Here is a 72,089-nt window from a genome sequence, read left to right as displayed (position 1 = left end):
TGAGGGAATATTTTGAGCCATTGTCCTAAGTTTCTCACCAGTTCTTCATTGTCTTTTGAGTCAAAGTCTGTTTCGATTGAGGATGGCGTTCATTCAGTTATAATGCTAGATTGCCAAAGACATGACTGTACTTTACAAGAAATTTCGAGTCAGGTTAACTTTGTTGAGGAGGCAGATGAAGTAGGAATAAAAGATTTATTTAACGTTCCGTGACGTCATTCATTCATGTTTACAGAGCAGTCAGGGATGGTCAGGGCTGTTTATTGTCAGTTTAACATTAAGAAACTTTTTGTTGAATCCTAACCCATACCATTAGTTTACAAGAACAGATATGAGGCACAGGTTGAGAAAATGTTGCAACAAGGTGCCACTGAGACTTCTGTGTGCTTCTAAAATAATCTTCTGTTAGATGTGCTGAAGGGAAGTGATATTATTAGGTTGGAGTTGGATTCCAAACAGATAAATACAGTAAGTGAACTGTAAGCTGATCTATTTCGGATGAGCTCCCACAGACTTAAGGGGAAGCCATTGGCTAATTAGCTGCATCCCTCTTGTCCAAAATACGGCATTTTGTGTTATGGCTCTTGTTATTAATTTTGCAGTTAGTTGCTGGGGGAGTTGTAAGGAGTGTAATGAGTTAAACAGGTTGTGAAACGTATTAAAGCATTATGATGGAATTTCTTAGAAGTTAAGTTAAATTTTTTGGACATTTTGTGAGGGCACCAGGACTTCAACCTGATTCAGAAAAGACTGAGGCTGTTCCTAATGTTACTATTGCTACAACGACGAAACAAATTCGACATTTCTGGTATTACCAAATTTTTGTAACAGTTTCTAGGACTTGAACATTTTGGGTACGCCATGAGTATGTGCTTTACGGGTAAGATCACTTCTTGAGATGGGGATGCCTAGGTACAAACTGAATTTGAGAGTGTGAAACAGGATTTTCTGGAAGCTCCTCCCCTCTCACATCTTGATTTAAATACAGATTTTTGTCTTTGTACAGGCAGTTATAGACTGGTCTGGGAAAAACTCTTTCAAGAGTTTGAAGTCGACAGTGTTGTGAAACATCATACTTATGCCACTGTGTACCAGGTCTCACTAAGTGTGGGTGTAGGTATTATATTACTGACTTAGAAGCTTTCTTCGTTGTCTGGTATTTTTTGAAATTTCAATATTGTTTATTTGTGCAAGTGACTGAGCTTTGGAATTTTTGATGAGTAGAGGATCTGGGATACTGAGTGGAGGAAGGTAGCTGGAAACTGGCAGTTGGTGGGAAGGCAGAGAGAAGAGATGTAATCGAATACTTTAATTATAAACACTAAGAACAGGTATCAGTCACTGCCATAGTTAAGTGCAGAAGATTGAGCGGCAGAACTAGGTGCTGGAAATGTGCAGCGCAATTCAACCGATATATAGTTCTAGGAATGTGAAAAATGATAGGAAAATGAAGATACTGCTGCTAGTGTGTTAGCCCACAGTTCCAAGGCGAGGCTCTGCTGACCGTTTTGTAAGAGGAATATTCATTCACTTTTTATATAGACTTAGCTCTAGCTATGCACATCATCGTTAGTGTCCTTTTTTATTTTTTTGTTTACATCTTTATATTTTTTATGCTTATCTTTTTTTCCTCTCCTAGCATTACTGAGAAAATGATTAAACTTCTTGTCCTATTAAATTCAGTTTCTCACTCAAGTTTTTGTAAGAAAAGCGGAGATTTTAAACATCATGTTAAATCGTCGGAGTCTTTATATATTCATCAACAATAACGTTGGAAGGCGAAGAAGTGAATTAAAATTTGTAGATAAATTAGACACTTAATGTCTCAGGGAAAATTTAATTTAAGATCTATACGATCACATGTAGTACAGCACTTCCCCATTACGTCTAATGCTGGGGTGCTATTCTAATGTCGGAGAGCCCTGGTAATAGTGACAATATAAGGGGAATTGTGAACTGGAGTTTGTGTTGGGGAGTGTTTTGACTTGGTTAGTTCGTGGAGGTATGTTGACCATAATGTTGTGGTGGGGTAATGATCAGTATATCTGCCTAATAAACAAGAAGACCCGACTTCGAGTCCCGGCTGCAGTACAAACTTTAATTTACTTCTTCAGCGTCCAACATTATGGTAGATAGGTCAGAGACTTAAATGTCTTAGGGAAAATTTAATTTAAGATTCAAATATAGCATTTACTGCCTCCTCCTTCCGCTTATTTATCAAAAAATAAACGGTCGGATGCTTCTGATTTAGTTTACTATGCCGCTTGGACAGCATTCGTGGTAATGTACCGCTGGTTAAAGACATCCCTCACTTAAAATAGGATATTAGAATATTTTATCTATTGATTGACCATTTTATCTGCAAATTTCATGACATTTTTTCCACTGGGAATTTGCTCCACTATTACCATCATGCTTCATCAAAACTATTTAGTGGAAGACGTGCCACTGCAAAAAATATGAGTGAAAACAATCGGAGTGTCCCTCTATCCCGGTATTCCTCCTTTTTTCTGGTATCTCACATTTGTTGATGTGGAAGTTACAACCAGAAAGGGATATTCCGGGAAAACTGTTTCCATAGGTTTAATTGTAACTGTTACATAAGCTAGCACTGACTTTTTCCACAAAAAAAGTCTGTTATGTGTATTTTGTCTTTCGTCTGGGAGCTGAACAGAGAAAACAGCAAATACATATGTCTCTTCTGCTGTGTTTCCGACGTCAACGCGTATGGTGTACAGTTGTTTCAAGTGTTTCGAACAACTGTTAAATGTCCCGTCCATGCGAACAGTTCCATTTTCAGACAGTATTTTCTCTGCTTATTCACAACCAAATGCCAGGACTCTTTCGTCAGGAACAGACCCACTGCCAGTTTTCAAAGAAACTAACATCTTCATTTAATTTAAAAGTTTTTCGCTCAGTTGATTATCTGTAGTAATGCAAGAGTTCCGTGTCATTCTAATGGATTCTCTATTTGCGTTACACAATGCATTTTTGGGAATCCTTATATATTTATGATGAAATCTAAACTTTTATCTTTCGAATCTTGACATTCTTCTTCAAAAATCTGGAAAAAAGACACTGCTATAGCTTCGTGGACTCGTTTCTCGTCATGTTGAAGGAGAGTGTGTTCCATGTGATGTGTGGACCAACTCTTCGAATTCGTAACTCGATTATTGTACGCTGCTTCACACGCACTGATATAGTTGCGTTGCAGATCGCCATGTTACAGCATACAATTCGTAGCCCCCTAGCGACAGACGGCTGCAAATATGTGAACATGAAAGTTAAAGGTGTACATTGCTAACAGCGTCTGTTTTATTTAAAAAGCTTTGAGGGTTTTCAGGTAAAAAATTCGGACGTATTACTTTTCAGCACTCCATAGAAATATTGTCATTGTACGGAAGGAGAGACCCTCTCTGTAGAACTATTTAAAATGGTGGAGGATCATGTATTTATATCAGAAGAACAAAACAAGGCCTGAGCTGAGCACAGTAAGTCAAGACTAACACGTTGAAGCATCAGCAATTGAACTGAGAAGGCTTGACATCAGCAAGAAATTATTCGTTGAACACCCTGTGGTAGTGTGGACACTTTTTTCAATAAATTTACAGAGTTTCTAGATAAATTTCGACTACAAAATTGAACATAATTTTATGTAGAGGCGCAAACACGAATACCACAAATGAAATCAGAACCACGCTCACAAATATTATCGTAATTAACAATTTTGGCATGTCCCTGTTGATTAATATTGTAAAACGGGTTACTACGTGATACTTCGGTAATCGGTCATGTGGTCACAAAATACATGGACATAAAAAATCTTAGATGTCGGCGCGTTACTGTGAAGTAATAGCGGTAAAACCGAGTATGACAGAAAATTCATAAATTGCAGACCTACAGAAAATCCACATACACGGTTTTTCAACAGAATTGGAAAACAAAAGATTGGATGAAGTAAATGCAGAAACCAATGCAAATGCATGACTTCCCAAACACCCATTGTTTAAAGTGAAGATATTCTAAAAAGTATCCACATCAATATCAGCATACTACATAGAGACATGGATTACAGCAGGTATTAGAAAGTCGTTCCAAATACTTTAGTACCTATATTTCATGAAAATAATGAGCCACAATGCTTAAATTATTGTCTTCCATACAAAAATGTTTAGGGGAAGTTGATGATTCCACGTTTAATGCCAAAATAATATACAGTAAGAGAATAAACACAGTGCAGTTCTGTTTCCTGTCAGGAAAAGGAAGCTGAAATATACAAACGAAATCATAATAAAATACTGATAAGGGAGAATGAAGTAATAAACGATCCAAATCGCCCAACAAAGTGCAGCGACGCAAAAAAACGCAACACCATAAAATAATTAATGGTTTCTGGAATGGTGTTAAAATTCACATTTTAATCTCTCAATAAAACAGGACTGTCCGAGTTTAACTTCAACCAACAGGAGCAAACAACAAAACGGGCTACCCACTTCTGCGAAAACCCCACACACTGAGATACACAGTTTAACAAGAACAATAGCTCAGTGGTTTCAACACAACTCAGTAAATTAGACAAACATAAAATCAAAGCCACAAGAAAATAACCACAACGCCATGCGAACCACAGCGGGCAACAGAACAATGCCACTCACCGGCATGATCGATATCTTTTAGCCACGTCTGAGCACCATGCTTATCTAACGCAATCAGTTTAGCATGCACACCATTGGGGATGTGACAGGTGTAGCGCGTGGGTAACGTGGGTAACCATGCGCTGTACGTCACTCACAGCAGCGAGGAAATCGCTAAGCCAACAGCTCACACCGACTGCCGGTGAGTCCGTAGCATCCGTCCATTCGTGCATCGTATTTGCTACACGGTACCAATGTATTGATAGTAAGACAGCCTGCATTCGATGTGGGTATGTCACAACATCAGTAAGGGTGCCATGCTGCGTGTACGCTGCCGAGAAGTGGCAAGCGAACTAACAGTCGGCACTCGGTGGGCACGGCTCAGGGCCCACAGTCGCGGACACAGTTCCGACAAACAAGCCCGCTGCTGCCCAAGGTACTCCAGCAGACAACGTGTCCCTTCCTTTTTGGTAGGCTGACAACAGACCGAGAACCCACACCAGCCATCACCGCTACCTTTCCGCCTCGGCCACGGATAACAAGCCCCGGAAGAGTTCTCAGAGATTATGGCTGTGTCAGCATGGCAGTCCACCCTGCCATACAGGAGTATCTGTGGCGCACTTTTTTTGTATGAAGAATAATATGGAGTGGCCTGTCCAGATTCCTGATCTGAACCCAATGGCATACCATTGGCACGAGGTCTATTTTTTATGTGACCTGCCATGAATTGCTCTTTTGTGCCAACCGTCGGACGTCACAGTAGGAAATGCAAGCTACGTTCTCCATTATTAGTTTGATGTGTTGCGAGCTCTGTTCGCCTCTACAGATTTTAGCCGCTACAGTCCCCTCTAGTATCGCTGAAGTTAACCCCTAATGTCTTAATACAGGTCCTATCACACTGTCCCTTCTTTTCCTCAGTGCTCTTTGCACATTCATTTCCTCACCAATTCCGCGGGGAACTTCCTCATTCCTTACCTCAACTGTCCACCTAATTTTCGTAGTTCTTCTATAGCACCACATTTCCAATGCTAGGATTCTGTTTCTATTTTCCCACAGTCTATCCTTCACTACCACAGAAAGGTGTGCTCCAAATGTAAATTCTCAAAAATTCCTTCCTCAAATGTAGGCCTCTATTTGATACTAGCATACGACTTCTCTTGGACAGGAATGACCTTTATGGAAATGCTGGTCTGCTTTTTGTCTCCTCCTTGCTCCCTAGCTGGCAGAATTCCTTAACTTCGACTACTTCGTGATCTCCATTTCTGATATTATGTTTGTCGCTGTTCCCATTTCTCATTAACTTTGCGTTTCTTCGATTTACTCTTAGTTAATATTCTGTGCTCATTCGACTGCTCATTCCATTCCAAAGTCACAATAATTATTAACTTTCTCTGACGATAACAATGTCATCAGCGACATCATTGATATCTTTTTATCCTGAATTTTAATCCCACTCTTGAAGCTTTCTTTTACTTCCGTACATATTTTTCGATGTACCCAGACTAAATTGCTATCTTGCATTCTTTTTAATTCAGTTTCGTTCTTGGTCTTCCACTCTTATTGTTCCCTCTTGTTTCTTGTACGTGTTGTACACTACCCGTCTTTCCCTGTTACATGCCCCTGTTTTTCTCAGAATCTTACACCATTTTACAATGTTGAGCGCTTTTTCCAGGTCGACAAATCCTACGAACGCGTCCTGATGTTTCTTTGGTCTTTCTTCCATTATTAACCTCAACGTCAAAACTGCCTCTATGGTGCCTTTACCTTTCCTAAAGCTAAACTTATCGTAATCTAACAGATCCTCTATTTTATTTTTCATTCTCCTGTATGTTGTTCTTATCAGGAACACACATGCATGAGCTGCTGAGCAGATTATGCGACAACTCTCGAACTTGTTAGCTCTTGCTATTTTCGGAAAGGTAAGGGTCATGTTTTTCCGAAAGCCTCATGGTATATCGCCAGTCTCATACATTCTATACACCAACGTGAACAATCGGTCTGTTGGCACTTTTCTCAGTGATTTTAGGAATTCTGATGGACTGTTACCTATCCCTTCTGCCTCATTTGATCTCACTTCTTGCAAAGCTCTTTTAAATTCTGATTCTAGTATTGAATCACCTGTCTCTTCTCTGTCGTCTCCTGTTTCTTCATCTATTAAGTCATCAAACATGTCCTCTGCCTCACAGAGGCCATCGATGTACACTTTCCAGGTTCTAATCCTGCCTCGAGCATGGATGTGTGTGATGTCCTTCGGTTTAAGTAGTTCTAAGTTCTAGGAGACTGATGCCCTCAGAAGTTAAGTCCCAAAGTGCTCAGAGCCATTTGAACCATTTACACTTTCCACCTATCCCCTCTTTCCTGCGAATTTAACGTTGGAATCCCAGTTGCTCTCTTAATGTTATCGCGTGGCATGAGTTAGAACGTTGAATTAGCTCCAGATTACAGCGTCCAACATCACTACCTTCTCTGATGGGCTGCCATTTCTCCACAGGTATTCAGACACGTCACTGAAACAATTCAAAACAGATTTATAACCATCGTGCAGGTGGACACGTTTCGTATTAATGTCCACTTGCTGATGTACAGATACGTTTTATTGGATAGTGCACATCGTCGTCATATAGTGAGCTTATGTTCTAGAAGGAGTGAACTGATTACAAAACTGTGAAAAATACCCACAATCAGGCATTAAAAATAACGCAGCTAAATTGAAACCCAGTGTGATGATGCCATATGCGTTTTTGAGGCCATGACTGGGACCAAAGCTGGAGATCTATGTTGCTCAAGACTCTAGCCACTGGACCGTAACGCCCGTCGCTTGAAAGAAGTGCTCGCTAAAGATGCTTGAAATGGCCAGAGAGTGTCTTCGCACTGCGCTCTCGGTAGAGGCGTCTCACACAAAATAAATCATCTTCAAAGGACTCCAAAAATACGCCGGCAGCGGCAACGAGTCCGCAGGGGCGGCGGATGGCTATTAAGACGTCCTTCCGGAGTGGCCGTGTCTCCGGCGCTTTATTTTGCTGCAGTCATCCGTTCCAGTCAGCCACACGGCAAAGAGAAGCCGGCCGGCTTTCACGGCCTCTGGCAGCTCCACGGCGACGCCGCGTCTCGTCGCGAGACCTCGCCCCGCGGCGGGCACTTCTTAAACGTATTAGCGGCGCCAGAAGCGGAGATTAATGAAGGGTCACGGCGGCGGCGGCTCTCAAAGGGGGGCGACGACGCGCCTATCTGTCTGCGTCATTAGCGCCTCCTACTGGGAGGCACAGCGCTGTCTGCGCCTGCGCCTTCTAGGCCGGAGTCCCGTGGCACACGTCTCCCCCCCCCCCCCCACCACCCCATCGCTCTCTCTCTGTCTCTCTTTAGAGAAACTCATCCAGTGTTCTCTCTCTCGCTACCTCTATAATGATTCACGAGCTTCGCTCGATCGTCTAGAGCGACTCGTTGCACAATAAGCTCTTTGACTGTATCTGAGCAAGCAGTTCTACTAAACACGGCAGGTAGCACAAGTAGGGGTAGAGTTGTGTTGAGATGCGTTGTTCACAGTTCTTTTCAGCTGTAGTTCCGTTTGTATGAACGCGCCGCGAAAGAAGGTACTACACACAGTGGAAGCTACTGGAAATTGCCCAAATGTGCCAGATTCCTTATGATTCACTGGTAAGGGTAATCACTTTGCACAACGAAGGCAATAGTGTTCGATATCAAATAAAATAAAGATTTCTATCATTGGAGTTGCCAAAACCAAACACAAGCATCGAGATACAAGCTCATATGACGATCGTTCTCACTCGTGAGCACTCAGGAAAATATAACGGCAGGAAACGAGTGACGAGTAAACGCAATGGATTCAAAACTGTTCATGAACTGACTGCTGGACTGACCATAATTGCTGACACACCAGCGGATGAGTCAACAGTGAGACGGCACCGGGCAGGGACCAATTCCAGCGTCATGAAGCACCAAGGAAAACGTCGTTACACCCTGTTAACGAGAAGAAAAGGGTTCAATGGGCCACGAAAAACAGTCTTACTCACTTATGAAATATCTGGAAGCCGATGCCATCAATTCGTAAGCCGTTAACCAGATGAGCGCTTGAATCCTCAGTGCATAATTACAACTTTGAACCGTGGAGCGGATTGCATGATGGCACGGGTTTCTTTTGGAGAGAATAAAGTCGGAGATTTGGTGAAAGTAGATGGAAAAACGAACCAAAAGAATTATCCTACCATCCTCCAGAGACAAGCCAAGAAATCTGGTTTGCATTTGATTGACAAAGAGATCATCTTTCAGCAAGAAAACGACCCAAAACATTCATCCCACTTGCATTGAGTCACGTGTCTAGAGTTTCAGCAAGATTTTAGAAACATAAAATGACCTCTCCAATCCCCTGCTTGTAATTCAATCGATCTACTATGAGACGGGTTGGACCTGAGGATCTGCAAACGGGGAATCACGAGTGGAACACATTTCTGGGAGATCCTGCAGCAATTCCAACTGAAACCCTGGAAAAACTGACCCATCGCATGTCAAGAGTAAGCAAGGCAATGGCTATTCTAAGGAATCTAAAATTTAATAGTACTGTTTGAACTTAATAAACATCTAGAAAACAATAAAACGCCATTTTATAATGTATTTCGTTTCCTTTGTCCTTAATCACTTGGTGTTTCTAACTTTGGAGGACAGTGTCTGATTGAAGAAGTGAAACAATGAACTGGGACGAGGTAACGAAATGAAAGTTCTGTGACAGAGAGAATGTGAGATGTTATTTCAGTAATTACAAATTAGAGTCAAAATGAGAAAGAAGTTTGCAACATGGCCACACTTATCTATGTGACGTCGCACCCCCCTCTGGCGTGGAAGTATGGACTTATTCGGATTGCAAGGGTATCGTAATTACATGATATCTTCACCTGCACAAATTGATACATAACTGTCGTAAAAGGTCTTTCAAATCCTGGATATTCGTCCTAAGATGAAGTTATTCCAACACATGCTCTGTCAGATCTGGGGATCTCGCTGGCCTCGGGAGTACCTCAACATAGTGCACGCAGTTCACACAGGCACGCGCCAAGTGTTGACGTGCGTTCTTCGTTTGAAAAATGGCACCATGACATTGTTGCATGAGAGGTAACACATGAGGATGCCAGGTATCCGTGACTGATCGTTGTGGAGCCAGATCTCTCTCTCAGTCACTCCTGACTGTAACCGCCGGCCGGTGTGGCCGTGAGGTTCTAGGCGCGTCAGTCTGGAACCGCGAGACCGCTACGGTCGCAGTTTAGAATCCTGCCTCGGGCGTGGATGTGTGTGATATCCTTAGGTTAGTTAAGTTTAAGTGGTTATAAGTTCTAGGGGACTGATTACCTCAGCTGTTAAGTGCCATAGTGCTCAGAGCCATTTGTACCATTTTTTGACTGTTACCTGACATCATACCCGATGGATTACCACACCGAGAAACCAGGAGTGACACCTCCGATCATGTCTAAAATATCGGAAGAATGGGATGGTTCCCCAATTTGTCACCATACTCTCGGACGATGGTCATCTTGGTAGTACAGAACCGCGATTCAACATCTAACATAATTCAACGCAATTCATCAGCAATCTAAACATTTTTATCGGGAAATGCCAGTACCATTTCTTCAAACAAACCATTACCGATTTCCTCCTAAAAGATTTTGCATTGGGGTAGTGCTGTGTCTTTAAACATCTCGACGATAAAATAAATTTCCTGTCTTGTGGAATGAGATGTTCCAAAGTCAAGTAAGAGTGAAATTAAGCAAAAGATTATTAAACATAGAGTGAATACCTGGTGACACTAATATGGGTGTATATTTAATAAGGTCAATCAATACATATCATGGAGTGCTTAAGAGGACAGTATAACTTAAGAGATTTACTGAAAATATGTAACTTTAAAACTCCATTGAAAAGAAAGATGATATGATGAGAACAACTCTTACAGTAAGATATCATAAAGTAAAAACATGCAATGTAAGGACAAAACTCAGAAGGGGCGACCAATAAGAGGTCTACAAATCTAATAAGAAAATTAATTAAGCACGATGTAATGCAGTAAAAGTCTACAGGAAACAATGTAATTATATATGAAGACAAATTATAATTTTTAATGTGTAGTCTGCTGTTTACCAAGAAAGATGGAACAGGAAAAGATGAATATTTAACCTTAATCGGTGGAGCACGAAACTTCGATGGAATTGACAGACTATCACAAAAAAACCATGGAAAACATATAAATTCTGCTGTCACAGACGAATTGTATCAGTTAGGTCATAATGTTCCCGAATTATCGTCATCGTCTGTAAAGAGGAGGCGACAGTTTATCTTGATAATGGCTGTAAAATCGCAATCTGCTACCATTGCACCACAGCTGTAGCAAAAAAGTACGCATATACCGACCACTGTTTATGAATCTATTTTATTTCATTAAAATTACATGTGGTAAACAGGAACACAAATCTTATCGAAAATCAAGGGAGAGCAGTGACAAGTCTTATAATTTGCCATGGATCATGTATGGAATTACACCGCCGAATGCTAAAGATTCATGTGGCAACATTACTTCTCCCAAAATCATTAAAATATATTTAAGGTGCACCTCACTTACATATCCACACAATTTAAGTAACTCACATTTAATTTTAAGGTGAGATCAGACCCCAAATTTTTAAAAAAAATTAATTTCGTTCTTTTTGTGCTATATAAATATTTGGACTTTCCCGTACATGTTGGCCCATAATTTTTGAAAAAAAAATCCATTTAACTGTATTTTTAATGTTTTTTTTTAACTTTTAGTTGACACATCATGATGTCTACATTGATTTTTCGTCCTCTCAGATTTGTATTCAGATCTCACTAACTACATGTACTAGAAGGCTGTGGTTTTTCTTCTTTCTCTTTGGGATTGTTACCATGGATTGGCTGCAGTGATTATTTAATATTCTTTGCCCATACAGTTGTATGTTTTTGAAAACAAAGGAATTGTTTACTTGTTTGGTAGTTTGCTGTGTTTATAGTGAAACTAATGTGTGTTGTTGCTCTTCTTAAATCGACAAAACCAAAAAGGTATCTGCAATAGACTCCAAAACAAAGGAAACAGGTACTATAGAACTTCACCAATAGTGCATAATTGTGAACGGACACAAAATAATAGCTGTAAAGGCGAGAAGACTGTTCAAATGGTTCAAATGGCTCTGAGCACTATGGGACTCAACTGCTGAGGTCATTAGTCCCCTAGAACTTAGAACTAGTTAAACCTAACTAACCTAAGGACATCACAAACATCCATGCCCGAGGCAGGATTCGAACCTGCGACCGTAGCGGTCTTGCGGTTCCAGACTGCAGCGCCTTTAACCGCACGGCCACTTCGGCCGGCGAGAGAAGACTGTTGGCACATCTCCCAGTGCATCGAAAAGTAAATTGCAAAGTTAGTGCGAAGGAGATGCATTAGCAGCCCATGAATGCAGTGGTGTGAATATAATTACAGATTTAAATATTTTAACAGCAGTGTTGAAAGAGACTTTAGTATACAAGTTATGTGGTGGAGATATAGTGCTTTCAGAAGATGAGACTGCTAGGAATGGAATAGTGTGTAAACTTAAAATTATATGCAAAAATTGTGGTGTTAAAAAATCATTTAAATTTCTACCAAATGCTCAAACAATAAAGTATATGAAGCCAATGTGAGGTTAGTATATGGGCTTAGGTGTCTTGGGAAAGGTAGTAGCAGTGGTAGTCTACTTTGAGCTCTCCTGAATCTACCAAACCCTCCCACACAACATGAGAAGTACGCAGATACTATTGGCAAATATATTGACTCTGTTGCAACAGAACTCATGAAAACTGCAGCTGTGGAAGTAGTCAATGAGAATGGTGGTGTAACAGATACCAAAGTAGCATTTGGTGGGTCATGACAAAAAAGAGGCCACACTTCCAAAAATGGCTTTGCTACTGCAACAAGTGTTGATACTGGTAAGGTTCTAGGCTTGAACTTCTTACCAAATATTGACAGGGTTGCACCTTAGTTGGTGATAACGAGGAGAAAAATAGTGTCCATAGGCCTTTGTGTACAAAGAACTATAAGGGATCAAGTGGTAGTATGGAGGCTGCAGCAGCTATGGCTATTATTCGTCGATCACAATCAGAGTGAGGTGTTTGATATATGAAATATCTGGAAGATGGAGACTGTAAATCTTTCAACACTATTTTGACGCCTATGTTCAGAGACAGCACATCCGGACTTGCTAAAGAAATGCCTCCATAGTAAGACACGGAATGTTAAAGAGGCATTTAACAATATTGTTTGGACACAGATTCTAATAATGGTATTTGTAGGCATAAAAACTTCAAGATTAGGTGTGTGTATGATGCAATTATTTCTTTCAATAATGGGAACTATGGGAAATTAAAGGTCCTGGATCAGGTGGGAAAAAATTTAGGGCAGCATATGGCAATTTCATTGGGAGCTATGGACTGATTAAGAGTGCGTAAAACTGAAATTTCTGCTCATCAACTGACCAAGGAGGCCAGAAAGTAGATAAGAATGAAGAATTTAGGTGAAGAAGAAGGATCAGATTACGGAGCAGGCTGCTTTTAGCCAGTTTTTATAATAAGAGAGGTGTGCTTTTATAGATTTCATACTTAAACTTAAATTTTCTGAAAACTGTAAATTTTCATGCAAAAGACCCATTTTCTCATGAACCTATAAACATATAAACATAAAACTTACGGGGATTGTTTGTATAGAGGAAGTGATTATATGGGTCGACAATCACTTTTTCAGATTTATGTAATTGATTCTGTGTTGTATAAAACACAATAATTTGTTCAAATAAACAGGCATATTTATAAAAAATTGTATCACAATTTCCACTATGTATACTTTTTCCATTCTAAAGTAGTGAACTAAATACATTCAGATAATCAATTGGCAAAAATTTGGTTGTTACATCTTCTATAGTTTTAAAAATAATGGGTTAAAGTTGAAAGGATTTAGCATTGACGGCATAGGGGATCTGATTTCACCTTATTAGTCATCAGCAGATCGGCAATTAATTAAATAGAATAATTCGTGCCAGATGTAGAGTCACGACAGCGTTAATTCTGTATTAGTTTGGAAGCTCGCAGAGATCAGAACTTGGGCTTAAATTTCGTTAAACGGTTAAGATTATTTAAAACTGTACATTTGTGTAATCAACAAAATTGTAATTTCGTTGAGACCACGCATTCACCTGCTTCACACTACTTATGCGCTATATTTAAGAACATGCACAGACTGTAACCCCTCACCACAAGTACACATTTAGATGTACGCCGCTACAGAATACGGCCTGCAGGTGGAAATAAGGCCTCACCGACCGTCGTCGATACCTCAGTGCAGCACTCCGTGAAGAATGGGCTGCCATTTCCGAAGAAACCTTCCAGCACCTGACTGAACGTATGTCTCAGAGAGTGGAAGCTGTCGTGAAGGCTAGGGGTGGGCCAGCTCCATACTGAATTACAGAATTATCGATGGACGGCGCCACGAACTTTTAAGTCATTTTCAGTCAGGTGCCCGCATGCTTTTGATCACATAGTGTAGTTTGTTAATGTCAATAGGCATCGTTATATTTAAAAAGCGTATGTTAGCACGAGGAATTCAATCACAATCTGTCTATTGGCTTACAGTACGAGCCCAGGACTAGCAATCCATTCTACAGTATAAAAACCGCACATCAACAGAACTTTCCATTCCCGCAGTACTTGCTATGCATGTTTTAGATGTATATATACAATGTCTCCCCCCCCCCCCTCTCTCAAAAAAAAGACACGAAGACACCGACAAACCTTATGGACAGGTTCCTTACAGTAAAACAAGAGGAAAACATCTAATCAATAAGGGCTTCACGGAGCATACGTTAGGAGGTACAAGAATTTGTTCATTTTCCATACTATGAAACATCTCTTCTGTTGCAAGTTCACTGCCTCTGTAATTTTTGGAGGATACAATGTGAAAAAAAACCAATAAGGAGTGTTTCTTAATCGTGAGCTTTAAAATACATACCTTTCACGAGTACTTGTCCAGCACAAGAGCTGTGTTTTACACTAAGGAAGATGAACAAGTGCTCATATCTCATAAAGTATGCTTTTAGATCTAATGTTTACTTGACATATTTGCTTATGTTTGTCAATACTTCCTCCTCCTAAAAAATGGAAAGAAGAAACCTTGCAGTAGAAGAGATCTGTTTTATAGCATCAAAGATGCAAGTGCTAATACATCTTAACATACGGATTTTAGAAGATAAGACAAATGGCGTCGCAAATGTCCGGAAGGACCCCAAAATGGATGACAAATGTTGAATACATGACGTCACCAGGTGACGTACGTTGCCGCTCGCTCAGCGGGTGTCCTATAGGTCTGTTGCGCTGATCATCTCAATCCAAGTATTAGCACTGCTGCAACTACGTGCGCAACTGCAGCGCATGGAAATTAATAGTCCACTCATACGCCAAGCAGACATTGCAGAGATTGCGTGAGACAATTATGTGTTTTCAATGCGGTATTAATATATCAATTTATTTAGCGATGTCGCGGTGTCCACTGGTTTATTGCAAGGCACTGTACAAGAAAAACCTTCCGCATTGCGTTACAAGCAAATGAGTATAAGCTATCGAATCGCGTCATTACCAGTAAATAAGCTACATTTTCTTTATAACATTTTGTCAATAAACAAAATAAGAGGGCAAAAAGGAAAGAAACACAAAATTAGAATTGCTTTTGGTAGCTTACAGCGAGGATAGTGATTTTGCAACTCTTACAAGCAAGTGACACAAAAGGTGTTCCAAATTTGCACCGTTTGCTTAATTGAAAGCATTGGATCACTGAATCATTCCTTTGCGCCAGGAAATACTCTCCGTATTTTGGAAATGATGCCACATGTTCAACATCTGCCATCCACTTTGGGGTATTTCCTGAAATTTGTGACCCTATGTGCCTTATATTAAATTACATGTCTCACTATCACCTACGAGGTTATATATGCTAAGGAGTTTCACGTGAAACGGTATCCCACGTGATTATCAGACTTTTAATGCGTGATAGTAACTGGAGCTGGATGCATGGGACATTCCCTTTTGGAATGGGGAATCCAATGTTCCGAGATCCACAAGAGTACGAGGTGTGGCTAGAAAAAAACCGGACTAGTACTGGTGAAACAATAAAACGAATGCAATAAGGCTGAAAGTCGCGTGGCCTGTCACGTGACTCTCGCTCCGCCTACTGCTCGAGTTTCATCTGCCTCCTGCACTCAGTCTGCCCGTGGCGTCTGTTTTAAGTAGTTGACGTTTTGTCTGTGCGTCGGAAAATGTTGAGTGTACAGAAAGAGCAGCGTGTTAGCATCAAATTTTGTTTCAAACTAGGAAAATCTGCAAGTGAAACGTTTGTAATGTTACAGCAAGTGTACGGCGATGATTGTTTATCGCGAACACAAGTGTTTGAGTGGTTTAAACGATTTAAAGATGGCCGCGAAGACACCAGTGATGACACTCGCACTGGCAGACCATTGTCAGCAAAAACTGATGGAAACATTGAAAAAATCGGTAAACTTGTTCGACAAGATCGCCGTTTAACAATCAGAGCAGCGTCTGAGTTAACAGGAGTTGACAAGGAAAGTGTTAGGCAGATTCTTCATGAAAGTTTCAACATGAACAAAGTGTGTTCAAAAATGGTTCCAAAGTGTCTCACAATTGAACAGAAGAAACGCCGAAGAATGATTTGTTCTGACATCCTGGAAAACATTGAAAGTGATCCTACCTTCTTACAAAATCGATGCATTGGAAAACTCCTGGTTCTCCACGACAAAAAAAAGCACGAATGTTAAAATCGAAATTCAAGGCGACGATGATTGTTTTTTTTGACATCAAAGGGATTGTGCACATTGATTGGGTACCAGAGGGACAAACAGTGCATTAGCGTCCTGGCTACCCTACGTGAGCGAGTAGGGAGAAAACGGAACGATTTGTGGAGAAAAAAGTCATGGATCCTTCACCAAGACAATGCCCCAGCTCACAGTGCGTTGTCAGTGAAGACGTTTTTGGCAAAACACAACATTCCCATCTTAGATCATCCACCCTACTCACCTGATTTGGCCCCCTGTGACTTTTTTCTTTTCCCTAAAGTCAAGTCAGCTTTGAAAGGAACTAGATTTGAGACTGTTGAAGCAGTAAAAGAAAAAGCGACGAAGTAATGAATGGACTTACCGAAAATGATCTGCAGCATTGCTATGAACAGTGGAAAATTCGTATGGAGCGGTGTAGAGACCGAGGAGGAGAGTACATTGAAGGAGATAACATGAAATTGTAAATAATTGTAAATAAATGTTTTTTTCCAGCATCAGTCCGGTTTTTTTCTAGCCGCACCTCGTAAGCCGAGAATAAGAGATTGAAGGAATTACCTCTCACCAAGAACAACGCTGGGGCCGACGGCCTCAACGACCGAGAGCAGCGGCGCTTGCGTAGAGTTGTCAGTGCTAACAGACAAGCAGTACTGCGTCACATAACCTCAGATATCAATGTGGAACGTACGACGAACGTATCCGTTAGGGCAGTGCTGCGAAATTTGACGTTAATGGGCTATGGAAGCAGACGACCGTCCCGATTGCCTTTGCTAACAGCACGACACCGTTTTCAGCGCCTCTCCTGGGCTCATGACAATGTCAGTTGGATCCTTGACGACTGTAAAACCGTCGTCCAGTCGTATGAGACCCTATTTCAGTTTAAGAACCGGTGACAGTGTTCGATTGTGGCGCATACCTCACGAAGCCATGGACCCAAGTTGTCAACATGGCATTTTGCAAGCTGATTGTGGGTCAAATATGGTGGGCTGTGTTTAAATGGAACGGATTGACTCCTCTGATCCAACTAAGCATATCACTGACTCGAAATGGTTATGTTATGCTACTTGAAAATCATTTACAGTCTTTCAACGATGTAATTATAATGGATCAAATGCACGATGTTACTGAGCCACAGTTGTTCACGACTGGTTTGAAGAACATTCTAGGCAATTCGAGAAAGTGGTTTGGCCACACAGATCGGCCAAGATGAATCTCGTTGAACATACAAGGGACGTAATGGAGAGGTCACTTCGAACACAAAATCCTGCACCGGCAACGCTTACGTGATTACGGACGGCTGTAGAGGTAGTATGGCTCAATATCTCTGTCTGCAGGGGACTTCCAACGACTTGTTCAGTCCACGCCACTTTCAGTTGCTGGACAACGTCTGGTAAAAGGGCGCCCGACACCATACTACAAGGTACTGCATGACTTTTGTCACTTCAGTGTGTATGTATGACAATAAATGAAAGACAGAAGAGGTCCATTATTTTGCTTCAGCTGACTAAATAACGTGTATGCTCACGAAGACATCAACGTAACAGAAAATTGAAGCTCTGCATACATATTTTGTACCAGTTTTCCAGAGACCATGGCCCAGTTACGAAAAGTGACTTAACTAATAGCCGCTTCGTACATCTCTTCGCATAAATAATATTTTTGCAAAAATTTTATAGAAGTTGCATATGAAATTTCCAACATTTGTAGCTTGCAGTGGAAGTGGGAGAAGAGAATTCTGTTTAGAATTTAAAAATGGGCCGAAGAAAGGAATGTACTGCCCCTTCTCCTTTTCGTCACCATTGTGGACGAGGAACCGCCAGAAGTGGTGGCACAAATATGAGACGAAAATATAAAACCATTGATGTTTGCAGATCATTCACTAGTACGGGAAAATGGAAAAGAAAGTGTACAAGAAAAGCGAAGTGTATGGTGGGACAGTGTGGATAGAGAGAGATGGTGACAACGAGGAATAAGGTGATAATAGCAACGGATATAGGTATTGGAAAACAAGCACCAAAGAAAGTGGAATGCATGAATGAACGCAGTGAAGGGCATTATAAGGAGATTAGTGAAAGGGCAAGTGAAGCACATGGATTCCTGAAGAGTGCAAGATGCCTGCGTAGAGAAGAATGTGCTACCAAAAAGCAGTCAAGTGTTATACTGAGAATGTTATCTCCAGAACTAACGTATATATTGGAAAGGTGGGTAATGAAGAAAAGGCTGAATATCAAGATAGAGGCTTGTGACATGAAATTTCAAAATAAGCAATATAGGACTAACCTGAATGGATAAAAGAATAAGACTATGAGAGAAATAGAAACCCAGGCAAGAATATACCGAGCGAGGTGGCGCAGTGGTTAGACACTGGACTCGCATTCGGGAGGACGACGGCTCAATCCCGCGTCCGGCCATCCTGATTTAGGTTTTCCGTGATTTCCCTAAATCGATCCAGGCAAATGCCGGGATGGTTCCTTTCGAAGGGCACGGCCGGCTTCCTTCCCCGTCCTTCCCTAATCCGATGAGACCGGTGACCTCGCTGTCTGGTATCATTCCCCAAACCAACCAACCAACCAACCAGGCAAGAATGCAGAAGAAAAGATATTATGTTGGTATGGACAAGGTACTATGGTGGTATGGACAAGATAAAGGAAATCTGTCTGATAACGAGACAGACTCGTGAAATGACAAAATGAGACAAGAGACCTTCAGGAAGACCGGGCAACTGTTGGACTGTTGGAGTGAAGGAATGTGTGAAGATGGAGAAGACTGAGACACAATGTTGGAAGGACAGCAGGCCCAGCCAGGAGCTGGAAACTGTAGATGATGATGGTGGTGAGGAAGTTGACAGTGGACATCCCCTCGCTTTCGACAAAACGTCAGATCAGAGAGGGTTAGGGAGGAAGGAAACTGTTTATCCGTTGCCATCCAGCCCGCAAAAGGTGTTACAATAAAGCTAGTGTTTTTTAGTACGCGAACGCAGCGTGAGCCGAGCGCCGGCACGTCGTCAGCGCACGGCTTCATCTCGGCAGAGAGTGGGGAGCTTCTCGGCCCGTTGCCGTCGCCCTAAATTCAACGTAATGACGCCGTTACGGAGCGGGCGCGCGTCTTCCGCCTGGCGTCTCATTCCCTTCCACTAAAAACAAAACACAGCCAACGACGACGGGTATCAATGTGTGAGGGCGAGAGCGCCCTAAGTCTGTGTCCCCGGTCCCCGAACGCATTCCAGGGCGAATTTCACGCACACTTTCGACGCTACTCTATTCCATCAGATTCAGAGCGAACTTGTCGCTCGGTGTAACGTTCAAACAATGCTACAGCAAATGGCAGCTTTCGGCAGTGACTTTGTGAAAAGTTTTGGTTATCATATCTGATTTTCCGCTGAAAAGATTCTATTGTTCTTCTTCTTTTTTTTGGTCATCAGTCTACTGACTGGTTTGATGCGGCCCGCCACAAATTCCTAGTACCACGGAAGTCATTCCCTCATGTCTTAGCAGATGTCCTATCATCCTGTACCTTCTCCTTATCAGTGTTTTCCACATATTCCTTTCCTCTCCGATTCTGCGTAGAACCTCCTCATTCCTTACATTATCAGTCCACCTAATTTTCAACATTCGTCTATAGCACCACATCTCAAATGCTTCGATTCTCTTCTGTTCCGGTTTTCCCAAAGTCCATGTTTCACTACCATACAATGTTGTACTCCAGATGTACATCCTCAGAAATTTCTTCCTCAAATTAAGGCCGGTATTTGATATTAGTAGACTTCTCTTGGCCAGAAATGCCTTTTTTGCCATAGCGAGTCTGTTTTTGATGTCCTTCTTGCTCCGTCCGTCATTGGTTATTTTACGGCCTAGGTAGCAGAATTCCTTAACTTCATTGACTTCGTGACCATCAATCCTGATGTTAAGTTTCTCGCTGTTCTCATTTCTACTACTTCTCATTACCTTCGTCTTTCCCCGATTTACTCTCAGACCATACTGTGTACTCATTAGACTGTTCATTCCGTTCAGCAGATCATTTAATTCTTCTTCACTTTCACTCAGGATAGCAATGTCATCAGCGAATCGTATCATTGATATCCTTTCACCTTGTATTTTAATTCCACTCCTGAACCTTTCTTTTATTTCCATCATTGCTTCCTCGATGCACAGATTGAAGAGTAGGGGCGAAAGGCTACAGCCTTGTCTTACACCCTTCTCAATACTAGCACTTCGTTGTTGATCGTCCACTCTTATTATTCCCTCTTGGTTGTTGTACATATTGTATATGATCCATCTCTCCCTATAGCTTACCCCTACTTTTTACAGAATCTCGAACAGCTTGCACCATTTTATATTGTCGAACGCTTTTTCCAGGTCGACAAATCCTATGAAAGTGTCTTGATTTTCCTTTAGCCTTGCTTCCATTATTAGCCGTAACGTCAGAATTGCCTCTCTCTCATCCCTTTACTTTTCCTAAAGCCAAACTGATCGTCACCTAGCGCATTCTCAAATTTCTTTTCCATTCTTCTGTATATTATTCTCGTAAGCAGCTTCGATGCATGAGCTATTAAGCTGATTGTGCGATAATTCTCGCACTTGTCAGCTCTTGCCGTCTTCGGAATTGTGTGGATGATGCTTTTCCGAAAGTCAGATGGTATGCCGCCAGACTCATATATTCTACACACCAACGTGAATAGTCGTTTTGTTGCCACTTCCCCCAATGATTTTAGAAATTCTGATGGAATGTTATCTATCCCTTCTGCCTTATTTGACCGTAAGTCCTCCAAAGCTCTTTTAAATTCCGATTCTAATACTGGATCCCCTCTCTCTTCTAAATCCACTCCTGTTTCTTCTTCTATCACATCAGACAAATCTTCACCCTCATAGAGGCTTTCAATGTATTCTTTCCACCTATCTGCTCTCTCCTCTGCATTTAACAGTGGAATTCCCGTTGCACTCTTAATGTTACCACCGTTGCTTTTAATGTCACCAAAGGTTGTTTTGACTTTACTGTATGCTGAGTCTGTCCTTCCGACAATCATATCTTCTTCGATGTCTTCATATTTTTTCTGCAGCCATTTCGTCTTAGCTTCCCTGCACTTCCTATTTATTTCATTCCTCAGCGATTTGTATTTCTGTATTCCTGATTTTCCCGGAACGTGTTTGTACTTCCTCCTTTCATCAATCAACTGAAGTATTTCTTCGCTTACCCATGGTTTCTTCGCAGCTACCTTCTTTATACCTACGTTTTCCTTCCCAACTTCTGTGATGGCCCTTTTTAGAGATTCCCATTCCTCTTCAACTGTACTGCCTACTGCACTATTCCTTATTGCTGTATCTATAGCGTTAGAGAACTTCAAACGTATCTCGTCATTCCTTAGTACTTCCGTATCCCACTACTTTGCGTATTGATTCTTCCTGACTAATGTCTTGAACTTCAGCCTACTCTTCATCACTACTATATTGTGATCTGAGTCTATATCTGCTCCTGGGTACGCCTTACAATCCAGTATCTGATTTCGGTATCTCTGTCTGACCATGATGTACTCTAATTGAAATCTTCCCGTATCTCCCAGCCTTTTCCAAGTATACCTCCTCCTCTTGTGATTCTTGAACAGGGTATTCGCTATTACTAGCTGAAACTTGTTACAGAACTCAATTAGTCTTTCTCCTCTTTCATTCCTTGTCCCAAGCCCATATTCTCCTGTAACCTTTTCTTCTACTCCTTCCCCTACAACTGCATTCCAGTCGCCCATGAATATTAGATTTTCGTCCCCCTTTACATACTGCATTACCTTTTCAATATCCTCACACACTTTCTCTATCTGTTCATCTTCAGCTTGCGACGTCGGCATGTATACCTGAACTATCGTTGTCGGTGTTGGTCTGCTGTCGATTTTGATTAGAACAACCCGGTCACTGAACTGTTCACAGTAACTCACCCTCTGCCCTACCTTCCTATTCATAACGAATCCTACACCTGTTATACCATTTTCTGCTGCTGTTGATATTACCCGATACTCATCTGACCAGAAATCCTTGTCTTCCTTCCACTTAACTTCACTGACCCCTACTATATCTAGATTGAGCCTTTGCATTTCCCTTTTCAGATTTTCTAGTTTCCCTACCACGTTCAAGCTTCTGACATTCCACGCCCCGATTCGTAGAACGTTATCCTTTCGTTGATTATTCAATCTTTTTCTCATGGTAACCTCCCCCTTGGCAATCCCGTACCGGAGATCCGAATGGGGGACTATTACGGAATCTTCTGCCAATGGAGAGATCATCATGACACTTCTTCAAGTACAGGCCACATGTCCTGTGGATACACGTTACGTGTGTAGTCTTCAGTTACGTGTTCCGTAGACCATTCGAAATTTTTCATCGAAGTGCGGTGGAACGAGTCATTTTACAAGTTATGTATAGTTGATTATTGTTTATCTCTGCAGGATACCTAATTTTAAATAGAAATTCGTCCTTGCAATACAAGAAGTTGTCCAGAAGAAACCATCTTAGGTTAGAATTAAAACCTGCTTACTACTAAGACATATTACGTTATTCAAAAATAATCAACGTTTTTGTTTCTGCACATTGATCTCCTGTCTCAGCGACTGACACCTTCAATAGCGGATAATAAAAGTAACTTCTTCCTATAGCGTTGCAGAAATGGACATCAGTGTTCTTCTCACACTGTGACGGATTACTTATGACGAATTTCATCGACGAACATACAGGGTGGTCCATTGATCGTGACCGGGTCAAATATCTCACGAAATAAGCGTCAAACGAGAAAACTACAAAGAACGAACCTTGTCTAGCTTGAAGGGGCAAACCAGATGGTGCTACGGTTGGCCCGCTAGAAGGGGCTGCCATAGGTCGAACGGATATCAACTGCGTTTTTTTAAATAGGGACCACCTTTTTTTATTACATATTCGTGTAGTACGTAAAGAAATATGAATGTTTTAGTTGGACCACTTTCTTCGCTTTATGATAGAAGGCGCTGTAATAGTCACAAACATGTGGCTCACAATTTTAGACGAACAGTTGGTAACAGGTAGGTTTTTTAAAGTAACATACAGAACGTAGCTACGTTTGAACATTTTATTTCGGTTGTTCCAAAGTGATACATGTGCCTTCGTGAACTTATCATTTCTGAGAACGCATGCTGTTACAGAGTGATGACTTGTAAATACCACATTAATGCAATAAATGCCCAAAATTATGTATGTCAACCTCAATGCATTTGGCAATACGTGTAACGACATTCCTCTCAACAGCGAGTAGTTCGCCTTCCGTAATGTTCGCACTTGCATTGACAATACGCTGATGCATGTTGCCAGGCGCTGTGGGTGGATCACGATAGCAAATATCCTTCAACTTTCTCCACGGAAAAAATCCGGGGACATCAGATACGGTGAACGTGCGGACCATGGTGCTTCGACGACCAATCCACCTGACTTGAAATATGCTATTCAATACCGCTTCAAACGCACGAGAGCTATGTGCCGGATATCCATCATGTTGGAAGTACATCGCCATTCTGTCATGCAGTGAAACATCTTGTAGTAACATCGGTAGAACATTACGTATGAAATCAGCATACATTGCACCATTTAGACTGCTATCGATAAAATAGGGGCCAATTATCCTTCCTCCCATAACGCCGCACCATACATGTATCGCAGCCATCGTGGATTTTCCGTTGCCCAATAGTGTACATTATGACGGTTTACATTACTGCTGTTGGGGAATGACGCTTTGCCGCTAAATAGAAGGCGTAAAAAATCTGTCATCGTCCCGTAATTTCTGATGTGCCCAGTGGCAGAACTGTACACGACGTTCATGGTCGTCGCCATGCAATTCCTGGCGGATAGAAATATGGTACGGGAGCAATCGATGTTGATGTAGCATTCCCAACACCGACGTTTTTGAGATTCCAGATTCTCGCGCAATTTGTCTGCTACTGATGTGCGGATTAGCCGCGACAGCAGCTAAAACACCTACTTGGGCATCATCATTTGTTGCAGGTCGTGGTTGACCTTTCACATGTGGCTGAACACTTCCTATTTCCTTAATTAACGTAACTATCCGGTGAACGGTCCGGACACTTGGATGATGTCGTCCAGGATACCGAGCAGCATACATAGCACACGTCCGTTGGGCATTTTTATCACAATAGCCATACATCAACACGATATCGACGTTTTCCGCAATTGGTAAACGGTCCATTTTAACACGGGTAATGTATCACTAAGCAAATACCGTCCGCACTGGCGGAATGTTACGTGATACCACGTACTTATACGTTTGTGACTATTACAGCGCCATCTATCACAAAGCGAAAAAAAGTGCAACTAAAACATTCATATTTCTGTACGTACTACACGAATATGTAATAAACAAATGGGCGCTCCTATTTAAAAAAAAAACGCAGTTGATATCCGTTTGACCTATGGCAGCGCCATCTAGCGGGCCAACCAAAGCGCCATCTGGTTTGCCCCTTCAAGCTACGAGTTTCGTTCTTTGTAGTTTTTTCGTTTGATGCTTATTTCATGAGGTACTTGGCCCGGTCACTATCAATGGACCACCCTGTATGTGTCAAGACGGCGAAATTAAAGCCTCTCGAAAAAGTACCGACAGGATGACCGAGGGAGAATACCACATTCTTAATCGCTCGCTTTTGTGCGATCAATATTTTATTTCTAAGCGATGAGTTAACCTGAAGATTATTCCATAAATCTTCATTGATAGAAAATACGCAGAATATGGTAGGAGATAGATTTGTTTCTTTCCTAAGCTAGCAATTATACAAAATCAAAAGTAGCTGAACTTAACTGCTTGAGAAGCTCAATAATACGTTTCTTCCTCTATACACTGAGGTGACAAAAGTCATCGGACACCTACGAATATTGTACCTAATGTCCTTTAGCCCGACGTAGTGCAGCAAGTGGAAGTAACAGGGGCTGAAAAATTCCCTTAAATCCCCTGCAGAAATACTGGGCCATGCCCATAATTGCGAAAGTGTTGCTGCTACGGGATGTTGCGTGCGAAATGATCTTTCCATTAGGTCCCATAATTGTCCGATGTGCTTTATGTCAGACGATGTGTGGTGTCACCGCCAGACACCACACTTGCTAGGTGGTAGCTTAAATCGGCCGCGGTCCATTTAGTACATGGCTTCTTCACCAAGGACATTGGGGTATAGTGCGAACGAAACAACTTGCTCGTCAGCACTGTACTTGGTTCGGAATCGATGCTGCGATTACGAATATGTGTTCTTCTTGCATGGCGTGTGCCGAACAACAATCAGCACCGCCGCGGAAAGTCTTTGCGTGGCCAAAAGCCACTTCTCCTTGGCAACGCTTGCACATTGATTTTGCTGGTCCATTCTGGAATGCTCGATGGTTGGTTCTGGTAGATGCCTTCAGTAATTTTCCTTTTGTTGTCCGGATGTCTTCCACGACGTCCTCCGCCACCATCCAAGCGTTGTCTGCTATCTTTTGCATTGAAGGTCTTCTGCAGACTATTGTTTCCGACAATGGCCCACAATTCATGTCCGCAGAATTTCAGTCATTCTGCCAGGCCAATGGTATTCAACATCTGACATCCGCGCCGTTTTCGCCTCAGTCAAACGGTGCCGCTGAACGATTGGTCCAGACTTTCAAGTCACAGATGTTGAAATTGTAAGAGTCGCATTCTCGGAAGGACGCATTGTTGCTCTTTTTGTCTTCGTATCGCTCTCAGCCCCGAGATGGTCGCTCGCCGGCTGAGTTGCTCCACGGTCGTCCTCATCGAACCTTGATGTCTTTGCTGCATCCGCCGCATCAGGTTCCCGTACAGCGGCAGACTCCTGCTTTTGCTCCAGGCGACGTTGTATTTTATCGCAACTATCGAGGTTCACGGCGTTGGTTCGCAGGGCGCATTCTTCGCTGCCTCGGCCGCGCGATGTATTTGGTTTTGGGGGCCTCTGGTGAGGTGCGTCGGCATCTCAATCAGCTGCGCCTCTGTCGTCGCACGGGTTCTGCCGCTCCCCGTCTGCTTTCAGCGACGGTGCCGTCCGGTCAGCGCCCTGGGGACCAATCCACTGGCTCGCCTCATCCCCAGGTGTTACCGACGATGCCTTCCATTTTGCCCTATGGCGACGCGCCGCCGCAGCGGCCGCCGCCGCCGCCGCCGCCGCCGCCGCCGCCTGTTCTCCCGCCGGCGCCGCCCGCATTAGACGCTTCGCTGCAGCCGCCAAGCGCCTCCCTGGGTCACGCGCCGCCGATCGCTTCCCGTGACCAGCCGTCCTCCGCCATGGACCCCGACGCAATGGAGGTCGACCCTTCGGCCCCTCCTGTCTCATTACGGGCGCATACATCGCATGTTGACGTGCACCCTGGACTAGCGTTTCAGGCGTTTCCTAGCTCCCCTCGGACCGAATGGCCGGGTGCGGGTGGCACAGCCTCGCCTGTTGTTAGGCTCCCCACCTCGTCGCATACGTCAACATGGGGTCCTCCCCACGGCGGGCGGAAGCCTTATCACACGACCGTTCGCCGATTTGCGGGGGAGGAATGTGGTGTCACCGCTAGACACCACACTTGCTAGGTGGTAGCTTAAATCGGCCGCGGTCCATTTAGTACATGTCGGACCCGCGTGTCGCCACTGTGTGATCGCAGACCTAGCGCCATCACAACGCAGGTCTCGAGATACGGACGAGCACTCGCCCCAGTTGTACGACGACATTGCTAGCGACAGTACGGACGAGGCCTTCCTCTCATTTGCCGAGAGACAGTTAGACTAGCCTTCTGCTAAGTCCATGGCTACGACCTAGCAAGGCGCCATTAGCCTTACCTAGTTTGAGAGTTATCGTATAAATGTCTCAAGACGAACGCTGTATTCATCAAAGAATAAAAGTTAAGTATAAAGCAGCTACGTACTTTTGTTGCTACCATTCAACAGTTATCCTATTCCAGACTTGACGCCAGTCGGCGTGTGTGTACGCGTGCCTTTCTTTCGGCTCCCTTCCCAGTGTGGCGTAGCAAACTTGTTACGCCACAACACGATGTGTGTGCCTATGTCTTTCTCTAGAACTGTGCAGAATATTCTCCAAACCAATCTCTAACAACTGTACCCGCTGATGACATCGTTGTCTCGGAATCTCCAGCCAGCCTCGATGCTATGTCTCTTCCTGATCGACCAACACAAAATTTATCAAATTGAAACAAGTAATTTTGTGTACATTGTTGTGTCAGACTTCGTACATAATAGTACAGTTGGGATACAGAGTGGTGCAGCAACTGTCTTTGTAGGAAAGCTGAAAAGGATGACAAATAATTAATAAGGAAGCTAACACAGTAAACCGAAGATTTACTTAGCTTGTATTTCTCCATATGTACGAGGACTCATTACAAATAGCGCATTAAGGAACAGTCTAACAATCACAGTATCGACTAGGATATTTGCTGTACTACTTATGAACGAAGGTGTCGTAGTAAAGAGGCTCGAATATCAATGGGGAGAATGGCTGCCGCCGGCCGTCTGATATCGCGGCGGTGGTTCAGAGCTGATGGAATTGTGGCTCATTGGCACCATTGGTTCTGCCTGATACTGCGCGACCGCTATTGGGCCTCTAACAGAAACTTGCAATCCCGTTAATAACTGTGAAACGCCCATGGGTGGTATCGATATCTTATACCACATCCCAACCACCCAAACTTTCACCATCGTCACGTAATGCAGAGGAGCGAACGACAACGGGGGGAGGGCGAGGAGGAGTGGCGGGGGGAGGGGGGAAGGGGAGGGAGGCGGAAGGGCTGCATGCAAGTGGGAAAGAGGAGACGGGAGTCGAAACTAAGACCGGTGACGAGCTCTCTTCTGCGCCCTAACATACGTCCCGAGCCTGCCTGGGAAAACCAGCCGAGAAACCGGGCAGTGGGAGCGCGCGCACGTCCACGGCAGAGCTACAAACGAAGACAGAGGTATCTCAACGTATGCTGGGGGACCCAAGGTGGCATGTGGGACAGCCGCTGAAAAGAGGTGCCCATCCGCAGACGACAATGGCTGCCGAGGAGGCGACGACCGTGAAAGATCGTCGACTTCCATCGGCAACTGGTCCAGGACGACGGTGCGGGGTCCGCGGGAACCAATGCGGCGGGAGCTGCTGCGTTCCGGCAGGCACGAATCTCAGAGCATAAAATATGCGGATGGATCATGCAATTCGCTAGGATCAGTCCGATTCTGGTGGCGTCTTAGCAATTTTCTTTGTCCCTGCAGAAGGAGCATAGAATGTTCAACATATCGCAGAATGGTGCCTCGCTTCCAGCGCCTTCGTCTGCCTCACAGTGAAGACCGAATCAGTTTTATACTTTGCCTGCCTGGACGGTGTGGGCGCCGGCCGCCATGCTGGGTGCAGCTTCTGAAGCAAGATGTGGCACCGTCCATGTAACAACTCCGCTGGCTATGGTCTGTCGCGTGTCTGGGAAGGGGAGGAGGACAAGACTAGTAATACAGCTTTATCCTGTGTGTGAATGCACGAAGTTTGTTCATCCGTTGCTTAAATTTCAGCTTAACGGAGGTGTTACGCAACAGTTCAAACTTCGCTGCAACAAATTGAAGAGGCAAAAGATTGTGCAACGAGTCGTAGTAGAGTCATAGGAACGACGAAGGGAAATTTGCTGAAAGCGTCAACGACGATGCGCCAAAGTGTGTTCCAGTACGGACCCGTGAAATCCAAGTGCTAATGTTGTCAATGTTCTTGAGGTTTGGGCCATTCAAAGAACAGCTGAGGCGGAGCTGACTGACGTCACGTCTAACTAGAGAGCTCGAAGAACCACTACATGTGATTGGTCATTATCGGTGCGAAGCAGTATGACACCTTGGTGAACGGCAAGGGCATGCCAACGGTCAAAATATCGCCGAACCACCAAGCTATGAATCTGTCTGCCGGAACGCGGCCAAACAGTACGGATCTAGAAAAACAGAATCTGCAAATCAGGATCAAATTTCTCTTTTCAGGCGCTTTGGGTGCTTTTTGATAAAATGTATTTTTTCGAAACCATGGCTACTCCGCCCACTCCACCCCATGTCCCCGCGCCTCAGCCACAGAGGGCCAATGTGATGGATCTAACACAAGCATTTCAGTTTGACCCAACAAATTGCTGCCATACTAACGATGGTATAGCAACTACTTCCTACACAAGCTGCTATATAGCAACTACTTCCTACACAAGCTGCTACACAACAGAGGAACAACTCAGCCCAACAAGTGCCGCCAATCAACATCTCACCATTCCATCACTTAAAGAACACTGAAGGGGAATGGCTCAAACTGACACAGTTCCAAGTACATTGTCAAGTTCATCGTGTTGAAGGTGCTGTAAAGCTACAATACTTTATTTTGATTGCGTGGTCCCCAGTATTCAGGTTAACACAAAAAAAATTCCTAACTGCATCTCCCGACTAACTCAGTTTTGACTAAGTAATCGCTGTATTAACTCAACATTATGACCAGCAAGTAACTGCAGCTAGATACCAGTTTTTTTGCTAGCAAAAAAAGCGGTAACAGACGTACCATCAGTAGTATACGGAATCAACGGGTATGGCTAGGAAGTGTAAATTTAAGTGTAGTTATGGCAACTTTTACAGTGATTTAATGATTAGGGATGCAATAACACTCAGTGTCACGGATAGTAGATTATGGTAGTAGATCATAAAGTGCTGTGATCTATCACTTCTTTAAGTATTGCAGATCTTAGACTAATATGATTTGGGTGCCACAGCAGCCGGTAATTATGACCAGCCCCCGATCTGCAGGTCGAGTCGCCCTTTACCCACGACCGCCCCAATTAGCCACAACAATGAGCGTGTACACAGCCAAGTAAGCAGGTAAACACACCTGTGAATTTAGTGAAGTCTTGCCCTAGACGTTTTGCTCGTCATAAAAGACAGGTTATCCATCATGTAAGGTACCACATTACACACGTGGAAAAAAGGCCATGTCCAAGTAGTTTGTTTGCAATGGCACAAAAACGTCAATTTTGCCTGCTCTTAGAAAAAAAAGGCTGGTGCACATGCAGAGAAAGCTGTGTTTTCCAAACCTTTAACAGTTTCTGACAAAGTAAGATTAAGGTTGTGCTTCATTCTGGCCCTAGTGCTGTGCAACGACGTTCTAACAGACTATTCGTCTCATTACTTCCATCGTGTGAACTTTCAGTTAGACAGAGGTGCCTCAGTAACTTTGCTTAATCATGCCACGTACGAACAGTTAGGCTCACTATCCCTTTTTAAATCTAGCAAACATCTGACCACCATCAACGGACAGGAAATTCCAGAGCTTGGATAGTGTAGTTTGCCCGCCACTTACAAATCTCACATTAGGACAGTGAGTTTTATTGTGTTGAAATCAAGAGACAGTGAAAACATATTCTTTTTATATGCCTTTGATTTGTTTGGTCTTAGCATCAAAGACAACGTACTTTCAATGTCGGCCAGTGCACCAAAAGAGAGTGTCGCTAGCTTGCTTAAAGATTTTCCTGAACTGTTTTCAGAAAGAATGGGAAAAGCTGGTAACAATGTGGCGCATTTCACATTGAAAGACAATGCATAACCTAAGTTTTTATGAGCCCACCCTGTTCCAATAGCTTTAAGAGACAACGTAGGCAGTGAATTTGAAAGAACTGCAAGGTAGTGGTTTCATTGCTCCCATTCAAGCTAGTTAATGAGCAAGTCCTTTCGTTATGTTGACTAAGTTGTTGTTTTGACTTCATGTCTACAGTCAACCCACAGACAGTAGTTGACACTTATCCATTACCTCGCCATGAGGAACTCATGGACAGGCTTGGTGCAGGACGCTACTTTTCTAAGATAGATTTGCGTGATGCCTACTTACAAGTTCCACTGGATGAAGAATCACAAAAAGTGTTCCTTGTAAATACACTCTTAGGACTGTTCAGGTATGCCCTTCGGCAGTGTTTCCGCACCCACCATTTTTCAACGTTACTCGGACTGCAAAAGTGAAGTTTTGTTGAAACTACCTTCAAAAATGGTTTCAAATGGTTCTGAGCACTATGAGACTTAACATCTGAGGTCATCAGTCCCCTAGAACTTAGAACTACTTGAACCTAACTAACCTAAGGACATCACACACATCCATGCCCGAGGCAGGTTTCGAACCTGCAACCGTAGCTGTCACGCGGCTCCAGACTGTAGCGCCTAGAACCGCTCGGCCACTCCGGCCAGCCTGAAACTACTTTGACGATATTGTAGTCTCAGGTCGTACTCCAGGGAAGTATAGCCAATTTGCGAACTCTTTCTTGAATTTTGTCAGAAGCAGGACTCAAATGTTGTCTCGAAAAGTCTGATTTTTTTCTAATTGAACTAAAGAACAGGGGTGTGCAGCCCCTGCAATCTCATTTGCTTGCAACCCGTGACCTACCTGTTCCTCGCAACGTGTCTGAATTGCAGCCAGTACTAGGCAAGATGACATACTACATTCGGTTCATATCTAATGCTTCTCAGATCGCAGCCCCATTGTATCGCTTGCACCACAAAAAAAATTCCTTTTGTGTGGACTAAAGACTGTCAAGACGCATTTCAGACACTCAAAAATGCTTTGCTTAGTGACAGATAGTGCATATTGACCCTGCCGAGCCAGTAGTTTAGCAAGTCGATGATTTTTCTTATGGAATCGATGCTGTTCTTTTGCACAGAAATAGTAAACAAGACAGACCTATTGCTTTAGCCTTAAAGTTGTTAGTTCAAACTCAATGCAATTATTCTCAAACCGAAACAGAGGCTCTCGCTATTGTGAATGGTGTGTTAAAATTCCATCACTATTTGTAAGGTTGCACGTTCTATTTAGTGGTAGATCACAGCCTTTGCAGGCCTTGTTTTATCCGTCAAAGCCAGTTCCTACACGCACTGCTCAAAAATTGCAAAGCTGGGCTTTGTTGCTTTCGCTGTATTAACATGAAATTGTGTACAGACCTACGACAAAGCATGGCAATGCAGACGCCCTATTTCGCCTTCCGATTGGCCCAGACACTGCAATGGATGCATCTGCTGTATTTGTTCGCCAAATCGAATTTGCTGGAATCTTTCCCCTTCAAGTAAAAAAAAGTTGCACAGGGCACGGAAGCAGTCCCACATTTCAAGATTTTGTTGCATTACATTCACGGGACTTGGCCTCGTTCATTGAACAGTATACAGAACTCAGTTGTGTACCGTTATTTTGCACATTGGCATTACCTTTCGATTCCACAGGGTGTGATTCTAGTTCAAAATGACAATGGGAAATCGCTTGTGCCTATTCACAAAGTTTGCAGAAAGATGTGTTGCGATTGCTCCACCAAGCATATTGGAGAATTGTTCGCACTAAACAGTTAGCGCGCCAGCACTGTACTTGGCAGGGCATGGATGCCCACGTAGAACAGATGACGTCACAATGTCGTGCATGCGCAGAGAACCAGTCCACTCCGCCACAGACATTAGCAGCTTGTCCTAAGATTCAATCGCCATGGCGACGAGTGACTAATCGACTTTGCAGGACCATTCTGGAACACTCGTCGGCTCATAGTGGTAGACTCTTTTAGAAAGTGACCATTTGCGGTGCCAACGGCTTCTACCACATCATGTAGCATCATTGTGGATTTGCCCTTAATATTTTGCATTGAATGTTTGCCAGAAGTACTTGTACGGGACAACAAACCACGATTCACTCCACACGACTGAACAGTTTTGTGAACGCAATGGCATTCGTCATCTAACAAATACTCCGTTTCACCTGCAGTCCAGGAGAGAAGCAGTACGCTTTGTACACACATTCAAACAACATTTTTCCAAGCTTCGCACCAACCACACACACAAGAACAGGCGCTGCAACTCTTTCTCGTCTTCTATCGCTTTCTATCGCTCTTACCCACTAGGTGGAACATACAGGCGGAACTTCTGCATGACCACCACCACAGGACGTTGCTACACATGCTACGCTCCCCCCCCCCCTCCCTTCTCCCCTACACCCCCCCCCCCCCCCCGTACCTCTCCGCAGCATCCGGTGCCGCCAATGGTCCGCAAGTATCGCTATTCTTTTCAGAATTTATGGCAACCGTGGGCGCTGATAAAGAGGCGCGATCCAGGAACGTATTGGTTCTTCTGTGTATTTAATTGAAGGTCCAGATGGCTTACAACGCCGCCACCAGAACCAAATTCACGATTGTCATTTGCCCCGTGATTGTGCGGCTTTTCTTCCCCCAGATTCACTGCCTCACGAGACCACGCCGCCTCTGCAACTGCCCGCTGGTGCCACCAGGGCACTCCAGGAGGAGCGGATGGACGATGCGCACTCAACTCGCCCCCGTCGTCCTAGCTCACCGACCCAATGGGCCTGGACTCGAAGACGCCGTCGCCGTTGTCGCCCTACGACGCACCCTCAGGCCTGGATGTTTGCCATGGCAACAGTTATCTGTGGGATGTTTCTGTTGCCTCGCAAGCCAGATGGCGGGATGCAGTCGGGAGTACGCCGTCATCCACAGTCACAGCTCCCAGCTCATCTCTAAGTCCAGCATCCTGCCTCCCTCCCCACTGTAGTTCACAGCCTCCCTTCATGACAATGGCGGAGGAGGAATGTCCGGGCGTAAGCTGTCAGCAGCACACCAGTTGGCAAAGAGGTTGCAAGAAGATCGACAATAGTCGGTGAATCAAGTGTGCCTATCAGGAGAGAGGAGAAAGACTCGCAAGCAACGCACCGCCAACGCCTTCTCGACCGACAGTATTTAGATCACCTCCACGGACCGCAGGCCCAGTGACTCACCGTCAGCCCAATTCCAGCCAATCAGTCGCAGTCCCAGTCAACTCAGTTACTACGTCAGTCAATGTTCTAGTTAGCGTCAGTCAGTTCACGTCACCAGCTACGAGAGTGTAGAGTTTATAGCAGGACCTCACCAGCAGTGAGGCTAACGTGCACTATTAAAGAAGAGTTTGTATCACAGCAATTTTCTTATAGATAATTAGCTCCTTGTTCTTATGAATAAATAACCCTGTTAATACATGTGGGCAGTTGTGTTGTAGAAAGAGGATACCGGCCGCCAAACAACATCGTCTCCTCTTTACCATGGTACAAGACTCTACAGTGGCAACACAATGTATCATACTGCATATGAAAGAAGAACACAGGAACCTCTCTTGCGATTGAAAGTCTGTGAGATACGGCCCTCCTACACCATGGGAGACAAACCTCTACCAGAACAGTGCAAATGGCTTCGATCACTGGCCACCAGCTCCAGTGGACCAATATGTGTATATATAATAGAATCACTGGATATGCTCGTTGTCAACATGCAGACAGTATTTGTTTTCGATATATTATAAGAGAGATATGGGGTAATATTGAGTCCTATACCACGTAATGTTAGCGAAATTTTTATAGTTCATAATTTTATTCCGTTGAATGTCATAAAAGTAACCAGGAGAGAGAGAGAGAGAGACTGTGAGCCTGTGCTGTTAGTGAACACTCTGGCACCATTACACTGTCGTGTTTCTAATGCAGTAATCATAGGAACACGAATTTCTTCCTGTAAGTTACCGTGTTACTTTTCTCATTGCGATAGTTCTCTACCTCGTCAGTGGAGGACTAGACAGCCCTCTAACTAATGGAATAGTGCTGCAGGGACGTCATGGAATTTCGAGAGAATTAGCTGGCATAAATAAAAGGTGCGAAGGCTTTTTAATTGTAGTTATGCCCTTTATTACTCGACGAATATGTGATAACGGTGGTGTGTCGGGAGGGATTTGCTACTGAGAAGTGCAAAATGAGACCCAGATGGTGCGTGCTTGGACATAACATAATTTTTCGGATGCTATAGATCTATAGATGATAATCGGAAATGTGTATGTGTTGGAGTGTAAAGTTACTCTGGTTACTGTTACGACTTGTCACCAGATGTGTGAGGAAAGTGATCACACTACTATTCCAGTGAAAAAGTATATCCGACCAAGGGGCGACAGATTCACCTCATAAACTGTTGCGCAAGACATCAATCCAAAGGTTCAACTGGGCCGGCTGTAGTTTAAAAACAGGGCGGGCAATACGACTGTGACAAAAAGGATACGCAGGACGTCCTCTCATCGGCTGCCCTAAGCAGATCCTCACATATCCTTTGTCGCACTATTGACTGCGATGCAGTACGTCAGCCCATATTATTGATGTCTTTCCAACCCTTTCATCAATGGGAGCCCGACTGATTATCACATACTGCCCTATACTTGTGCTTTATAACATTTACTTGAGAGAGTCTAGACGGGAAATGCAGTCTAGTCTCGGATCTGATTGGGTGGAAGACCTACTTATTAAATAGTTTCCTAGAACTGAGGAGAATCGAGACACATAACCAGACACATAACCAGTATCTGTTTGTGTGTGTGTGTGGATGAGTTGTAATTTTTTTCAGGCGCTATACATATGTAAACGATAATCGGAAATATGTTTGTGTTTGAGTGAAAATTTACTGCGCTCAGTGTTCCGGCATGTGAAAGAAAATGACTATGTACAGTAGTAAGGGAGATATAGATTTGACACGGAAAATTGAGATTTCAGTGCACTGACAGCCGTAAGGGAGATGAAAGATTTTAGTAGAAAATTATGTCCACTCATGAGAAGGATATAGATTTACATGGGAAATTGATATTTCCTGGGCCACAGTCATCAGGAGGAGATATTTCCGATACTTTGCTCATTGTCGAATATCTCCAGTTTGGCGCTACAGTTTTAATATTTAATGATAATTATTCAGATAGAAATGTGGCTGGTTTCACAGGACGACTATGCCTGGATTTCAGGTACATAATGGAGGTAGACAGTGACCAGAATGAATGGACATTGCCAGCTTAAGGCAAGGCATTAGCAGCTGCTGAGCCTCCTGAACCGGTTAGTTGCATGCAGTTGATATAACTGTGTCGCCCTCTCTCAGAAAGGGAAGTAGAGGAGATACAGAGAGACAGGAACCGTCGGTGGCATGCCTCGCTCAGGCCGACCAAGGGCTACTACTGCAGTGGATAACCGCTACTTACGGATTGTGGCTCGGAGGATCCCTGTCAGCAACGCCACCATGTTGAATAATGCTTTTCGTACAGCCACAGGACGTCGTGTTATGACTCAAACTGTACGCAATAGACGGCATGATGCTCAACTTCACTCCCGACGTCCATGGCGTGGTCAATCTTTGCAACCACTACACCGTGCGGCGTGGTACAGATGGGCACAAGAACATGCTGAATGCACCGCTCAGGATTGGTATCATGTTCTCTTCGCTGATGAGTGTCGCATATGCCTTCAACCATATAACCATCGGAGACGTGTTTAGAGGCAACCCGGTAAGGCTGAACACCTTAGACACACGGTCCAGCGAGTGCAGCAAGGTGGAGGTTCCCTGCTTTTTTTGGTGACATTATGTGGGGCCGACCTATGCCGCTGGTGGTCATGGAAGGTGCCGTAACGGCTGTACGATACGTGAACGCCATCCTCCGGCCGATAGTGCAACCATATCGGCAGTATGTTGGCGAGGCATTCGTCTTCATGGACGACAATTCAAGCAATGAAAGGTGTGTGTTTGCGTGGAAAACACAAATGTGTCTAGTATCAATGGGACGCTGGTACCTGATGCTCTGTTCTACAACAAGTAGCCATTTGAGAGGGTTTGACACTTGCGGACCTCCAGTCCTACCACAGATTGTGACGTTGGTCGACGGTGCATGGGACCATGAAGACACTATGTCCCAGCCAGCATGGCTCTCAGCACGTCTACCCTGCGATCGGTGTGAAGACGCGATGAGAAGTTTTTTAATAATGTAATTACGTATGGTGAATTTTGTCGAGATCGATTTTATGATGATATGAAGACCAAAACAGCAGAGAATTACGCGCTTTTTCCGCCATATAAAGAAATGAAATGAAATGCAAATTGAATTTCATAAATAAACAATATAATATTATACCCTTTGCAATGTAGTTGAATTTCTTGTCGTTGGATCCTTCCGGTCCACCAGATCACTCACTTTTCGCACCAATTTTTTCAGAAAGAGCTGGTGAGGGAGGGAGCAAAGGTAGGGAGGGGGGGGGGGGGGACGGGGGGTTCCTCTGGCAGTGGCATTTTGCACTAGCTCAGTTGATCCAGCATGTCAATGTCTTCATCTACATCTACATGGATATTCTGCAAACTACACTTAGGTACATGGTAGAGGATTCATCGTACCATCTTCACAAAAATTCTCTATTATACCACTCTTGAACGGCGTGCAGAAAAAACGAGCATCTATTTCATTCAATGAGAGCTTTTATTTCCCTTAGTATATGATAAACATTTCGTCCTATGTAGGTCAGCGTCAACAAAGTAATTTCGCATTCGGATAAGAAAGCTGGTGATTGAAATTTCATGAGAAGATAATGCCGCAGTAAAAAACGCCTTTGTTTTAATTATGTCCACTCAAATATTCTATCTTGTCAGTGACAATCTCTCCCCTATTTCGGGATAATACATAAAGTGCTGCTCTTCTTTCAACTTTCTCTGTGCTTTCCATTAATAGCATCTGATAAGGATCCCAGACCGCTCAGCAGTACTCCAGAAGAAGACGGAGAAGCGGAGTTGAGGCAGTCTCTCTGGTAGATCTATTACATTTTCTAAGTGTTCAGCCAATAAAACGCAGTCTTTGGTTTGCCTTCCCCACAACATTTTCTATGTATTCTTTCCAATTTAATTTGTTCATGATTGTAGTTCGTAGGTATTTAGTTGAATTTATGGCCTTTAGATTTGATTAATTTACCATGTAACCGAAGTTTAACGGGTTCCTTTAGCGTTCATGTGGATAACCTAACACTTTTAATTATTTAGGGTCAATTACTAATTTTTCACAGTGCAGATCTTCTGATGACTTTACTAGTCGATAATTGACAGCATCAATCGCAAACAACCTAAGACAACTACTCAGATTCTCTCCTAAATCACTTATATAGTTAAGGAACAGCAGATGAGCTATAACACTATCTTTGGGAATGCCAGAAATCACATCTGTTTTACTCGATGACTTTCCATCAATTATGAACTATGAGCTCTCTAACAGAAAATCACGAATTCAGTCACATAATTGATGCAATATTCCATAATCAGGTGAGCACACATGCGAAAATTTTCCAACAAAACGACAGCTTCAATCTGCAGCAGTGTAATTATGTATTTAGGACATGTAAAGTTGGACATGGTAATTCTTGTATCGTACACACCAACAGCTCTGCACAGGCTGAGTGATAGTTTGACAATTTGTTTCTAGGTTGGGAGGGGGAGGGAAGTGAAGGAACGAAGAAGAGAGCTGAGAGATTTTCCAGGAGGGGTATGAGGGAATTAATCGATCTATTTAGTTAATTAGTCCATTATTTTGATATTCATAAATCAATTAGCATAACGATTGGTTAGCCCCTGAATATATGCTTGCCCCTGCATGTATGCAACCCACACAACAAATGGTCCACATTCCGACTTTGCCCTACTTCTAATACCACTGGATAAAGCTTTGCACAGACGTGTTGAGCAGTGTCTCTAGTATCTCCGTCGATCGTGTCCCGTCAGTTTTGTCAGTTCTGAGTGAAAAGGAGCACGTAAAGATACTTAGGGAAAAGCGTATCCCGCCATGTATGAGGGCCTGGTTAGAGATTTCGCCTGTGTCGTGTAGTCCACATAACGCAACTGTCGAGCAGTTCCATCTTCATGCCAATTCTCGGCCGCACACTGCAGGGGAAATGCAGACGCTCCTCCAGTTTTTCCGATGAGAAGTGTTTGATCACCCACAATACAATATGTAATTGGCTGTCCCTGAGTCCCAGCTCTGGTCAAAAGAACCGATGGCTATGAAGATAACATTTTTCCACAGACAACGAGCTGAGGACCAGTGCAGATAACTAACCTAAAGTACAGGTGGCTGCCTTGTATGACGGGGATATTGGACAGTTGTACAACACTACGGCAACACTTGAAGTTGGAGCGGCGACTTTGTTGAGAAGTAGGTGGAAGGTGTGCCTAACTGTTACAAATAAAACGTTTCTGGTTTTCACTGTGGTTTCCATTTCGCGACCGATCGGAACTTACTTCCTGGACAACCCTCATAGTACGAGGTGCATTCAAGTTCTAAGGCCTCCGATTTTTTTTCTAATTAACTACTCACCCGAAATCGATCAAAAAAATGGTTCAAATGGCTCTGAGCACTATGGGACTCAACTACTGTGGTCATAAGTCCCCTAGAACTTAGAACTACTTAAACCTAACTAACCTAAGGACATCACACACATCCATGCCCGAGGCAGGATTCGAACCTGCGACCGTAGCGGTCGTGCGGTTCCAGACTGTAGCGCCTTTAACCGCTCGGCCACTCCGGCCGGCGAAATCGATCAAACTCGACGTAATCGTCCTGCAGACGTACACATTTTTCACAACGCTGACGCCATGATTCCATGACAGGGGCGCCGGCCGAGGTGGCCGTGCGGTTAAAGGCGCTGCAGTCTGGAACCGCAAGACCGCTACGGTCGCAGGTTCGAATCCTGCCTCGGGCATGGATGTTTGTGATGTCCTTAGGTTAGTTAGGTTTAACTAGTTCTAAGTTCTAGGGGACTAATGACCGCAGCAGTTGAGTCCCATAGTGCTCAGAGCCATTTGAACCATTTGAACCATGACAGCGGCGAAGGCTTCTTTAGGAGTCTGTTTTGACCACTGGAAAATCGCTGAGGCAATAGCAGCACGGCTGGTGAATGTGCGGCCACGGAGAGTGTCTTTCATTGTTGGAAAAAGCCAAAAGTCACTAGGAGCCAGGTCAGGTGAGTAGGGAGCATGAGGAATCACTTCAAAGTTGTTATCACGAAGAAACTGTTGCGTAACGGTAGCTCGATGTGCGGGTGCGTTGTCTAGGTGAAACAGCACACGCGCAGCCCTTCCCGGACGTTTCTGTTGCAGTGCAGGAAGGAATTTGTTCTTCAAAACATTTTCGTAGAATGCACCTGTTATCGTAGTGCCCTTTGGAATGCAATGGGTAAGGATTACGCCCTCGCTGTCACAGAACATGGACACCATCATTTTTTCAGCACTGGCGGTTACCCGAAATTTTTTTGGTGGCGGTGAATCTGTGTGCTTCCATTGAGCTGACTGGGGCTTTGTTTCTGGATTGAAAAATGGCATCCACGTCTCATCCATTGTCACAACCGACGAAAAGAAAGTCCCATTCGTGCTGTCGCTGCGCGTCAACATTGCTCGGCAACATGTCACATGGGCAGCCGTGTGGTCGTCCGTCAGCATTCGTGGCACCCACCTGGATCACACTTTTCGCATTTTCAGGTCGTCATGCAGGATTGTATGCACAGAACCCACAGAAATGCCAACTCTGGAGGCGATCTGTTCAACAGTCATTTGGCGATCCCCCAAAACAATTCTCTCCTCTTTCTCGATCATGTCGTCAGACCGGCTTGTGCAAGCCCGAGGTTGTTTCGGTTTGTTGTCACACGATGTTCTGCCTTCATTAAACTGTCGCACCAATGAACGCTCTTTAGACACATCCATAACTCCATCACCACATGTCTCCTTCAACTGTCGATGAATTTCAGTTGGTTTCACACCACGCAAATTCAGAAAGTAATGATTGCACGCTGTTCAAGTAAGGAAAACGTCGCCATTTTCAGTATTTAAAACAGTTCTCATTCTCGCCGCTGGCGGTAAAATTCCATCTGCCGTAGGTGCTGCCATGTCTGGGACGTATTGACAATGAACGCGGCCTCATTTTAAAACAATGCACATGTTTCTATCTCTTTCCAGTCCGGAGAAAAAAAATCGGCGGCCTTAGAACTTGAATGAACCTCGTAAGGAGCGGTGGGCTACACAGTGGTGTAGCAACTGTCGTAGGAAAACGAGACAGGAGAATAAATGATTAGCGAGGAAGTTAACACAGTAAAGAGATGTACTTAACTTGCTTTTCTCCAAACGTAGGATCACTCACTACGAAAAATGCAACAAGAAAAAGAGTAATGTTTTCACTGTGTCAGCCGAAGTGCGCCTCGCTGTACTAAGAACAATCTCTCTACATCTACATGATTACTTTGCTATTCACATTTAAATGAATGAACAACCGTTAAGCTGTCTCTCTGCTGTTCCACTTTTGAACGGCGAATGGGAAAAACGAGCACTTAAATGTTTCTGTGTGAGCTGTGATTTCTCTTATTTTATCGTGATAATCATTTCTCCCTGTGTAGCTAGGTGCCAAGAGAATGTTTTCGCAATCGGAGGAGAAAACTGGTGATTGAAATTTCATGAGAAGATCTCGCCGCATCAAAAAACGCCTTTGTTTTAATAATTGCCACTCCTATTCACATATTATGTCTGTGGCACTATATCCCATATTTCGTGATAATACAAAACAAGCCACCCTTCTTTAAACTTTTTCGATGTCGTCCGTCAGTCATACCTGATGCCGATCCCACACAGCGCAGCAATACTGCATAATATGGCGGACAAGTGTGGTGTAAGCGGTCTCTTTAGTAGATCTGTTGCACCTTCTAATTGTTTTGCCAGTGAATCTAAGTCTTTGATTTGTACCACCCAACAACATTATCTATGTGATCGTTCCAATTTATGTTACTTGTAATTGTAATCTCTAAATATTTAGTTGAATTTACAGCCTTCAGATTTATGTGACTTCTCACATAATCGAAATTTAGTGGATATCTTTTAGTGCTCATGTGAATAACTTCATACTTTTCTTTATTCAGGGTCAATTGGCACTTTTCGCATCACGCAGATACCTTATCTAAATAATTTTGCAATTCTTGCTCTCTATTGCGCTCTTAAATAAATAGCCACACTTTTCACAAATAGGGGTGTATTTTGCCCAACATTTTCATTATTACTTTTCACAGTGCAGCTAACGATTGCTACGGTAATACTACTCTCCTGAGTACATTCAAACGTCCGTACATTCATACTGTAGGACCTGGGAGAAAAACCGGAAAAACAACTACCACTCTTCAATTGTTCGTTATGCCCTGGTTGGTGCATCGTTTGCTCCATGGCTCTCGGATTCAGGCGCTTGTTGCACCATGGCACAAATGACTCCCGGACGACCAGTGGGCCGGCCGATGTGGCCAAGCGGTTCTAGACGCTTCTGTCTGGAACCGCTCGACCGCTACGGTCGCAGGTTCGAATCCTGCCTCGGGCATGGATGTGTGTGATGTCCCTAGGTTAGGTTAGGTTTACGTAGTTCAACGTTCTAGGGGACTGATGACTTCAGATGTTAAGTCTGATAGTGCTCAGAGCCACTGGAACAATTTTTTTATATTTAAAATACTCTGGGCTGTGATGTTCTCCACATAGTAGGAAATCCTGTAGTTGCAGCTACACGCTAATAATTATTCTGAACTGAAGTCGACTACCAATACATCATAGCATAAAGACTTGAAATGATGATAAAGCCTCAGTGACAGAGTAAATGCTAAACTTATATTCGTGGTTTTCTAGTAACTGGGTCTCATCTTTGCTATTGAGATTACTCAGGGCTATGATGTTCTTAACGTAGTAGGAAATCCTGTAGTCGCAACTACATACCAATAACTATGCCGAATTGAAGTCGCCTACCAATACATTACAGCATAAAGACGTGGAACGATAAGAAAACCTCAGCGATATAGCAAATGCTAAACTTTTATTCGTCGTTAGGATACTGGAAAACTGTAGTTTCTCTACGAAAGAGAATGTTCTCATCTCACTTGTGCAGCCTGTACTCAGGTACTGAAATGTCTAGGATCCAAATACCTCACACTTGCAAAGAAATTAGATTAAACACGAAAAGGATATATTGAACGGCCACGTGCTTGTAAGACTGTCGGGAGAGTACAAAAGCTGTACTGGAAAATGTAAATTGCTGTAACGTTTTAATGGTTAACCAATTTTTTGGAAGACGATCCATCAAAGACTCACTTATTTCCAGGTTGTAATTAACGAACGTTCTTCATTCGGCAGTCGAACTTATTCGGTCATACCCACTACAATTTCAGTAAGTAACAAATAACTCAGGACAGTAGTCCGGAGCTGAATCACCGGCAATATCGAAAAGAATTGACCTACACTGCGCTAAATTAACACTATAAGAAAGGATGCAAATCTTGGAAACTTAGCAACACATTAATCAGAGCAACATCTTAGTTCTATTTACTATTGTAGCGCCGAAACAGAAGGACACGTTCCTGACATATTTTATCTTACCAGAAACAACTTTGATAGATGACGATTATAAACCTGGGCAATGCAATGCAAATACTATGGCCCCATTCGGCCTGATAGGAAGGTGCAGTTTGTCACAGACAAAGACGACATTCCTGGAAAAATGATGCAACTGATATCAAATATTGTCGTTACTACGGAGAAGGAGTTTCTGAGAATGTTATTTTGGATCGCAGCATTGTAAACAGTGAATCATGGACACAGGGAAAACTGAAAAAACAGATAATCAAAGCGTTTGACATTTTGTACTATAGAAGGACCTTGAAAATGAGGTAAACTGATTAAATATGTGAGGATGTTCACCGCAAAACCGACGAGGAGAGAAAAGTGTGGAAAATAATGGCAAGAAGAAATAACGGGATGAAGATATGTTAAGACAACAACGAATAATTTCCATGGTACTTGAGGAAGCGCCGACCGAAGTGGCCGAGCGGTTCTAGGCGCTACAGTCTGGAACCGCACGACCGCTACGGTCGCAGGTTCGAATCCTGCCTCGGGCGTGGATGTGTGTGATGTCCTTAGGTTAGTTAGGTTTAAGTAGTTCTAAGTTCTAGGGGGAATGATGACCTCAGAAGTTAAGTCCCATAGTGTTCAGAGCCATTTGAACCATTTTGAGGAAGCAGTAGAGGGTAAAAGCTGTAGGGGATGACAGAGATTAAAATATATCCTACAAACAACTGAGGGCGTTGGAGCCAAGTGCCCAAGAAGAATGCGTGGTGAGCAGCATGAAGCCAGTAAGAACACTGTTGGAGAAAAAATAGGAACGTGTTAAAACGGCCATTTCAAGTTTCTTTTTCGCCACTGTTACATTATAACGTTTGCCGTGATGCACTTTAATTTTTGCTGTGAATTAGTTTATCAATACTTTTTTTATTTTTTTGACATTAATATGAAATCTAGTATTGAGTACAAATAGTAGCAATACAAGTACTAGGCTCTTCATCTGTGCCGATGACACAGCAGTAACTGTTTAGGGGCCAGCCTTTAAAGAAGTGGAGAGAAAACTGTTTCTAGCAATGGATGAACTCTCTAAGTACTGTGATGCCAACCGCCTGAACCCTAGTCCCAGTGAAACTAAACTGAGCTCCTTCTGCTTACGAAACAGGGAAGCGGAGCAAAAGCTGGACATCACATGGCAAGGAGAGCAACCGAAACATTGCCCAACACCAGTCTACCTAGGTGTCATACTGGACAGAGCTCTAACGTACAGGCAGAAATGTCTAAACGTGAAACAGAGAGTGACAGCTCGCAATACGATACTTAAGAAGCTGATTGGCAGCAGCTGGGAGCCAACCCGCACCTCCAAAGGATTTCTGCAATTGCGCTTTGTGTATGAGTCGCTGAGTATGCTGCTCGTGTGTGGAACGCCTCAGCTCATACTAAGCAAGTCGATATTGCTGGCAACGATAGTGCAAGGATCATCTCTGGATGCTTGAAGCTAACAGCCGTACTGAAATTGTGTCCGATTGTTGGAATAGCCCCACCCAACATCCACGGGGCCATTGCTGCAGACAATGAGATAACAAAGCCGGGGAATGACCGCCGACATCCTCCGTATGGTCATCAGGCAGCAAGATCCCGCCTTAAATCCCGCAAGAGTTTCCGCGCTGGGACTGCGCCACTGGAGGGAGCACCAGAGGCAATTCGTCCTGCAACATGGAAGAGCTCACTGCCCGTAGACGTCTCACCAAAACAAGAACTAGCTCTTGGCGCAAACCGACAATACCCTGTATGGACGTCCCTCAACAGCTTAAGAGTGAGCGTCCCCCGATGCAAGACCAACCTGAAGAAATGGGGAATCTTTTTTCCAGCGAGCGCAGACGTCTCTTGCGACTGCGGGGCTGAAGACGATCCAAGCCACCTACTTGTATGTCCCCTCCTGGACAACCCGTGCACAATACAAGATGTTTACGAAGGAAATGACAAAGCTATCGCACCTGCTATTTTTTGGAAATGCTGACCGGACGCGGAAATTAAATGAATGATCCTTGCGTAAACCAACAATGGAACATAAATTTGAAATTTTCATTATACAAAAATAAGATTTGTCGTTTATTTATTCTTATTTTACCTTCCTAAGATTGGGCTGGAGTGACGGCTGCAACTGCATTACGGTCAACGTTTTAAGAAATGAAAATTCATTTTAAAATATCAGTACGTGTTAAAATTCTTAAGTCCCACGAATTTAAATACGGAAAGCACTTCAAGAATATTTCGAAAAGTAAAAAGGCGATTTCGTTTATTTATTAAAACTTAATCAAATAAAAAATTACTTTACTCTGATTTCATAATTTTTGGTAACGATGAAGCTAAGTGAATGTTATGTGAAATATAGTTGGAGATTTTGAATTTAAGGTATGATACGAGTGGAAAAAGAGATCTAAGACAAGCCTTGTGTATGTCACGTATTGTTCTCGTTAAGTCTACTTCACTTAGATAAGTATTTCACACTGTTTTAAGATCTTCTGCTATTTCTGTTACTATTTCTCTCAGTGATCAGCGGTGTGTCTTCAGTAGCTACGAACGTATGCATTATCACAACCATTGTCGAGATGGGCGATAGCAATTACCTTGGCTGTAATTGCCACTTTGTTCCCCTTGATTGCTTTTTCCCCTTCAAGGATTTGTATTGTCACCGCCCATTAGCTGTTGTCATTGCCCGCCGCTTCATTGTTCATTCACCAGCCACTGTCTTTACCCACCACCTCATCGCTCGTTCATCGTCATTGTCGTGCAGCCTGCAGCCTCGACTATGGGACCAGCCTGCTAACTGTCACACATCATTCAGCAAAATTTCGAACAACTGATCATTCATTTTCCCACAGCCTTTTTGCAAGATGATTGGTTGTTTACGGTACAACATTTGCCAGTTAATCATTCGCCAGCTCCGCCATCTTCCTGCTTGTCTATAAGTCGCTACCATCTCATCTTTCGTACGCCAGCCGTAACCATCCCTGCACTCTTTAAATTTGTTCACATGGTTAAATTTAGCTAACCAGAAGGTCCACAGTATACTACCGGCGTTTTAAATCCCGACAAAAACAACTTCGAGTGTTTCTAGAACAGTGATTTTATTATATCTTATTCCATGTTAAGAATAAATGTCATTGGAAACACTTACGGCAGTTGAGCGTAGTACACAACGCAGATGATCCAATAAGTAATGTTACCAGTGATAATGAAAATACGTCTGTGTCAGCACAGTAAGTGTTGTAAACTTTCTTCGGTTCGATTATGAGAGACTACAATAACTTAAGAATTAAGCGCTTCAGTGTATATACGTATACTTATTTGTAACATTCTTAGCCGGCCGTTGTGGCCGAGCCGTTCTAGTTGCTTCAGTCTGGAACCGCGCGACCTCTACGGTCGCAGGTTCGAATCCTGCCTCGGGCATGGATGTGTGTGATGTTTTTAGGTTAGCTAGATTTAAGTAGTTCTAAGTTCTAGGGGACTGATGACCTCAGCTGTTAAGTCCCATAGTGCTCAGAGCCATTTGGACCAATTTGTAACATTCTTAGCATTATCTTTTAAATCAAAATTTGTTTCATATTACTTATTCAAGATACTAGAGGACCATTTCACTAAGTATGTGAGAGGAATGTTAGCGTATCTGTTCTTCTGAAAACCTGCAATACCCTTTTTTTCTTGTTTTTCACATTACGCATCCTTGTCGGTCCCCTTATTATCGATCTATATTTGTCAGTATATTGCTTCCACTTCGAGATATTTGCCACGAATTCACATCAAACACTTAACAGTGACTTGGTCCACAATGTGGAGGCGTGATGCCGCAGCTTTGAAATCAAGAGAAGTTGACTGTTTCATAGCAAGATTCTTTCTTATTCGCTCAGTTTGTTTGGAGCATATTTAAGTGATGGATGATGTTTTGACTCAACATTCTTATAGTGTCCGATAAGAATGAAAGTATTCTAACGCGGCACAAACTTCATTGTTGGGCAGCTTCTGGCTCTTAAATAATATTTACGTCTGAACGAAGTGAGAGTCTTATCACGGTTGACTTGTCTCGTGTACAACATTCCACTGTTTCTTATCAGATATTTCGCTCAGGTAAAGCACTAGGACGTATACACATACGGACAAAAGTAATATACCACTTTCATTATCTTCACATATTTGTTTTTGTCTAGAGCTCACACGTGACTCAGAGCAACCCTTCACTGCCAAATATTATTAGCTAGAAAACACAGTTACAGTTACCTGAAGGTACGTTAATGACCATCCACTACATGTTTCGCCTGAAGTATACATTCAGACGAATGGACACGGTGTCCTAAGTATATGCAATCAAATCAGCGTTACTTAAGAAAGCTACAGGTTAAAAAGTGGACGATTTGCTAATTATACTACCAGGGAGTGAGTATGAGTAGGGTGTGGGATCTTTCAGATGAGCAGTGGTATAGTTGAGCGCATGTTTACTTTATTTGGGAGTGTGGCGGGGGCGGGGGGGGGGGGGGTGAAATGACTGGTAAGGGAGAAAAGGTGGAGTAAATCGTTTTCCATGTGCATCCTTTTGATGGAGGTGTTTGGGACGACGACCGATTATTATTCTGAGAAAATAAAACGCTTAAAACGGTCTTTACGATTTTATTTATTTTGTTGCAACCACTTTCGGCGTTTCAGTGCACCATCTTCAGGCTGTGGTTCATGCGGAAGGAGTTGACAAGATCCGTATATATATACCATCAATGGCCAGCATAACTGGCTACGCAGAAAACATACGTGTCAGCACTATAGCCAGTGTTGGTAGTGCACTGAAATGCCGAAACTGCTTCCAGCAAAACAAATAAAATTATGAGGACGGCTGTAGGTGTTTCATTTTCTCACAAAACTTCTTCCAGTTCATAGCGTGGTTGGTAGAGCAACCACGACGTATGATATGAAGAAATAAACAATCTTAGTTGCAGTGATAAATTTTATTATTTTTTCCCAGCTATTCGTATCACGTTTATTTAGGCATCTTATGATTGGCCGAAGGAAGAAGTACAAATTTTCATAATAGCGGCGTGACCCTATTTAGGGAGAATGGATTCCCAAAAAACATTAAGCAACTTACTGATATTAGGTTACCGATTGGTTCATGGGATACCGCGCGTAAAACAAAGCTTTGATAAGCAGAATTTACCTGCTAGGATATCTTATACGCTGTATACCATATACCGCTCGCTACCAAATATCAGGAAGATGTTTAATATTTTCTTGATAACACAATCTCACTAATTGGGTCACGCCACTATTTTGAAATTTTGTATTTCTTTCGTAGATCGACCCGAAAATTCCTAAATAACGGTGAAACACATCATTGGGCAATAATAAAATATTTTAAGCTGCAACAGAGACGGCTTGTTTCTTTATAAAAGTGGGGTAGTTGGTGGGAGGCATCTCAATGAAGCTCCTGAAAAGGAAATTAGTGGGGATGAGAAGACAGAAGACAGCTAAAGCAAATTAAGATACTTCTAAAGATGGAAAACTACTGCACGTTTTGCTCTAGGCAGAGGTCATATCCACAAAGGAGATCTATGGTAAGCTGCCAAGATACCGGACGATAGTAGGAACAGGGGATACAGAGGTACCACTACGTTCATGGATTATAGGACATAATAAAATGGAAGGTATCAGAGTGGTATGATGCAATGCAATTAGTTTTGGGTATTGAATGCAGTCAAAGGGTGAAAATTTTGTATCCTTATGTACTGTGGAACAAACTGTTGACATTGATTGGCTTTCCAGTAATTATCGGTTACAGCAGTTTAGCGTTGGGGTTGATCCACGTTTGATGCCAATCCTAAGCTTTCGAGGTATTTAGTAGATTTCTGAGGTGCCTCTGTATTAGGCGGTGGTGTATGAGTGTCTTGTTCACGATTCTGTAAAGAGGCGTGGTGTATCAGACCGGAAACTGCGACTGCATTTTTCACATGCTGAAGCAGATTTAACTGGGAATTTATTTAAGAAGCCACAGTGGTGAAAAGTGGCACGATCAGCGGTCAAAGGCTCGTTATAAATGAAGCACTTGTGGCAGCAATGATACTGGGTGACAAGCATTTGAAAGCTTTACTCTATGTTTACAGCAATGTTTTGGGAAAAAATGGATGATTACGTGCGTGACCAGATCAGATCAAAAAACAAAGATTTTATTCATAGTTTAACACACAGTTAAAATAATTTTAATCAAAATCAAAATTTAAACCAAAATTACTGAAGAAAATTCAAACAGGATAACAGAATTCGCAGAAGGAAATCAAAGGAACCAGAACGTAGTGCAATTTATATAGCAATCACTAATTTGCCAAGACTGTGCAGAAGGCTACTTACTGCATACAGAGAATAACAGACTTAAAATATTTTTAGTCGAAGTGCATCTGTAACAACAAGAAACACCCAAACAAATTAAAAAAAAAACGCAAGGACTTATCAGCTGAAGGATCTTAGTTAAGTGTAAGGCACTCTTATTCAATTACAATTGTGCAAGGGAAAACACGTTTTTAAAAGAACTACACATGCAACGCAATTACGATGAAATGAAACATTACTCAGACTGCGCACAAGCCAACATAAAGGGTTAGGATATTATGTTGTGAACATATTGTGAACAAAATGATTTAAACAAACCACCAAAGCTTGCGAAACGCCAAGTTTCAGTGAACTGAACGTTATACGATTCGCAGTTCTACAACAGATGGAACACACAATTAAATCCAGGCTTCAGATATTTATGTTAGGCTCTGTAGGGTTAAGATGGAAAAAACGGGAAGAACACATCTCCAGGTAGTACAGGTAATTTGTATTAACTCTTACCAGAACAAAATAGACTATGTGATCAGAAGTATCCGGAAACCACAAAAAACATACGATTTTCATAGTAGGTGCATTGTGCTGCCACCTACTGAGAGGTACACCATTTCAGTGACTGCAGTAGTCATTAGACATCGTGAGAGAGCAGAATGGGGCGCTCCACAGAACACACGGACTTCGAATGTTGTCAGGTGATTGGGTGTCAATTGTGTCACACGTCTGTACGCGAGATTTCCACACTCCTAAACATCCCTAAGTCCACTGTTCCCGATGTGATGTTGTTGCTGTGGTCTTCAGTCCTGAGACTGGTTTGATGCAACTCTCCATGCTACACTATCCTGTGCAAGCTCCTTCATCTCCCAGTACTTACTGCAACCTACATCCTTCTGAACCTGATTAGTGTATTCATCTCTTGGTCCTCCTCTATGATTTTTACCCTCCACTCTGCCCTCCAATGCTAAATTTGTGATCCCTTGATGCCTCAGATAATGTCCTACCAATCGGTCCCTTCTTCTTGTCAAGATGTGCCAGGAACTCCTCTTCTCACCAATTCCATTCAATACCTCCTCATTAGTTATGTGATCTACCCATCTAATCCTCAGCATTTTGGTGTAGCACCACATTTCGAAAGCTTATATTCTCTTCTTGTCCAAACTATTAATCGTCGATGTTTCACTACTCTCCACACAAATACTTTCAGAAACGACTTCCTGACACTTAAATCTATACTCGATGTTAACAAATTTCTCTTCTTCAGAAACGCTTTCCTTGCCATTGCATGTCTACATTTTATATCCTCTCTACTTCGACCATCATCAGTAATTTTGCTCCTCAAATAGCAAAACTCCTTTACTACTTTAAGTGTCTCATTTTCTAATCTAATTGCCGGCCGCGGTGGTCTCGCGGTTCTAGGCACGCAGTCCGGGACCGTGCGACTGCTACGGTCGCAGATTCGAATCCTGCCTCGGGCATGGATGTGTGTGATGTCTTTAGGTTAGTTAGGTTTAAGTAGTTCTAAGTTCTAGGGGACTGATGACCACAGCAGTTGAGTCCCATAGTGCTCAGAGCCATTTGAACCATTTTTTTTTTCTAATCTGCTTCCCTCAGCATCACCCGACTTAATTCGACTACATTCCATTATCCTCGTTTTGCTTTTGTTGATGTTCATCTTATATTCTCCTTTCAAGACACTGACCATTCCGTTCAACTGCTCTTCCAAGTCCTTTTCTGTCTCTGACAGAATTAAAATGTCATCGGCGAACCTCAAAGTTTTTATTTCTTCTCCATGGATTTTAATACCTACTCCGAATTTTTCTTTTGTTTCCTTTACTACTTGCTCAATATATAGATTGAATAACATCGGGGAGAGGCTACAACCCTGTCTCACTCCTTTCCCAACCGCTGCTTCCCTTTCATGCCCCTCGACTCTTATAACTGCCATCTGGTTTCTGTACAAATTGTAAATAGCCTTTCGCTCCCTGTATTTTACCCCTGCCACCTTTAGAATTTGAAAGAAAGTGTTCCAGTCAACATTGTCAAAAGCTTTCTGTAAGTATACAAATGCTAGGAACGTAGGTTTGCCTTTGCTTAATCTATTTTCTAAGATATTCGTAGGGTCAGTATTGCTTCACGTGTTCCAACATTTTTACGGAATCCAAACTGATCTTCCCCGAGGTCGGCTTCTACCAGTTTTTCCATTTACCTGTAAAGAACTCGTGTCAGTATTTTGCAGCTGTCACTTATTAAACTAATAGTTCGGTAATTTTCACATGTGTCAACACCTGTTTTCTTTGGGATTGGAATTATTATATTCTTCTTGAAGTCTGAGGGTATTTCGCCTGTCTCATACATCTTGCTCACCAGATGGTAGAGTTTTGTCAGGACTGGCTCACCCAAGGCTGTCAGTAGTTCTAATGGAATGTTGTCTACTCTCGGGGCCTTGTTTCGACTTAGGTCTTTCAGTGCTCTGTCAAACTCTTCACGCACTATTATATCTCCCATTTCGTTTTCATCTACCTCCTCTTCCATTTCCATAATATTGTCCCCAAGAACATCGCCCCTGTATAGACCCTCTATATACTCCTTCCACCTTTCTGCTTTCCCTTCTATGCTTAGAACTGGGTTTCCGTCTGAGCTCTTGATATTTATACAAGTGGCTCTCTTTTCCCCAAAGGTCTCTTTAATTTTCCTGTAGGCAGTATCTATCTTACCCCTAGTGAGATAAGCCTCTACATCGTTACATTTGTCCTCTAGCCATCCCTACTTAGCAGTTTTGCACTTCCTGTCGATCTCGTTTTTGAGGCGTTTGTATTCCTTTTTGCTTGATTCATTTACTGCGTTTTTATATTTTCTCCTTTCATCAGTTATATTCAATATTTGTTGTGCTACCCAAAGGCTTCTACTATCCCTCATCTTTTTACCTACTTGATCCTCTGCTGCCTTTACTACTTCATCCCTCAGAGCTACCCATTCTTCTTCTACTGTATTTCTTTCCCCATTCCTGTCAGTTGTTCCCTTACACTCTCCCTGAATCTCTGTACAACGTCTGGTTTAGTCAGTTTATCCAGGTCCCATCACCTTAAATTCACACCTTTTTGCAGTTTATTCAGTTTTAATCTACAGTTTATAACCAATAGATGTGATAATGAAGAGGAAACGTGTAGGGACACGCACAGCACAAATGCGTAAAGGCCGACCTCGTCTGTTGACTGGCAGATACCGCCGACAGTTGAAGAGGGTCGTAATGTGTAACAGGCAGACATCTATCCAGACCATCAAACAGGAATTCCAAACTGCATCAGGATCCACTGCAAGTACTATGACAGTTAGGCGGGAGTTGAGAAAACTTGGATTTCATGGTCGAGCGACTGCTCATAAGCCACACCTTATGCCGCTTTATGCCAAACGACGCCTCGCTTGGTGTAAGGAGCGTAAACATTGGACGGCTGAACAGTGGAAAACGTTGTGTGGAGTGACGAATCAAGGTACGCAATGTGGCGATCCGATGGCAGGGTGTGGGTATGCCGAATGCCGTGAACGTCATCCGCCAGCGCGTGTAGTGCCAACAGTAAAATTCGTAGGCGGTGGTGCTATAGTGTGGTCGTGTTTTCATGGAGGGGCTTTTACGCCTTATTGTTTTGCATGCCACTATCACAGCACCGGCCTACATTGATGTTTTAAGTACCTTCTTTCTTCCCAATGTTGAAGAGCAATTCGGGAATGGCGATCGAGCACATGTTCATAATGCACGACCAGTGGCGGAGTGGTCACACGTCAATCACAGCCCTGTAATGGACTGGCCTGCACAGAGTCCTGACCTGAATCCTATAGAACACTTTTGGGATGTTTAGGAACGCCGACTTCGTGCCAAGCCCAACTGACCGACACCATACCTCTCCTGAGTGCAGCACTTCGTGGAGAACGGACTGCCATTCCCCAAGAAACCTTCCAGCACCTGATTCAACGTATGCCTGCGAGAGTGGAAGCTGTCATCAAGGCTAAGGGTTGGACAATACCATGTTGAATTCCAGCACTACCGATGGAGGGCGCCACAAACACGTAAGTCATTTTCAGCCAGGTGTCCAGATGCTTTTGATCACATAGTGTAGTACTTTGAGGATACCGTAATTGCATTACTGCTTTTTGCTTGAGCAACTTATCCACTCGATATTGAAGGGCAATCACTATTATTCCGGTGACGGCAACTACAAATGTCGGAGACGCCGAACATTACAAATCAGCCTCGTCAACCAAATTCAAAAATACAGCGATTATAAGGTCCAAAAATTGCTCACCATGCTATATTTCCTCGGCGGCAACCAGTCCACCTCCGTTAATCACGGTGACCAACTTTAATAAGTCTATGCTCCATTCGTTCCTGACAGACAGTTCGTGGCTCGAAAATCAACGCCAATGTGGACCACGCGGTTTCATACACAATTACCGGCCAAGCCGACTGCCTGTATTGTGGCCAGCCAAAGGCTGCGATGAAAACTGTCCATAGACACAGCAGTTGGGAAGTCCCTTCCTCTCGCCGGCGGAGCCGCTTAAATCCCCTTCGTCGGCCAGAGAAGTCATAGAATTCTCTGAGCAAAGATAGGCGAGCATAGTAACCATAGATTCGTGCACTCGAACGGAATGAAACATAAGCAAAGTGACCCAAGAAAAGGTAGAGTAGGTTCGAGTAAAATATAATATTGGTTGGTTGCTTGATTTGGGGTAGGGGACGAAACACCTAGGTCATCGGGTCCCATCGGATTAGCAAAGGGAGTTGGCCGTGCCCTTTTAAAAGAAACATCCTGGCATTTGCCTGAAGGGATTTGGTGAAATCACGGAAAACTAAATCAGGACGCACGAACACGGGTTTGAATCGTCGTCCTCACAAATGCGAGTCCAGTGTGCTAACCACAGCGCCACTTCGCTCGGTAAAATAATACTCTCTTCAAAGTTTATTAAGTATTTCAGGAGCACTGACTGGCTTCATAGTACTATTTCTCAACTTTCCTTCTGCTACAAGATCTCATTCGTAAAAAATAGTTGCTTAGTTGCTTATACATCATCCAAATTGCATAATGTTTTTTTTTAACTTTATTTTCTCTCCCGTGCAGAACTTTGTCACCCGGTGAACAAATAAATCACGGCACAGGGGAATATTACATAGTATACAGAGTATATTAGTAAATAAATGAATGGAGAATATACAGTAATAAACATACTAAGGCTAAAGAAAATGTGCAATTAATAAATTAAAACGATGATGGTGGACACTGACAATAATGTCATAGTACTAGTTAATGGAATTTCTATTTAGTGGCAGGTGAAGGCAACTACTGAACTACTGGATGAAGAGAGAAAAAAGTAAAATGAACAGCAAAATTTGCCTAAGAGTCCTTATTGCATATGATATACTTTTTTAAAAATAGCTTTCTTATATGCTCTAAAAGATGTCAGTTGTTACGCAACAGAATAATTTTGTTGGCATAGCTGGGAAAAGTTAAGATGCCCTCCCTGGTAACGACCACTGAACGAAGAATGTTGTGCAACGTCCTAATCTGGGGCACTGAAGCGTCTGGAGGCCATGAACCAAAATGACATCATAGAGGAGGCAACGCCCGATGAAGTAAAAACACGCATTCAGAGTTCAAGAATGCTCATTCAGAATCTGACAAAGCGAAAGAAGCTGGCCATCGCCTCTAAAGAGTGAAGTTATATAATATTACAGCTCTGGCTAGGCTCTTCCAGGAGCTGACTGACCAAGAAGAGCAAAACAATGCTTTGCCAGCCAACAGCAACGCCCGGCCACTACAACCTCTAGCGTCTTCCGGGGTAGTGGTATTGCTGTGGGAAAAGTAAAGGCCAACAGACCCTTAGAAATAGCCCCCCCCCCCCACCCCCTTCCTCAAATCCGACGTTCTCAGTTTTCTCAGATGTTGCCAGACACTCTCCAGCTATACTCCCAATGCCATCCTCGAACTCCAAATCGAAGACTGTTCGCAGCACCCGATGGTGCATTCACTTACTGCTCTGGACTTAGGCTCTGGAAGCTGCAGGCATCTACCTGAACAGAAGATTGTATGCAGACTACCTGGCGCCTCCATACCACGGAGTCAGCTACTGCACATTTACCTCCTGAGAGTGTTCACCTCCCTGATGGGATCTGTGTTCGGATCTGGACTGGTAGCTTCCCTGCTACCTTATCACTGTCCTGCAGTGCCTGTGCGCGTTCTTGTCACTGATCATCGCCTATGGTGGGCGTACGCCTTCGATATCGAGCAAACTGGGGGCTATTGTTTGAGTACTGTCCTTCCCTGTGCTGTTTTCCGCGGGCTGGGGCGGACCAGCAGCCTGGACAGGGTTCCTGCTCATAGGTCAGAGGTCACTGCGGGCGCCAGACGTGGTGCTGACTACAGTCGGCGAGGCAGTCTACGCAGACAGCAGCTCACTATGTCGGCCTCTCCTCCAGCAACGACGCCATCTCTATACCCAACACGAACAAAAATGTAATTCCATCAGTAATCTTCACTTAAAACTTACAGGCTGACAGGCCACAGTCGATATGTAAAATTGTACCCTAATATTTAGTTTCCAGATGCGGGACACAACCTCGGAGGCGAAGCCGTTTCACCTCCGAGAATCTTTCCGAAGTCGGAGACGAAAAATTGGGTGGAAAGTTTTCAATATCGGCCGCGGCCTGTCACGTGAAGCTAAATGGGCTTCAAATGCCTACGTTGTAATCAAGAATGTTTTACTTGCGGTCGCCGCTCGATTCCCTTGATCACTGCTCACAATCCACAGCCCAGCAGAATCGTTTCCTCTACTACAGTGGAGATGTCATCACCGGTTTCTACCAAATTATATACTCAGAGTTTACAATTAAACTTGTAACGTTCCTTTAAAACAAATAGCTTTACGATTACATTGAATTAATGTCTGTAACGTACTTTCTCTGATTACACTGAATGAATGTCTGAACGGTGGAGTGGGTACTGAACTCAAATTACATGTAGCATGTTTCAAGTGCAAGTGGTGAGGCTAGTCTGTGTTATTGTAAGCAAAAACTTGATACGAACAGTTTGGACAATGTATTTCCCATTACCAATAAAGAATAAAGAATAAAGAATAAAGAACGACAGCCACTGCAAAATACATTCAGCCCCTTAGGCACTGAATCTTTCGGCCCTGTTCAATACTGATAATTTGGTCCCAGCGCACATAACAAATAAATTAAAAGGTCTTACCCCTAACGCAGCAACGGAGTAAAGCGATATATTCTGGTCTCTCAAAAAAAAAAAATATATAATAATAAAATTACGCTAGCTATAGGCTCAACAGTGTGCAACGCTGGCGATAATACTTGAAATACCATGAAATTCTTTTGGATGATAAGGAAGAACATTTAAAAAATCCAGTTTCTTTGAAAAATATATGACCCGGGCAGGGAGGTGGTACTGATTGTGGTGAATTACTAACATGAAGTGTTTAGTAAAAATTCTATTGCAAACTAAGTTAGGCTTTTCAAAAACATTTGACAAGTTTGATTGGTCAAAAAAAAAATATATACCATAATTACTAATTGATCCACAAACAATGAGACTTATTATCTAACCTCACTAACAGAGCATAATCACAAATCATCAAATTACATATAGCTCTGTCAACAAATCTTAGAAACATTACAATAGTGAAATATCTAACCAGCTATTTATCAAATCAGTTTACTTATATTCTGGGATTACTCAACAATTACATATTGTTAGCCAATTCAACCATACTAATGCCCTGGTACAACGAAAATCATAATTATTTAACATTACTTACATGAAGACATCTGCTTCCATGTTCAACAAAATTGACATACCTACATTAATCTAACATTTAGTGGCCTCTCACAGAACACCACAGAAACTGCCTACTCCATCGTCTTTCGCTCACAGACAGCTACCTACAACTCTGCGCCAATCGCTCTCTTACTCCGACACTACAATCTCAGACCAGAAACAGTATCTTTGGCTCTGTGGGCAAGAACAGTCAGCTATCCGCTTTGTAAAGCCTATCAGAGACATACATCGTTTATAATACCACAGTTTCAGTTTAGTTTACATTAATATTCATATCATATTCGGGTGCCAAATATGAGAGTGCCCCAGTAGATTCCTTTCAAACTAGAATGGGAACTTCGAAGTAGAGCAGAAAGACAGAGTTTTTTAATGCAAAGAGAACTTCCAAAAGCTGTTTCACAGCGAGAAATTTATGTATCAGGTGGACATTTTTATGAAATACTGGAAAATAGATTGATAATTTAAAAGGACTAAAAGACATAATTAGGATGAATATAGTTGAAATGGAGACAGACGCGACATGTGGGCAAGAAATTAATGGCAGATGAATCAACAAACATGTTTCGTGGATTCGAAAAAAAGGAAAAGAAGAGGTAGGTAGACGACGATGGAAAATACGCAGGAGCAACATTGATGTCTGAGGCTGAAAACATTCATACATCAGGAAGGGTGGAATCATACTTTGTCAAACAGTTAATATATGTGGGAGTGGTGAAAAGCAATGTCTCCAAATTTTTCAATTTGTTCGTACAGGGTGTTTCAAAAATGACCGGTATATTTGAAACGGCAATAAAAACTAAACGAGCAGCGATAGAAATACACCGTTTGTTGCAATATGCTTGGGACAACAGTACATTTTCAGGCAGACAAACTTTCGAAATTACAGTAGTTACAATTTTCAACAGCAGATGGCGCTGCGGTCTGAGAAACTCTATAGTACGATATTTTCCACATATCCACCATGCGTAGCAATAATATGGCGTAGTCTCTGAATGAAATTACCCGAAACCTTTGACAACGTGTCTGGCGGAATGGTTTCACATGCAGATGAGATGTACTGCTTCAGCTGTTCAATTGTTTCTGGATTCTGGCGGTACACCTGGTCTTTCAAGTGTCCCCACAGAAAGAAGTCACAGGGGTTCATGTCTGGCGAATAGGGAGGCCAACCCACGCCGCCTCCTTTATGTTTCGGATAGCCCAAAGCAATCACACGATCTTCGAAATATTCATTCAGGAAATTAAAGACGTCGGCCGTGCGATGTGGCCGGGCACCATCTTGCATAAACCACGAGGTGTTCGAAGTGTCGTCTAAGGCAGTTTGTACCGCCACAAATTCACGAAGAATGTCCAGATAGCGTGATGCAGTAATCGTTTCGGATCTGAAAAATGGGCCAATGATTCCTTTGGAAGAAATGGCGGCCCAGATCAGTACTTTTTGAGGATTCAGGGACGATGGGACTGCAACATGGGGCTTTTCGGTTCCCCATATGCGCCAGTTCTGTTTATTGACGTAGCCGTCCAGGTAAAAATAAGCTTCGTCAGTAAACCAAATGCTGCCCACATGCATATCGCCGTCATCAATCCTGTGCACTATATCGTTAGCGAATGTCTCTCGTGCAGCAATGGTAGCGGCGCTGAGGGGCTGCCGCGTTTGAATTTTGTATGGATAGAGGTGTAAACTCTGGCGCATGAGACGATACGTGGACGTTGGCGTCATTTGGACCGCAGCTGCAACACGGCGAACGGAAACCCGAGGCCACTGTTGGATCACCTGCTGCACTAGCTGCGCGTTGCCCTCTGTGGTTGCCGTACGCGGTCGCCCTACCTTTCCAGCACGTTCATCCGTCACGTTCCAAGTCCGTTGAAATTTTTCAAACAGATCCTTTATTGTATCGCTTTTCGGTCCTTTGGTTACATTAAACCTCCGTTGAAAACTTCGTCTTGTTGCAACAACACTGTGTTCTAGGCGGTGGAATTCCAACACCAGAAAAATCCTCTCTTCTAAGGAATAAACCATGTTGTCCACAGCACACTTGCATGTTGTGAACAGCACACGCTTACAGCAGAAAGACGACGTACAGAATGGCGCACCCACAGACTGCGTTGTCTTCTATATCTTTCACATCACTTGCAGCGCCATCTGTTGTTGAAAATTGGAACTACTGTAATTTCGAAAGTTTGTCCGCCTGAAAATGTACTGTTGTCCCAAGCATATTGCAACAAACGGTGTATTTCTATCGCTGCTCGTTTAGTTTTTATTGCCGTTTCAAATATACCGGTCATTTTTGAAACACCCTGTAATATCGGTTGAGATATTACGTGCCCTGCGTATTACTCTGTCGATTCTCCCGCTTCGGTGACGCAAGTGAAATCACCCTACGACAGCAGAGTTATTAAATACGATTTTCTGAAACGCCTTCACCAAAGAAGACAAAGTAAATATTTCTGAATATTCCTGAATCAAGAACAACTGCGAAAATGAAAAACTTAGAAGCAGATATCCTCGGTCTAGCAAATCAGATTAAATCACTTAATAATGGCAAGGCCTCCGGTGCAGATTAAATGCTGCTACAATAGGCCCATATTTAGGAATTATACACGACCGCTCGCTCGTAGAAAGATCCATATCTAAAAACTGGAAAATTGCTAAGGTCACACAAATACCCAATTATGGAAATAGAAGAAACCCGTGGAATTACAGTTCCATATCACTAACATCGATTTGCAGAAGGGTTCTGCAACATATACAGGAGTAATATCCATTGTTCCCCAAGGAAGTGTTATAGGCCCACTATTGTTCACGATCTATACTAACGACATAGGAGACAATCTGAGTAGCTCTCTTAGATTATATTCGGATGATGCTGTCATTTACCGTCTTGTAAAGTCATCAGATGACCCAAACGAACTGCAAAATGATTTAGATAAGATATCTGAGTGTTGCAAAAAGTGGCAAGTGACCCTGAATAAGGGAAAGAGTGAAGTTATTCACATGAGTACTAAAAGAAATCAGCCAAATTTCGAATACGTGATAAGTCTCACAAATCTGAAGGCTGTAAATTCAAGTAATTTGTTACAAATTACAATTACAAATAACCTTAACTGGAACGATCACATAGATAATGTTGTGGGTGGAGCAAACCAAAGACTGCGATTTATTGACACAACCCTTAAAAGGTGCTACAGGTGTGTTAAAGAAACTGCTTACACCACGCTTTTCGCCCTATCCTGGAGTATTGTTGTGCGGTGTGGGATCCGTATCAGATGGGGCTGACGGATGACATTGAAAAAGTTCAAAGAAGGCGGCTCGTCTTGTTTTATCGCGAAATAGGGGACATAGTGACACAGACATGATACGTGAATTGGAGTGTCAATCATTAAAACATTCTGTTGGCACCCACCTACATAGTGCTCGTTTTTTCCGAAAGCGGAACGGTAGAGAGACAGCATGAAGGTGGTTCATTGAAACTTCTGCCACGCACTTTATTGTGAATAGCATAGTAACCACGTAGATGTAGATTTTACAACCCTCTACCGCTAGAGGGCTCCGAGTTGCAGCGTGTAACGTAGCGATGTGTAACGCAACTTCGTCAGTGAGTGAGGAACAACATGCGGTAATCGAGTTTCTAATCTTGGAAAACGTGCCAATTGAAATCCCTAAATAACCGAAAGCTGTACTCGGTACAATTGTATCATCGTTAGTAATGTGCTACAGTGGATTGTTCGTGGTGGTAATGCAGGAGAGATGGTAATATCTTCAACATGTGTTGGACTGTTTCCAAACCTTAAAGCATTCAAAGACTTCGCGTTGATAGTGATGAAGCGGTGCAACCAGAGGTGGTGTTGTGGCTCCGTCAACAAAGTCAAACATTCTACAATGACGGTATCAACAAACTGGTCTCTCGTTGGAGAAATGTGTTCGTCGCCTTATACAGACGTAAAGAATAAAGATATATTGATGGTAATTTTGTTTTGTTTAAAAACTTCAAGAGATCTCACATAAAAAATCTGAGATATTACTTTCCAGCACGATATCGTAAAATGGGTGATAATAACAAAAAAATGGCTCTGAGCACTATGGGGCTCAATTTCTGAGGTTATTAGTCCCCCAGAACTTAGAACAAGTTAAATCTAACTAACCTCAGGACATCACACACATCCATGCCCGAGGCAGGATTCGAACCTGCGACCGTAGCGGTCTCGCGGTTCCGGACTGCAGCGCCTAGAACCGCACGGCCACGGCGGCCGGCAAGGTCTGCACAAGTTAGCTTTTCTGATTCGTAGCACCACAAAATTTGAAAATGTAAATAATTTTCTGAAAGAATTGTCTTTTAGAGGTATACCGAAAAATATTCGTAGTTAAGTGTGTTGTACCTTAGAATGAAAATATTTTGAGTAATATATTGCGCGTGGGTTTGAGTTATATCGTAGGGCATATTTCGCGTAGTGTACTCAACTATATGCGTACCCTTAGTGAGCGCTCGCCTAGGCAAGTGATGAAAGAATTAGTTGAGTCAGTAAAACCTGAATGACATTGATTGGTGTCTAGTGGTTAACGCTGGTTAGCATACAACTCTGTAGTATTAATGGAATCTAACCTGAATTTACAACTTCAATTCTCTCGTCTTTCGGAAACCATAACCCTCCGCTGCTACAGAAATTATTCTGTCTAGTATATTTCCAAAGTACGAGGTCTAGTAATATGCATTAAATATCACCTCGAAAAACCATAGTGAAGCAGTTGATTTCTTACATAGTCGTAGGTGTATGTATGCTGTCGTGGTATAGTATGAACAGTGTATCGTGGCAGCCAGCCATAACTGTAAACAAACGAGAACTTAGACCACCCGAGCGACAGGTGCGGAGGGGGTTGACAAGCCCCGCCTCGCTCTTGCAGGGTTGGCTGTCTACACCCGGCTCTGTCCTCCTGCGAAAGCACAGCTGACACACCGTCACAGGAATCACCGATGCCCTCTGGTATTGTGAGAGTCATAATCACACACCATGATGGACGAGGATTAGCATCTTCTCTCATTTCAAAATAAGAAACGGGGAAACAAAGAGCAACGCACAACCCAAAGGAAAACGGAGTACACTCATTTTGGCAGTGTCGTTAACGTTCAACACTAGCGCTTGTCGTGAAGAAAGGGGACGTGTAATTAGCTGATTTAGTGCCAGCGGAATTAAACGCAAAAAACGCAGAATGTTCCTACACTGTTAACGTGAACAGTGACGGAATTGTCAGGAGTGGAAGAGGTCGAAGTAAGGTTCAATAGCGTGGGCACCAACTGTTCTTGATGTAAAAACCTGTTTGCGTTTGACACTCATTACCACCTCTACCTCTCTCACATTTTTAAAGTTAGTGCTTGGCCACTGCACACAATGGAAACACATCAAAATGAAGTAAACATCTTCGAAATACAGCTCGTTAAATTGTAAGACATACAGGATCTCATAATGTACGTCGCATGAAGAACAGAAAACTTTATTTTATCCAGTCAAGTGAAAAATTGACAATGCACAATACAGAGCAATAGCGTGAAATTTTTTACAAAATAAAATTAAATAATGGTAACTGACGAAAACTTCACAAACCGAGGTCGCTAAAAAAGGCATTTCACTAAATGACCGGTTTCGACAGAGCTACGCTGTCATCATCGTATATTGTGCTTGTGAATTTAAGACTCGACCACTACGGACGCAGGTTCGAATCCTGCCTCGGGCATGGATGTGTGTGATGTCCTTAGGTTAGTTAGGTTTAAATAGTTCTAAGTTCTAGGGGACTGATGACCTCAGCAGTTAAGTCTCATAGTGCTCAGAGCCATTTGAACTATTTTTGATGACAGCATAGCCCTATCGAAACCGGTCCTCAAATAAAATGCTTTTTTAGCAACCTCGGCTTGTAAAGTTTTCTTCAGTTACCATGTATTGCATGTCGCCCCAGACTGAAGATGTCAGCAATATATATGACCCTAACGTCTGTGGGACTCGCATTTATCCGGCCGGAGTGGCCCTGCGTTTCTAGGCGCTAGAGTCTGGAGACGAGCGACCGCTACGGTCGCAGGTTCGAATCCTGCCTCGGGCATGGACGTGTGTGATGTCCTTAGGTTAGTTAGGTTTAATTAGTTCTAAGTTCTAGGCAACTGATGACCTCAGAAGTTAAGTCGCATAGTGCTCAGAGCCATGTTTTGAACTCGCATTTAATTGGAACGCTGCAGGATCAAAATCAGTAAGATATCCACATCTGGGGGACATGTTCTAACAGATGAGATAAATATTTAATACAGACAACTGATAATTCGAGATAAACAACCAAATGTATTAAACGCGAGCTGCTCAGTATTGTGTCCTGGCATAGGACAGAGGGAGAAAGGGGGATTGAGGTCAACCTGCAGTTTCCGAGCGTTTAGGAGCAAACGCAGAAAGACAGACTTCTGATTATGGCAGGTTGATTGTTTGGTTTAGCGCCAAATACTGTCAGAGGGCACCCACAAGGGACGAGGATATTTGAACTTTATAGGATTCTCGCAGGAGACTCAAGAAACCCAAGGAACTGAATAAGCTTACTTAGTTCTTTCATCTTAACTACTACATTGCGGGCCAATTCTAAACACTAGAAAAGCCCACACTGAGTGGTCATCCCAATGATCTGACCGAGAACATCGTTAAACTAAAAACTCTTGGTTTTATAAAGGATTGTCGACCAGCTAATCCACCGGGACTTTACAGGTATCGAACAATATGATGTGCGGGTCTGCGCCTGCAGGGTATCTCTGGTAAGCCACATTCAGATCCGTCCCTTTCTCCTACTCTGTAGGTAGGGATACTCCTTGCTTTTACACTAACAAACGCCATTCTCGGCAGCAACAACGTCACATGGATCCGCCCTGAGGGCTCTCGCTAGTGGGAGCCGCTACTCCAGCAGTTTTTCTCATTCATCCCCGTCCCCCCCCCCCCCCCCCCTAACCAGTATGAATCCAGTCATGTTAATGTTCTCACGGACCAGTATCAGCTTGCTGCCTAAGACGTGTCACCTTCTTCTGTCACACCTTAAAACGTCATCCAGGCAGAGATTCCGAAATAAGATGTTGGTCTGAAAGGCATACCCAGGAGCAGCTATAAACCAATATCACAATTTAGCAATGATGAAGAACAGGTTGAGGCAAAAATGTGGGAAGGAAGACACAAGCTTGATGTCCTCTAAGGCAATAGGCACTGCAATAATGTGTTGAAGAGGAAAGGACTTCTCTAAAAATGGCAATCACAGAAGTTGGAAAGAGAAACGTAGGGTAGATCGAAGGTAACTGCGATAGAACTTCGCGTAACACAAGAAATAATTCAGTTGTTAAACAAAGAATGAAAGTATCAAAATGTTCAGACAAATTCTGGAATAAGGCAACACAAGACAGGAAATAAATAAATAAGAGTACAGGAAAGGCGAAATAACTATATGATAAGTGTGAAGAAATTGAAAAACAAAAGACTGTAGAAAGGACTGACTCAACATACAGAAAAGTCGAAAAACGGTTTGTTAAAGTAAAAGCAGGGTGATAACATTAAGTGTGCAATTGGAGTTCCACTGTTAAGTGCAGAGGAGCGAGCGGATAGGTGGAAAGAGTACATTGATGGCTATAAGAGGAATGACTTGTTCAATGACGTGATAGAAAAAGAAACAGGAGTCGAAAGAGAGAGATAGGAGATTCAGTATTAAAATCATAATGTAAAAATTTCACCGGAATTTCTAAAATCATTTGGAAAAGTGACTAAAAAACGATGGTGTGTTGAATGTATGAATCTGGCGATAAGATACTTTCTGAGAAACGACTCCCACACAATTTCGAAGATAGCGGGAGGCGACAAGTGTGAGACATATCGCACAATCAGCTTAACAGCTCATCCATTCACTGATTAGAATAACACACAAGAGAATTGAAAAGAAAATTGTGAATCTGTTAGATGACAATCAGTTTGGCTTTAGGAAAGGTAAAGGCAAAGGTGGGGCACTTCTGACGTTGCGGTTGATAATGGAAGCAATAGTAAAGAAAAACATTGAGACACTTTCATAGGATTCATCAATCTGGAAAAAGCATTTGATAACTTCAAATAGTGAAAAATATTCGAAATTCTGAGAAAAATACGGGTAAGCTTTAGGGAAAGATGGGCAATATACGGTATGTAAAAGAACCAAGATGGAACGGTAAGACTGGAAGACAAAACACGAAGCGCTCGGATTAATAAGAGTGTAAGACTGGTATATAGCCTTTCACCACTACTCATCAATTCAATAAGAAGCAATGATGGAAATAAAAGAAATGTTCGTGAGTGGAATTAAAATCCAGAGTGAAAGGCTATTAATGATAAGATTAGCTGATGACATTGGTGACCTCACTGAAAGGAAAGAAGAATTACAGGATTTTCTAAATAGAATGATCAGTATAATGAGTATCAAGTATGGGTTGAGAGGAAATCGAAGAGGGACGAAAGTAATGAGAAGTTTTGGATAAAAAGATATTTTGTCAATGGAGTGAGTGATTGATTACTTTGTAAAAATCTTTATTTATAGACTCAATCACATTCTTATGACACAGTCATAATCGGTTTCGGCCATACAGTGACCATCTTCAGATTCTAAAAGTGGCATACACTGATCACAGGTTTGACAACGCATGAACCTGTTTTCAGTGTATGCCACCTTTAGAATCTGAAGATGGTCATTGTATGGCCGATATCGGTTATGATTGTGTCATAAGAATGTTATTTCGTCTGTAAATGGTTCAAATGGCTCTGAGCACTATGGGACTTAACATCTGAGGTCATCAGTCCCCTAGAACTTAGAACTACTTAAACCTAACTAACCTAAGGACATCACACACATCCATGTCTAAGGCTGGATTCGAACCTGCGACCGGAGCGGTCGCGCGGTTCCAGACTGGAGCGCCTAGAACCGCTCGGCCACTAGGGGCCGAGCGGTTACGTAATGAGAAGTAGGAGAAACGAGAACAGCGAGACACTAAATAATAATAATAATAATAATAATAGTAGTAGTAATAATAGTAATGAAGTAAATGACAAAAAAACGAATTATGGCAAAGCTGTAAGAAAAAGGAAAAGCAACATGTGATGGTCATCTCATAATGTCTGACCTCTAGTGGCTTCTCATAAAACCTAAGGCTGCGGCATTGAAGTGTCCACGTAATTCACACTGAAATTCTTGCACCACATGCGTACACGTCGATGGAAAAGCGAAAGGAAAATGGTACATGCCACCTCCATTTCAAGAATGGGCTATGCCATTTAGTTTTCGTTCAAATGTTCAAATGTGTGTGAAATCTTATGGGACTTAACTGCTAAGGTCATCAGTCCCTAAGTCCCTAAATTATCCTAAGTGCAAACACACACACCCATGCCCGCGGGAGGACTCGAACCTCCGCCGGGACTAGCCGCACAGTCCATGACTGCAGCGCACTAGACCACTCGGCTGATTCCGCGCGTCGGTTTTCGTTCCTCTAGCGGCATGTTCCGGAAAGGTGGCAAGTGGATTTGAATGCATACCAGAACTGCGTATGTATACCTGCAAAGAAACAAAAACCTAATTACATAAATTTATTTTAATCGTTGTTGTAATTCTAACTTTATGACTATCCGTCGCAGAGGGTCGATTCATTTGGCCTGTATAGGACTGCATCGAATGACTGCGCTCGGAAGTTTTGTCTTCAGACGCTGATTAGCGACTGCAAGGGCAGACCGACAAGCCGGACGGCCAGGAGAGCAAGTTTCAGACAGTGATTTCTCCCTTGCTTGTAAACGCACACAACAGAACAATTACACTTTGGCTGGCGCGTGACGGAGTGACGGAGGCAGCGCTGGAGGAAGAGGAGAATCAGCGGCGTCGTCGTCGAGCGGCCACGACGGCGCTGGCGTCGCGACGCCTGCCCCTTTCGCCCCTCCCCCCCCCCCCCCCCACACCTCCACCCGTCCCTGCGGCGCCCTCCAGCGTGGCACGCGGCGCGGCGGCAGCCAGTATTACCCCTGGCGACGGCGACGACGCGGAACAGTAGCGCGCCAGTCGCCGGGCCGGAAGGTTGCTCCGAGTGAGTGGCTGCAGCGACGGCAGCGGAACCACAGCTGACGGCTGCGCGAGCTGCAGTGTGAACCGGCTGCGTGCCGAAGTACACTCCACACTCGCTGACAACCAACGCGATTTCCTTACTGCCCTCTGTAAATAAATACTAGAGCGTTCAGAGTGCCCTTCGAAAGAGACCTGTAAATAGTTCGTACACTACCAGGCCGAGGACTGCGGCACTGAAACGAGCGGCTGCCCTGCGCCCGCGGAGGCTGCAGCGCAGAGACAATAACTGTGAGTAAAGCTGCAAGCACTTACACGCGGTTGCACTCCGAAACTTGTCAGACGCACGCGGTCTTATTAGCGAAGAATCGAGCTTTATTGTAGAGACTTAGAAATCTCGTGTCAACCACATCCGCTGCTAGATCGAAATCGACCAGTAATTCTTCTTGAGTAGTACTTTCTTCTCATCTTGTTACCGATGGCAACCTTCCCACCCGTCTTGCTGAACACGAGAGAAATCCTCTAAGCTCGTATGTTCCCTTCCGGAGCCGTCATAGTACATTCTCCAGATCGTTGATCCGCTTAGACTATTCGGTAAGTTTCTATATTTTCTGAAGCAATGAACATGTTCCATCATTTTGAGAAGTGCTCGACACTACTTGAGTGACATTGTCGAGACACTATAATACGTAAGTTCTTACTGAACATTAGGCTACTTTAAAAAGCACCTGAGGAGAACTCTACGGGTAGCACAGTGGCTCAGATGGGATATTCTAGTTCCCCTCGGCAGTTCCCGCAGTCATACTAAACTAATGAAATGACAACTTTTGTCAACATACGTAATAACTATTTACTTACATCTTTGGCCTGGTGTGGCTGTTATGAGATTTTCAAGCAGAAGTTGGCGTGCCAGAGGTCAAAACAACCAACCAGTCCAACCACCATCAATCTTTGTACAAAAATGAAACTTAAGCAAGTAGTTACACGAACAGATGGTACAAAAGCAGTTTAAATGTATTAGCAATGTCCTTTCTGGTATTATTTGTAAACTTACTTCTTGCTAATTGTACACATGACTGCCTCTGAGTTTTATGTTTTCTCGTCGTTTTCTAGTGCTTAGCCAGCTTAGTGGCTTGTCCTCATGCACGTCAACCATCTCTTGAAAGTATCGTAGTTGCCAGAATTGACCAACACTGGAAGTAAACAGTAATTACAGTCGGTAGCGGCATTGTTGTCGTTGCAGAGTGACGTTGTGCATTGGTTAGTCAGCTGATGTTGCGGCAGCTTCAGGGTCCTTTATTAAACATAATTTTATGTACATATATTTACGAAACGTGTACATGTAGTAATCTGTTGTGAGGCCATTGTAAAACTGTAATATGACTCAGTACTGAGAGTGTTACGCACCACTTGCCGAATGTGGGTGGTATATGTACGTCAACATGTTTCGGGACTATTTATCCCGTTACCTGATGCTCAAAGTTACTATGACATTAGGCACAGTCAAAAGCGAACATTCAGCAGGAAGCATGCATTGTCAAACGCATTTACATACAAGGACTACAAGGTCATTTTCGTAAAGATCAACTGTCAGAGACGGTTTATGCTTAAGAGAATCCCAAAAGCGTAACCGAAATGTAGAGCAAGGAGTGTGATCGACAACCACTAGTAGCTATATGGACCATGTTACTAATTTACATAGGACAAGATAACGAAGATATCTAGTTTTCATGGGGTGTTATGGAGATACATTGGAAATTAATAACTTTTATTCAATTATAGTCTTACGTACGAGTACTTTGGGTAAGACTTTTCAGTAAGACTTTTCCCCTTTTTTCGTTCTAATGATGATGACCTCGAGGTCATTCCGTTAGCAGCGATCCTCCCAAAACGCCGTGTGGAGCTGCCGACTGTTTTGTAAACAGCAGCACGCGGAGGCGATAAATTAGCGCCCTCTCAGCGAGCACACGTGCTGCGGAGGAGAGACAATCAAAACAGTGACGCTGTCGTAAAACCCCTTCAGACAAGTAGTATTTCTTCTCGCCTATCCACGAATCAAAAAGGTTTTATGGCGCAGCACTATTAGTACTTTTTAATATCCTCTTACGTCAGCTTTCTTACTGTATTTCACGTTGTCGTTCTGATAGAATTTTCTCGCAGCTCTTAATCCGTTTGCATAGCTACAAGACTCTGTTACAGTATCAAAACTTGTTTCTGTGGATGGTAAAGTACATGAACTCTTCTTCATGGACTATCGAATGTTTATGCTTTGATGGTAGTGCACTCGGCTTGGGGCATTGCATTTCCGTAATTCGCATTTAATTTACTTGTGATTAATTGTATGTGATTAGCTGGATACCATTTTATATTTGTTGGTCATTACATTGACTACCTGTGAAACCGTAAGTATGAAGGAAAAACGATAATATTGGTAGTATTTATCCTTCACCATTCTCTGAGCAGTGACTTGCGGAGCATATACGTAAATGTGTAACATGCTCTCTATGCATGAATCTTTTGCACGCGTGGCATTGCGCAGAAATCGTCTACGATCTTCGTACCGTTCACGTCCACAGCGCGCTGTATCCCTACTCGAATGTTCCTAGTGTTCACATCTTACGTATGTCGTACAGAGACACATAACAGAGCTTTTCTTAATTCGTATGTATAGCAGTATGCGTGTCAGAATACTACCCATCACTGCTAATGGCTTCTAATGCTACCGATTTTTTGGAACGCCAATATTACGCATTACCGTCCGAAAATTACACTCGCAATTTCATGTCTGGCTAAGCCAAAAGAGACCAATATTCCACTATAAGCGGCATGACCTTTTTGCTTTGGCAGCTGACGGCAAACGCTATTTCATGTTTGATAATTTCAGACCGATTGGTGCATGTGTATTAACATACTCAAACAACTCTTTTTGCCACCTATAACATCATTCATGAATCGATGATTTTAAGAAAGCTTGTAACGGATGTTTAGAAGAACATTCTGTGACAACTGTCACTTATAATGTGGATATGCAAAATGTCTGTATATGTACCAACACAAATGTTACGTAAATGGTTCAAATGACTCAGAGCACTATGAGACTAAACATCTTAGGTCATCAGTCCCCTAGAACTTAGAACTACTTAAACCTAACTAACCTAAGGACATCACACAACACCCAGCCATCACGAGGCAGAGAAAATCCCGGACCCCGCCGGGAATCGAACCCGGAAACCCGGGCGTGGGAAGCTAGAACGCTACCGCACGACCACGAGATGCGGGCTCAAATGTTACTTAAACTGTGATACTATTTAGATACGGTTGTTTTGAAGGTCACTAGAATTCCATTACTACTCTATTAATTCTGCCTATTATTATCATTAGTTTGGAGCGAAGGGGCGCAATGGCTTCCGACTTCGTGGTTGACGTGCTGGACGTAAACGAGAATACTGGTGAGGCGTTAGGGAGCAGGTGGGAGTGGTGGAGAGGATAAGGGTGTACGAATATCTCTCTTGCAGCTGTAATGCAAATTTTTAATGATTTTCCTCTATCACTTCAGGCGCAATTGTTGGAACACTTTCTTTGACAGCGGCACGGAGTCTGAGGCGTCTTGTACGGTCCGTGTGGCTTCCCCCGTCGGAGATTCGAGCCTTCCCTCGGGCATGACTGTGTGCTTTGTCCATAGCGTAAGTTAATTTAAGTTAGATTAAGTACTGCGTAGGCTTAGGGACCGATGACCTCCGCAGTTTGGTCCAATAAGACCTTACAAACAATTTTCAATTTTTTTCTTTACTCACTGTCCGATGACTTTGAGAAATTTAAAAGCTAATCTTCTCCTTGTGAGTGATTCGCAGTGGACCCCCAGTAACACGTGAAGACATCTAAAGCCATCCGTCTATCAACATCTGCGTTTTGCCATGGTTTCGCTAACACGAGTAACGCAAGTATATTGATTGTTCCTTTAAAAGTACAACTTTTTTTTCATCTCTATATGAGGTGTATTCCATCTCTTGTGATATCTACGTAGTGAGAACGTTCAAAACTTCCAATTCTTCGTTTTTCTCTATAATATTCTTTTCATTTACTACAATTTTCTGCTG

Source organism: Schistocerca serialis, chromosome 1 (assembly GCF_023864345.2).
Source record: "Schistocerca serialis cubense isolate TAMUIC-IGC-003099 chromosome 1, iqSchSeri2.2, whole genome shotgun sequence".
Taxonomy (NCBI): Eukaryota; Metazoa; Arthropoda; class Insecta; order Orthoptera; family Acrididae; genus Schistocerca; species Schistocerca serialis.
This window is presented reverse-complemented; position numbering follows the sequence as displayed.